This window comes from Cryptomeria japonica, chromosome 3 (genome assembly GCF_030272615.1).
Source record: "Cryptomeria japonica chromosome 3, Sugi_1.0, whole genome shotgun sequence".
NCBI lineage: Eukaryota > Viridiplantae > Streptophyta > Pinopsida > Cupressales > Cupressaceae > Cryptomeria > Cryptomeria japonica.
Window position 1 is genome coordinate 410,839,973 of NC_081407.1, and position 72,089 is coordinate 410,912,061.

The 72,089-nt window shown below is 35.5% G+C and overlaps 1 protein-coding gene across 1 annotated transcript; it reads right to left on the bottom strand.

The window, feature by feature from the left end:
* Positions 1–27,350: 27,350 nt before the first annotated feature.
* On the bottom strand, positions 27,351–58,304 carry LOC131069519 (acyl-coenzyme A thioesterase 2, chloroplastic). The gene is made up of 5 exons (XM_058004994.2): positions 57,641–58,304; positions 41,044–41,221; positions 28,664–29,148; positions 28,180–28,308; positions 27,351–27,955 (listed from the first exon to the last, which is right to left on the bottom strand). Exons 1-5 carry the CDS (start codon positions 58,154–58,156, stop codon positions 27,815–27,817), a joined length of 1,449 nt encoding a protein of 482 aa, XP_057860977.2. The 5' UTR covers positions 58,157–58,304; the 3' UTR covers positions 27,351–27,814.
* Between the last annotated feature and the right edge of the window lie 13,785 nt (positions 58,305–72,089).

The window sequence follows — 72,089 nt, forward strand, 5'->3', positions numbered from 1 at the left end:
TGTGAGGTTCAAATTGGACGCGGGCCTCATCGCGACTATGATAGGTATGCCCCACTCAGGGCTCAATTTTTTTAGAGATCTTAAAGTTTCCAATAATGTGGTAAATCTTTTCCTGCGTAAGGAAAAGGAGAGGGCTAAAATTGGAAAAGCCACAGGGGGTTATTATGAAGCCTCCAATATCAAGAAAATCTGGGGCTGGGTTTTGAATGCCATCTAGGAGTACATAATTGCTGAGGGCCACTTCTCCAGGGCCCACACTTATCACTTTGTGTTATTAAACCACTTTAGGCATGAGAAAAGGGTCTCCTTGCCCTACTATCTCTTCAGGTCCCTTTCTAGGTCTCTCAATAAACACAGCAAGAATCCCTCGAATCCGATGCTCCATTATGGGTTCCTATTGCTCATTTATAAGCACTGTGAAACCATTGCCATGCAGGAAAATAAGAGGTTATCCGCTTCTCTAGGGAAAGGCAAGAGAAAGCTGGAGGAAGGTGAACCCAACAAGGAGGAGGCTACTTCTAGAAAAAAAGCAAGAGTGCCATTGGGATGAAAGCCCATGATGAAAAGAATGACACAGAGGAAATTGGAAAAGAGGGAAGTAAAATGGAAATAGACAAGTCAGAGGGTGAGGACAGTTGGAAAGATGAGGATGTGGGTGCAGAGGATGAAGAAGGTGAGAACGAGTCCGGCAATGATAGCCCAATTCACAGTGCTAGCTTAGGCAATGACAACAGCCAACCTATGGTGGATGTGGATGATAAGGATAATGAGGAAAAAGATTTGAATTCTGAGAGGGAGAAGAAAAAGGAACCTGAGAAGGATACGGCTAAGGATAGTTTGAGTGAGGATAAGGAAAGCATTGGAGAAGAGTTATTACTGGATAACCTTAAAAAACTCACTGAGGCTAGATTGGGTTATGACAGATGGACTTATGAACTTTTGAAGAACCTGGAAAAAAATGGGAAACAGATGGATGAGAAAAGGAAGGAAGATGATAGGAATCAGAAGCAATGGAAGTAGGACATGGAGGAAAAAGTTAAAAAAATGATAGCTCAGATTAACTATCTGGAAGAAGGGAAAGTGGCGATGAAAAACCTACTGGGTATTATCCCAAATATCCTGATTGTTGTTACAAAGAACCTAGAGGATATTTTGAAGGTCCTCGATAACTCCAGCTCTCCCAAACCGGTGGTGGACCTCAACATGGATGAAGATGCAATCGAGATTGGAAGTGGGGAAGCTACACTTGGTGGAGCAGCAAAGAGAACTAGAGCGAGTGTTAAGAAAGTTGTTGTTGCTTCTGCTAAGGATATCCCTAATCTTAGGGATAATATCAAAGAACTGTATGGGATTAGCAGTAACTTGGCTAATGCCCTGAAAAATATAAATTAGTTCCTTTTGTCGGGTTTGGCTGGTTTTTGCTGGTTTTTTGGGGCTTTTAGCTGGTTTTTTCTAGTTATTTTGCTAGTTTTCTGAATGTTTGTTCCTCCTGGTTTCTTAATGCTTTTATCTTGTAAGGTCCTTTTGTAAAGGGTTTCAGGGCCCCTTCAAAACCTGCTTTTACTTTAATCAAAAACTCATGATTACCTTATTTAAACTAACTTATTCATAGATCAACATAGTGATTAAAGTATTAATATAAAAAATTAAACACATAAAAGTGATTATTTCATGGTGCAAAAATTAATATTATGACATCCCTCCTCACTAAAAAATAGTCATTGTTTCAATGCCTAAAACTATAGACTGAAAATATATTAAAATAAGGGAGGAAATAAGGATTACAATTCTAGAACATCCTCCCATGTATCGTTCTCCTAGAAATATTGGTCTTATTGGACTTTACAATAGACCACTTCTCTATTGTGCAATTGAATGTTGTGCTCATCAAGGATTCACAAAAGTTCTACCAAAACCAACCTTGGATCTTGAACCTATAAGGCATCCATATCAAAAATATGAGAGGCATCTGGATGATAATTATTAAGAAAAGAAATGTGAAAAATATTGTGAGTCTAAGAGAGAGCTAGAACTAGATATTGTCTATAAGAAATAGGGTTTATAACTTCTAGGATTTCAAATGGACCCACATATCTAGGAGCAAGTTTAGCCAAATTACCAAATGAGATAGAACTCTTTTGGGGTTTAAATCTCAAGAATATATTTTCTTGTATAGAGAATTGTATGAAAGTTATATTTTCATATGTATAAATTTCCTTTCTATAAGCTACATCCTTTAATTTTATCTTAATCACCCTCTTCTACTCATCGATCTCCTTATGCATATTAGGTCTAATGACCAAGATTACAACACTTTGGATAATATAGAGCCTCAAAAAGTGTCATTCCTAGAGAGAATTTAAAGGAATTATTGTAGGAAAACTCAATAAAGGAAAGATACTTTCCCCATATATATTGATGATCCATATAATAATTTTTGAGAAAATCCTCCACAATTTGATTTACTCATTTGGTTTGACCATCCATTTAAGGATAATATGTTATACTAAAATTTAAGCATATTGTCTAAAACTTTAGTGAAGAGTTGTGATAATAAAAATATGTTTTCTTTACGAAGTCAATAACCCTTTTTTTTTCCTTTAGCATAATCAATATCAAAGTCATATTCACTCAAAAACTCCAACCATCATCCTTGCCAAGGTTGGGTTATGTGAAGATATATTTCAAATCCAAAGGATTAGTCTTAAGTTCAAATGGTTTTCCTATATGATAGTGTCTCTATATTTATAGAGCATGTACAATGGTTGATATCTCTAAGGCTTGTGGTAGATAATTCAACTCATAATGTTTTAATTTTATAGATTCAATGCCACCACTTGAACATTTTTCATGAAGACCCCACCCAATCCTTCACTTCAAGCATCTATTATAACTAAAAGCTTGTAATTTGAATTAGGTACAATTAATGTTGGTGCAATTATGATCTTGTGTTTCAATTTTTTAAACAACTGCTCGCATTTTGTCTTCTACAATTATGAGATTATATTTCAATTTGTTAAATGCTTACTCACATTTATCTATCCACTCAAAAAATCTATTCCCTTTTTCTACAGATTGGTAATGGGATTCAATATCTTAGAAAACCCTTCTATTTACCTCTTGCAATATCCTACTAAGCCCATTAAAATAAAAACTTGCTAGACGTTACTCAAAGTTGCTCATTCCATGATAGCTATGATTTTAGCTAGGTCGATAGAAATCTCTTTAGCTGAAATAATGTGTCCATGATCATGTATCTATTTTGGTAGAAAGAGCATTTGGACAACTTTCCAAAAATTTGATGTTCTCAAGCATTGTAAAACTATTATAAGATGTTCTTCATGATCTTTTTTATTTTTAGAATAGACCAAAATGTCATCAATAAAAACTATAACAAATGCACCCATGAAAACCTTAAAAATATTATTCATCAAGTTCATGAAGGCTATGACTGCATTTATAAGCCCAAAAGGAAGTACAATGAACTCATAATGCTCGTATTGGGTTCTATAAGAAATTTTAAATATACCTTTATCCTTGATCATTAATTGATGATAATCTCATCTCAAGTTAATTTTAGAAAAGACTAGTGATCCCTTTAGTTGATCAAAGAGGCCATTGATCCTAGGAAATTGACATTATTCTTAATAGTCACCTTATTAAGCATTTTGTAGTCTATACACATTCTAAGAGTATCATATTTCTTCTTTACAAAGAGTATTGGTTCTCTTCATGGTAACACACTTGCCAATTCAAACTTTTGTCTAATAACTCCTAAAGCTAGAATTTCAACTCATACAACTCAATGGTGGTCATTTTGATATGGAGCCTTAGATTGTAGCTCAAAACTAGGTAAGTTGTCGAAATCAAATTATCTTCTTGGTGGTAATCTTGGAAATCCTTTAGTAAATGCATCTCAAAATTATCGATGAATAGGATGATCCTTAATTGATGGTAGTTTATCATTCCTAAGGCTATCAATATATGTTGTACATAAAATAAATCCTATCCTATGTGTCTTCTTTATTTGCATAGTAGAAATTTTCTTGATATTTATTTTTGAATACCATAAATCTTAGTTGGATTTCCAAAGTCATCCAAAAAGGTTATTATCTTTTATGTGTAATGAATTGTGGCTTTATGATGTGCCAAATAGTTAATTTCCAAATTGCATCATAGGATCCTAAATGGGCCACATACAAGCTAACTTGAGTGGTGGAACCTAGAATTTATAAGACACTAAAATCTAGACAATGACCTACTTTTCTCTCTTCTTGGTTTTCATATCATACCATTCAAGATTTTTCCATAAAAAAAACCAACCCTTCTAGGTAATTTATCAACTATTTTAAGATCTATAAAGCAGTCAGTTGCACTTATGTAAGTCAAAATTATTGAAGAATAGGATGGTCCTCAATTGATGGTACCTTATCATCCAGATGAATTTCATACAAAATGCATCCTTTCCTATGTGCCTTCTTTACTTTCTGTCATAGCCCTCTTTTTAGACTTCGATAAAACTTGCTAATATTATTATTATTATTATTATTATTATTATTATTATTATTATTATTATTATTATGAGTTAGAAATCAAAATTTTAAATAAAAAGGAGTAATAAGTGGTGACTCGCAAGTGAGGTCATAATTTACTTGGAAATTATTTATTTCCTCAATATTCTAATTGAGCACATGGTGTAGGAGAAATAAGAAGATTCTAGAAAAGAAATTTTCAAATTTAGAATATTAAGGAATAACATTATTTTTAGCAAATATATGATAGGGGAGTTACAGATTATTCTATGAAAAGAATAATTCTATTCATGGCCTTTTTATGACAAGGGAGTTACAAAATTCATTTTTGATAAAATGGAGGAAAATTCAAATTCGAATTTTGAATGCATGGTCAAATGTAACCCCTCCAATGACAACAATTATTTTTGCATAAAATTTATTTAGAAATTACTTATTTTAATTTAGCACATGTTGTAAGAGGAAATGAGAAGATTCTAGAAAAGAATTTCAAATTCAAATTTCTTCCATGTAACTCCCACTTTGTCAATAATTAATTTTGCATGGAATTATATTGGGAGAAAGAATCTGAAAATCATTTAATTCTTTTGTAGTGGGAAATGGCTCTCTTTCCCTATATATTGAATTCTAGATTTTCGAAAAAGGGGAGTTCATTGGTTTTTGTTGTGATGAAGTATTTTCTCAAATTTTTGTAAGTGCTTGTGAATAGTAGTAAGATTTTGTAGTCATACTTCGTTATAGAATTGTTAAGTTGTTCTTGAAGAAATTCTCATCAAGCTACAAGAAGTGTTCAAGAAACTAGTTGAGGGATTGGAGACAATTCAACAACAAAGAGCTCCATCAACTAGGTTCCCCTCTCTGCATTCGTTCATGTGTAAATTTTATATAAATATCTACTATTTCTCTCTTAGTTTTTTATTTGTATGATAATATTCTTCAAGAAATCATTTCTTAATTATTCAGGTAGATTAAATCAAATACAAAAATGCATTTAAAAAAAAAAAAGCTTCTTTCAATAATACATGCAGATCTTATTAATCTATTTTAAGAAAAAAAATCATATTTTTACTTTTTGCTTTTCTTTAATTTTAAAATTTAGACAAAGATTTGTGATAAAAATCCTTTCTTTCAAACTTATTACTCCCTTGATTTCAAACCTCTGTATTTATTTTCAATGAGTGTATAAACTATCATTTGTTGTGAGAAAACCTTCCTCTGTGGAAACCTTATTTCAATCATATTAATTCAATTTGTTTCTCTCTCGAATCTTTTTCCCTGTGAAACAGTATTTCAGCATGATTAATTCATATCTAGCATTCTCTTGAAAAATTCATAATGTATTTTTCTATATTAAATTAAAAAAAAAAACAATGTACAAATCGCTCTCCTGAAGAATTTTTCTCTCTGTGATATCTTATCTCCTTATCTCAATAGACTCTCTATCTGAGAAATAACTTATCCCTGTGAAAATTTATTTTCAGCTTATCCTGTATAAATTATTCCTCTATGAAACCTTCCTCTGTGAAATCACCCTATGTTGCAATCAAATTCAGATCAACAAAAATATATATGTACATAACCTCTGAGAAAATTGTGCTTATATGAAATTTTAATTGAATTTATTTAAATTTATATTGTAAAATTTGATCTATGAGGGGTAGTTTATTATTGAATAGTTTATGAATAAAATTGTATTAATATAAAAGTAATTATTTCACCATTAAAATTAGATTATAAAAGGGAATAAATTTGGTGATTAATTTCATATCAAATGATTGGGGTAATTATTAGAAGAATTAATATTAATGAACCCTTCAATCTTGCAAAAACAAGGGAACTAAATTCGTAAATTGAGTTGTAGCTGAATTTATGGTTTAGTCTCGTCTAATTAGTTTTAGATTTAATTGGGTTGTTTAGTTGGTATTTTTATTCTATTATTAATTTATATCGATTTAGATTGTCTAAAGGGGCCTCCTCTTTAAGTAATCATAGCCACCTTAGTCAATTGTTTATTTCAAGCAAATGATTCAAATGAACATTGTTAATCTTTCATGTAAGCTACATTATTATTATCATCGAGCAAGTTACATATTTACCGCTATCATGCAAGTCACTTAATTATTGTTTCCATGCAAGTTACATATTTATTGTCATCATACCAAATACATATTTATGATTATCATGCAAGTTGCATAATTGAAGTTACCATAGTCCTTCTCATTTTGAATATAAATATCTTAGTAGTAATAGGTTGAATATTGGATTTGTTCTTTATTAGACTCCAAGATGCAGAATAAACAAGGTATTTGGTATAGTCAAACCTAGTAAAAAGGGGAAATTCCATTTAATGTAGGGGTGAACCTTATAGTAAAGCTTCATACAATCTACATGGTATAATCTATGTTGTTATATTTATATTATCAAATCTGAAATCATTCTACCATGAGACTTGTCTTAGCTTGCGAACCTCAAATTGGGTTTTTGTCTTTCATTGTAAATGTCTAATGAAACTTAGCTTTGAAGTTGAATGAGTTATAATTTTTTATTGTTGGATTTTTGCCTTAACATGGGTTTTGATAATCCCTTTCCATGATCACTTAGAATATTAAACAACAATTTTAATTGAGGAAGATCTAGGAGCGAACCTTAGCTTTCATCTAAGAATTTGAGATTGATAAAGTTATTAAATAACCAAGGGTTAAATTTCTTCAAGTGGGAGGGTTAGTTAGTTATCTCCTTATAATCTTGCGAAGGTTTTGGCATTGACTCAAGAGCAACTAGACAAAGATTATAATTATTTAGGAACTTTTTGTATTTTGGTTAATTGGAATTATTTAGGAACTTTTTGTATATTGGTTGACTGGAATTATTTAGGAACTTTTTGTATATTGATTAATTGGAATTACTTAGGATTTTTTTGTATATTGGTTAATTAAAATGGATTGATTGGAATTATTTTCATTGGTTAATTAAAAGTGAATTGATTGTGATTATTTGAGAATCATGTTCATATTGGTTAATTAAATAAGAATTGATATTCATAACGGTTGATTAAAGGTAGATCGATTGGTATTAATTAGGAGCCTTATTCATACTGGTTAATTAGCAAGAAATCCGTCTCTCTCCTAACCTCATATTTCAAACATGGGTAATGTGGTTATCAAGATCTTTTCCCTTCAAGCAAGTAGGCACTAAATTGGTTGGTAACCTTCTTGCAAGCAATTCAGTATCTTTCATATATTAAGTGCTTATTAAAAGTGTAACAATTAGTAGTTCAAATCATTTTGTAAGTTATTTCCTACAAGTATCTTAGGTTTCAACAAATTGGAATTTTCATGTATTTAGTTCAAGAATTAGAATTTTATCATAGTTATTTTCACAAGAATGTTACTCCAAGCTATTTATTTTTCATTCTTGTCAAATGTTCCTTTCGATTATATCTTATTTTCAATGTCAAGAAATAATTTATTTTCCATGTAATAGTTTCGTAATTGTTAAGTAAATGTTTATTCAAGCTTTCGTGAACTTATGGTTCATTCCTAGTTAGATAACTAAATAAGTGGAGTTGAAACCAAAACCTTAGTAGCGTTCTGTATCCATGGTGCCTCTGGGTCACGCTTATGGGTAAAGTCATCGCGTTGAACTATTGCACTTAACGCCTAATAAAGTTGCATCAACGGTGTCTATGGCATTGTCCTTATAAATCATCGGGGAGTAATAAAGGACACTTGGAAGTTAAAATCCAAGGGGTGGGTAATCCCCCTTGGATCAATAATCTAATAAGATAATCTTTGAATGAATTTACATCCGCTAGTTAAACCTTAGTAAACCCCTTTAGGGTTGACTGAGTGAAATACTTCTATAAACTTGGCTTAATCTCGAGTAATTGTTGACAATTGACAATTGGGTCAAGGGTGACGCTTATGATAGGCATTAGGACCTAGATGTTTTAGGCCACAAGTAATAGGCCACCTTGAGCCTTTTCTTAAAGCTACCATCATGGGTAGCAACCGCAGAGAAACTGTCAGCGACATTGACCCTAGAAAGGGTTGTGTACCCACCAAAATAGTTTACATTAAACCATAGATTAGAAAACAAAACTACATACTTTACGCCTTGATCCCGTGCCGAAACGGGTATGTAGGAAGTCTAGGGATGAAGTTGTCCCTAGTACTTCGGTGTTTGGGGATGGGGTCTAGGATTTTGGTTAAGGCAACTAGATGGATTGTGAAGTCTCCTAATTGAAGGATAAGAGAAATAAAGGAAAAATTAATTCAACGCATACTTGGAAGGAATCCTGTATGGATTCGCTTGACTTCCTTAGGCTTTAGGCCAAATTCTGAGGCAGAATTCAAGCTTGCATTATGTTATTTTATTTGCTCCTAAGAACGGCGACATCAGTGAGGAGTGTAGTTCTTAGAGAGTGACTCAGGACCCAGGTGGTCCCGATGAGTCTAAGTCTCTGGCCAGAGCACTTCTTATCCCAAAATGGATAGATGCCTACCCCGTTTGGGTAGATGCCTATTCTGAATTGGATAGATGAAACATCATGTCTCGTATGGACAGATGCCTAACCCGTATGGTTAGATGCTCATCCCAGATGGATGAATGCCTATTCTATTTGGATAGATGCCTAGAGTATGAGATTCAATCAAACACGATTAAGAATAATTTTTAAAAAATCCAAATACTCAAAAATTTTGGGTTGAGTATAGTGGGTTATTACACTTTCATAGAAAAATTTGTCTATCTTGTTGGATTTTCAATACAAAAAATCTTAGTTGGATTCTCAAGGTCATCAAAATAGGTGATTATACTTTTTTGTAATTATCATGGCTTTAGTATGTGCCAAATGCTTAATTTCAAAAATTGCATCACTAGATCTTGAAGTGGCCATATACAAGTTAGCTTGAGTGGTGAAATTTGGAGGTTTTAAGTCACTAAAATCTAAACAATCATTTTGTCTCTCTTATCAATATTCATACTATACTAGCCAAGAGTTCTTTATAAACTAGCGTTTTAAAAAAATTTACAACTATTTTATGACCTATAAAGCATTTAGTTGCTTCTATATCAATTAGAATATTAATTTAGTAGTCTCAAAGTTTACCTATCAAATGAATAGGAGTAGTTTTGAAATATATTTTCTTGATATTCATTGCTACATGAATGTGATGTTTAACTAGTTATTGGTCATTCTTTTCATTTCTTTTGGCTATCCTTTGTGGACATCAATTTGCATATTTCCCCTTGATATACATAACATTAATACTTTGGACATTTTTTCCCAAACAAGGATAAAAATATGTCCCAAGAGAGATTTTCAACTAATAACTCTTTCTCAACTCTCTCATTTTCTCAACATGTGGTTGTCTCTTCTTGTAATTGAAAAGCTACCCAAATTGCCTTAGCTTCATTTGAGAGATTCCTAAGTTCATAATATTTTACATTTCTATGATCCAAGTTTCAACACCATCCTCTAATGTCTTACCATCAAATTTGGGAGGTGCCACATTCTTGATATCTTCTAATAATTTAGATTCAATCTTATCTTACTTATTATCAAGTGTGTCTCCTCTTCACCATAAACCTACTTATCACTACTTTTTCTGATGTCAAAAGTTTCTTGATTTTATATTGATCTGGCATTCAATGGTTTATTCTCACTATAGAAGTTGATGATATAAACCTCACAAGCCAAGAATCATCTACAAGCACACAACCTATCACAAAGAAAGATCAAGCAAGGATATTTTTCTCAACACAACCTGAGAATTATGTATTGATTGAACAAAAATATTATGATTACAATGAATAAATGAATCCTTGTGAAAGGGTGAATGAAACCCTAGATGAAAAACCCTAATGTAAGATTAAATTGGCATGTGCCAAGTGTCACAATTATAATGAATGAGACAACTTAAGCTACTATTAGCCTAATTAAATAAAAGGAAAAAGCACCTAATTTTAGATTAAGTGAACAAGTAATTAAAGGGCCTAATTAATTAAATAATTAGATAATTATCCTAATTACTCCAACACCTCCCCTTAAGATTAACTTAGTTGGTAGCTAAAAAAGATAAGATGAGTGCGACGATGCAATAATGAGTGGGTGCTAACAACAAGGCCTGCTTAAGTACCCATGTGCAAACCAATGCAACTCTCATAAATAGAGAAAAGGAGTAAAACATAGTGGGAGAAAACTGCAATTCAAAAGAGAGAAATAGAAATGAAAAATGGTACATGTGACTAAGAATGAAGGACTCCAAATGCCCCCCCCCCCCCCCCAACAAGTAGTGAATCAGTCACAAAAGTACAAACAAGATCACCTCATAGGAGAGAAAAGAAGACACAATGTATCCCCCATAAGAGAGAAGCTCCAATGTTGAAGATGAAGGCTCGAAGACAAATGCTAATGAAGATCCAAGAGCGAAAAGCCATGTTCCTCCCCTTGGGAAGAAACAAATCCAATGGCCAAGGAAAAAGTAACTCCATGAAAGGAGATGAAATGAATAGTCTCATGATGTGTACCATGGAATTTTGATCAACTATCAACATGTTTGAATCAAAATATACAAAATAACTTGAATCAAGATCAAATAATTGTGAAGATACCTAATGAACAACCTTGGAAGGCACTAAAAATTGGATGACAAGAATGTTGAAGCTACCATCAAAGAGGAATGTAATATCCTCAATCAAGTACCAAATTTTTAGAGTGTGTGATGTATCAAACCATTGTACAACATTTGGAAAGTACTCATCCCACAACACAGAAACTGGAAGGGAACTACCAACCTACTGAATTGAACTAATCTCTTAGGAAGTAGGAGGTGGAGGAGGAGGCCCAACATAAGTCTCGGGAAAAATTGTGGATGACTAAAGCACACATAGGTTCAAGTGACCAAACCTCTCCTCATATACCTGATTCACTCTAGTTGTATGAGAGTAAGGACCAGTCAAGGTAACTGCATGCTCAATGGGAGAAAAATGTGAGAACTCATATAAGCGAGATGCATGATTAACACTGCCAACTACAAAAACCTTTCTACAATGAAGATCTCTGATGAGCACCGAATATGAGGTGAACTCAATTATCTTGCATGTCCTAATATGAGTAATCTAGGAAATGGAAAGGAGGTTGGAAGATAAGGAAGGGACACAAAGAACATTATTGAATTTGCCATCATCAACCTCAATATAACCACTCCTAGTAACACTCATGTAAGTGTTATTACCCATCAAAATGTGTGGAAATGTGCAATTCTCAAAAGAAGAGAGCATACCCTCAAATGATGCCATATGATGAGAAGCTCCTAAATCGAGAAGCCACCTAATAGGCTAAAGATGTGTCAATGCAAAGAGAGCATGACCTTTCATCTTGTCTTCTCTACATGCCATATAAGCTGCCCCAAAATGTGTAAGTCCTAAAGTGGTAGAAGAGGATCCACTAGATGAAGGAAGTTGAATATGATTATTCCAAAGAAGATCTTTCAGTTCATTTATCTTCTTTACATGAGATGCTTGTCATGTCTTGTCTTGGTGCAATAAGCACACTTAGGCTTGTCCTTCCTAGATGAACACTTCTTGTAAGAGAAGGAAGAATTTGAATCATGTGCATGAGACTCTAAAGCCAACTAAGTAAACTATGAACCTTTGTGCTTTTGATTCTTCTTTTGTTTCCCTATAGTTGTTTGAGCAACCAAAGGTTGTGATTTGGAACCAAAAATTGAATCGTTGTGTCAACTTGGCATGTTCCTACATCAAGTGCTCAAAAAATACCTCAAATGAAGGCATAGTGAAAGCGGTACCCAAAGTATTCATGGTGGAATGAAATGAAAAATCAAAGAACTGAAAGGGTCCTCAAAGATTCGACAAAATTAGAAAGATACACTCTTTGTCAGTCTTCTCCTTGCAACAACATTGTAAAATTGATTTTATGGAATTGAAATTCTCCAAAAAATCCTTAATGGAGGGGAAGGAATTAGGTACCAATGATGTCAAATCTATCTCAGGTTGAAGTGCATGGAACTCATTAATATCCCCCAAAGTCTGCTCAAATTTGACCCACATAGCCCAATGAGTTATGTGTATGAATCAATATGAAATTGGAGATTGTCTGAAACATGTAGGCCAATCAAACCCATAGCCTCATCCATCTTATCCCTACACTAAAGGATATCAAAGTAACGAGTTGAATTTGGTTAAGTCTCCTCTAAAGAAGACCATAAACCCCTAGATTGAAGCAATCTAGTCATCTTGATCTTCTAGCTATGATAGTTATGAAGTGTAAGTTTTTCACCAAATGATTTTGCCATTGGATTTGGTTTTTAGATAAGAAAAGGGCTAGGGTAATATGTGAATTTGAAAGATGATGATTATGTTGGAATCAATGAACACTGAGAGGGGGGGTGAATCAACAATCTGCAATTTACAAACTTGTTAAGTTGATTCTTAAACCACCAGATGCATAAGAATGAAAGTAAAGTGCAGAAACATAAAGAAAACAACCACACAACCCTAACACCAAGATTTTTACATGGTTACCCGAAAAGGGAAAACCACCATGGGATTTGAACCCACAATATTATTATACTATGTTTAGAGTATGATAATATTACATAAAGGGAATGCCCTTGCATTTAGGCACACTGCCTAGAGCTCACTGCTCAAATACAAAATAGAGCTATGACCCGGAGGAAGGCTCACTACCTTATAAGTGATAAGAAATGATTACAATAATGAATGAACTGAAGAATAGAATCTACATATACCAAATAACAGCTCCGGTTAGGTTCAATTTGACTTCTACAACTATTTTGTCTCTCTGCTCTGTTTTCCTACTCTGTCATATACTAGAGCACCAAAATCTTCAATCACATTCACCAACCTTCACAAATTTGCTTATACAGACTTCTCACATACTTCTACACACCCAAAATTCTCAACCAAATCGATCTTATATATCTGCATCAACAAAATAGATCAATTCTCATGTCGGCTTCCAAAACCCGCATAACACACAACATGAAACATGTAACCAATGAGTCGGATCAATCTGTCCACAAATCCATATGCAGACCCAAACAAAATGATAAAAAGTTTCACACAAGTTGGCCCAATTACCTCGAATGCAAAACCAATCACCGAAATCAACCCAAAGATTTTGCATCACACGTGACACTAAAATAGCTTTGCTCTTCCTAAATTATCGGATACCAGACCTTTAATCTCACTTATGAATCAACATCGGATATCAGGATTATGAAATAATCTGCCACAAACATCGAATCATTTGCCTCTATCACTACAACCAAAAATATATAGCCAAAATTAAGATATGCACATTGTACACATGCTCTACCGGTTACTATATTCCACCTTCCAGACTTATGCCTTATGAACAATATGACTTCCGATAAATCAAATCTATGTACACCAGATATGATTTCCGAATAGGGTTGCCATCAATGACAATTCCTAAGCATCAATCTTCACCAGAACAGTGTCTCTTGCCAAAAGATTATACCTCCCCACAACAAGATAAACCAACTCATTTGTAACTTTTTAAGGTGAGAAATGACAAAAATAAGAAATAAATAAAATTGAGATCTCTGAGTACCTGGTGCAATTTTTTTTTAAGTGGACTTGATATATGTGTAGAGGACTCCACCAAATTTCCAACACCTACTCGTTTGTGAAAAATGGAATCCAAATGTGCAAGGTGTGGCCCCAGAAGCGCAAAATTGAAGATCTACTTTATAGGTCTAGTATGAAAAATTGGAATGAAATTTGGAAAAAATATTAGCACCACTAGATTAGGGCCAGAACTAGCTTTTCAATGATATCTCGTTTGTGCAATTTTGAGTCCATATGACCAAGTTTTGAGTTTCTATGACCAAGATATTTGAGATTGGAGCACTAATTATGTATTTCTTCTTTGAGATGTTTCATATGTGCAAAATATTGTAAATTGTGTGATGAGGATTTGGTTTGGTACGTCTTGTTGTTGGTGACCATTATTACATTAGTATGATTATTACAATGAGAAAAGGATTATCTAGGAGTACCTAATATAGATGTTCATTTGAATCTTAGTAGTAGATTATGGTGCATGAGAAGCTCTCACTTTTAGTGGAGTTTTAGTAATGATGTTATTCATGATACCATGTATAACTTGGTGTCACTTTCAGTGGGAGCTATATGTAGTTACATGACGTGTTCTATCTTCTTTGTTTCAAGATTTTGGTTCTAAGTTGCTGCAATTTGTTGTGAGCCAAAGACAATCTTTGATTAGAAGATGGATGATCTTTCACAATGGATGTTGGTGTCATGTGGAGCTCTCAGATTCTTCCTTCATATTGCAGTGAGAGTTTGACTTCTTTGGTTCTATTAACAAAGGATGTGTAGTTGTATCTTTTTGGTTTGGAGATCGTGGTTTGACTCCTCCTTTTGGGAGATCTTTGTTGATTTCTTTGATCATGTAGGGACAATGGAGGATCTTCAATTAGGAGATGGTTGTCACGATTCATGGAGAGATTGGTTACACAGACTAGTGGAAGTTTTGGTGGTGATGTGGATTCATCATTTGATAATGGATGGTTATCTTCATGTGGTTTGGAGATAATGACATCTTGGTGTCGTGGAGGACTCTTGTGTCTTTGTTGAGGTGTTGTTGTTTCTCTTCGGTTTTGCGTATTAATCATTTTCTTGGAGCTTCATGATTTTGCAAGATTGCGTTTAAAGTTATTAGTATGGATTTATTATTGTTTGCTCATGGAGACTAGAAAGACTTCAGTGAGGCTATGATATCTCATATTCTTTGAGATTATGTGTTGAGATGGTTACTCTTTGATAAGGATTTCAATAAAATGACTAAGGAGCCTACACCTAGATATGGATGTGAATGAATTATGGACTTGAAGAGAAGATTGTAATTTATTATAAGATTTATATTTGGTTTTGTGAGCACATGAAAATCTTGTTCCCACTCTTGGTCTACTCTATAGGTGAATAATCTAAGAGGTATTGCCCACCTAGTTATTAGATGTATTTTTTTATTTGTATCTTGTTTTCTCTTGTGATTAAATCTTGAATATAGAAATTCTGAGGACTTGTTGAGAAGATGCATGGTTTTATAGATCTATGTTCTCCTTGTTGTTGGTCTTAATCTATGAATATAGTTTTGAGGACTTATTTGGTGAGGTATAGGAAATGGTTTGTAGCTTTGGATGTGTTCCCTTTTTTGTGGGAGTGGATGGTTTGTCTGATCTACCTTCAATATAATATGTTTGCATCTAATTCTGACATGTTTCAATTGATTTGAATAATTAGATGTTAATATCCTTTCAATTTGGGAGTGGTGGAGGAGATCTTATGATACGAAACTTGGTACATGTTAGTGTGGAACAAGGATATGGTTTGATTTGTAAGTTCTCTCTTTGGTCTTGTTCTTCTTCATGGATGTTTGTATTCACATGGTTGAGTGTGAAAAGATATGGAGATTGACAGTGAGAGAGGTAATGAAGAATATTTGGTTACAAGATTTGCATAGAAATGCATGTTTCCTTGACACTATGTAATAGAGGAGTTAGCCAAGGTGCATCTTCTATGTGAAATACTATAGATGAATTTGATATGCTTTGATCTATTTTTACACCGGACATTACTTGTACAATGGGAGTTTTTGGATATATATATGCGCTTATCCTCTATGATATCTTGTTTTTTTATTATTGATGTGATGATAAGTTTGCATGTTTCATTGGATTTGGATCTACAAGTTATGAGGGCTATGGATTAGTTACCCATTTTCTTGTAGTGGGATGACTTGGATGTGGACTAGATCTATATCCACAAGATTGTTTGAGTGATGATGTAGACTGTTATTTGACCTTGTCTATAGTCATTTATGCATTGGTATAATGCTTTGAGATAGGAGGTTGGCTATACAGAGACTTGATCGCAATTTAGAGTTGATATGTTGATGGCATGAAGTTTTATCTATGTTGGTATACCTTGGTGTGAGGTATGGTTAGCTTGGATGAATTGCAATTTTTTGTGGATGTTATTCTAGGTGGTATGAGTAAAGTAGTTACTCAGAGTCTTTGTTATCATTTGAATATGATGCCTATGTTCATGTAGAGATTGGTGCAGGTTTCGGTGATAGTTGATATGGTTCAACTTAGAATGGTCCTTTTCTTCTATATGTGGCATGTTGGAGGATGTGAGGAATTTTTTATTTGATGGTGGTTGTCATGGTTTCTTTTGTAGGTGTTTTGTTGGAGCATGAGCACGGTAAGAATCAGATGGTAGATGGATGGCTAAAGGATGGTTTTCCCTTGTTTGTGATTCCTATGAGTGTATTTACAATGTATGATGTCAAGAGGGAGAATGTTAAGATTAAGGTGTCATCTACCTTGTAAATCTTATGACATGGTTCCAACAACCTTGGAAAATGTCCTAAGGCACTTAGGATGTATTGGGGAAATGAATTGTAACATTTAATTCTCACTAACAATAGTAAAAGTGGGTTGTGAACACAATTATTTAATATTATTTTCCCCACTTATGGACATCTAGAATAATTTATTTAATGACTTAAGAAATAGACAAATGACTGACCTTTTTGCTTCTCCAAGTGGAAGCATAGAAGAGGCAACATGTGTCTCTTGGTGTTCCATCATATATTGCATTTAATGGAATGTTTATCTTGAAAGAATGGGCACCTAAGTTGGAGGGAAAGTATTGGAGCCAAAAATAGCATCTTTTCAAGTCTTATGGAGGCATTCCAAGGGTTGTGGTTGCGAGGAATGAAGAGGATTATTTGTACATCTTTATTGGTGGTTTTGGATCTCTTATCATTCTATAAATTTAGCATTTTGGATATAGAATTTATGTGTAATAGATGAATGTAAAGTTACTCTATAGTAACAAGGATAGGTGGGAGGCATAAGGAGGTTGTTCACATGTACATAGGTGCTACTATGGTGGAGGAAAATGGGAGAATGAAAGTGATTGTGTTGTGAAAACATTTATTATTGATAATGCAAGCTTTGTCCTCTCTTCTTGGTGGAGTTTTCCCCCGCAAAGGTTTCTCCATGTAAATCTTATGTTATGTGTTGATCTTATGTTGTTGATTTATGCCTTATTGGTGCTATCTTATGTTGAAGTTAATAATAATTTACCATTGTTATAAGTTCACATAAGTTAGGTTTATTAAGAATGATTTACAGGCTAATTTTTGGCACCATTAAGAAGCATCTAATCTTGGCTTTCCACATTAAGGCAACTTAATTTTTCACATTTGCATATGGGTTTCAAATTTTCTTGTTGAATCCATCCAAGCCTTGTATCTCATCCTTTGATTAGTTTATTGTATAGAGATTGATATTCACAATATTTGGTATTGAACCTATTAATTACCCAATGGTTCATTTACATTCAAGTAGATTATATGTATTGCATGCTTGCTCAATTACACTAATTTTTGCATGTATTATTTATTGTTGTTTCAATTTATATATAACCTTGTTCAATTACATTCAAGTGGTTTATATGTATTGTATACTTGTTATTCAATTGCAGTGATTGTAACATGTATTAAATTGCCTTTTCAAGTTACATATAACCTTTCACATATATAGTTTGTTATATATGTATATGATGTATATGTATGTATATATATGTATGTGCATGTATGTATGTATGTATGTATGTATGTATGTATGTATGTATGTATGTATGTGTATGTGTATGTGTATATGTATATGTATATTTATGTGTGTATGCATGTCTGTGTGTGTATGGTAATTACTAACAATTGCTTATATATTTATGATTTGTACATGTCATATTTATGATTCATGTATTTAATGCATAGAATAGGTTGAGCATGTTTCACTAGTTTATAGAAAGGTTGGAAATCTCAATGATATTGTACATATATATAGGGGAGAGGGTCTTGTTGTGATGTTTTCACACATTGCTCCATTGCAAATGGATCCCCCACTTTTTGCTTGGTAGTGTTGTTGTTTTAGCTTAGCTACCTGGCTTGGAAATAGTTTGAGTCGTTATCCTTTTCTTATGAAAGGGTTTGGTTTTGTCAGTCTAAGGTGGAGCAAGCCTTAGAAGTCGTAGGCAGTTTAGCATCAATACAATCTTCCTTTGGGATAGTTTAGAGCTCGCTCAACTTTAGTGCTTAAGTGTTGGATAGGAGTAAAGAGCTCCACTGAAAGGTGACTCACAATGTAACCCATAGGCTAAGTCAAGAGATAAGTTTTTGATGAGCAACTCTCAAGCAAGTATGTAGTGTCCACTCTCTTTTTGGCTTTTCAGACACCGTGGTTTTGAGATTCTTTGTGGCTTAGACCCTATTTGGTGTTGGTCGATTTTGATTTTAGATATGATGCTTATTATGCCTTTTGGATTTATATGTGATATTCATGCCTTGTGCTTTATGGATCGTTGGAATAATGGTGATTTTCTTGATGTTGACTACGATGTGATCATATAATGTTATTTATATTTAATTAGTCAAATGATTACTATGATGGATTATATGTGTTGTTATAATTGAAAAATCATTATGCTTATGGATGCTTATTGATTTGATGTACATTGCTTATTATCTCTGATGTGCTCAGGTGAAAGGGGAAAAGCGTTGCACTACTCTCTACGAGCAAGCTGCGTGACTTTCATTCCCTTTTTCACGGTGTGATGTTATTTGGATTATATGTATATGCTCGACAGTGTGTTTATGCAGCTACAGGTATAGAGCATCGACTCCACCTGAATCTACATGTCTGAGCATGCTCTTTGACCCAATCGTAATGTTGAAAACTTGAGTTATCAGTCAGACCCTTGACGTGACCATCGTTCCTACGGGAATGAAATTCTTGTCAAGTAGCCTTGTGGTTGTCCGATCATGTCCTGTGAGTCTTCGCGTTTCGTTGGTTCTCATTTCGTCATCCTTGAGTGTAGTTTTATGTTTATTTAAGGTGGGGTTAAAAGGAAAATTAATATTAATACATCAAATGAATTAATGAGCTTAATTTATTGATGTTAGTAATAAATGGAAAATTTGTAGCAACGTTATATTATATTAATTTATTGAGCTAAATGATTTAAATTATTTAACTAATTTTGAAAATGGCTATTTTAACTGGGAAATAAGATATTTAATTTGGCAGTTTAATTGTGCTCTTGAAATATATTAAAAAAATAATTTATAGATCTATTTGTTTTCAAATTAAATTATTTGAATGTGTAAAAGAGAGTTACTAAATATAATTAATTATTGGAAATAGTGGGACGAATCTTGATTGCATTTCCAAATGGGGAGTTACTTTTTGGAAAAAGGATATCTATTGCTTTTTCGAAAAGGGAGGGGGAGAAAATTTGTGTGCTCCCATGAAAATTTCTCTGTGAATTTTGAGTTTTGGGTTTTGGAATGAGTTTGGGAGAATGGATTTGAGTTTTTCAGTAAGATCTCGATCTTATGTTTTCACCGCTTCTCTCTGTATGTTTGCTTCAATTCCTTGCCCAGACTAATTGAATATATATTGCTCAATAAATGTATTAATTGTTAATGATCTAGTTCTTGATTTTTCTTTTTGTGTTTACCGATTTACGTACTGCATCGCTATTTGTTCCTCTGTATGATCCAATTGATATAATCGGTTTATTTTATGTTCTTCCGATTGTTAATAATTCAGCATACAACTACCTTTAACCAATTGATATTATGCCTTAATCGGATGATGCTCTGTATCAACCAATTTCTTCACGGTATTAACCAATTTATATCCTGTAGTGATCGATCTTAGAATTGGCTTGTCTCCCTTGTTAATCGAATATTGATGTCAACATGCAATCCTTCTTAATGTGTTTTCCCTTTATATTGGTATTCATCTTCTTAATTGCGAATGTCATTATCAGCATTTCATCCTTGTCTTAGCTTAATAATTAACTGTGTATGTCGCCCTTTACTTGGTCCCTTACTGTCATATGGCGGAATTGATAGAGTCGATTAGCTCTAGTTGTGCTTTCCTTTTCTACCAATTATAATAATCGATATGCTTCTCTTTTTAACCGATTAATATCAGTATATTTCATTGTTTGGACGATTGATGTATAATCGGTATACTCAGTTATTAGTTCTTGCCATAGGCATAGAGCTATTGGCAAGGGCTGTTATTTAACTAGTTATTAATAAAAAACAAATTAACAAATCAAAATTGAGAATTTTTTCTACCAACAAAAACTATTAATCTTTATTAAAGTATAGATGCAATTTTTTTAACTAAGAATATTAAGATAATTAATTATCTTCAATTTAATTGGTTCTTAAACTTTAGGCGATATGGGAGAACTTTCTATTTTGAATATTTTTAAAAGCTTGCAGAATTGTTTTATGCTTTATTCCCTTCACGACTAAATTGAATGATTAAGATCTTGATTTTTTCAAAACAATACTAAAATAATGATTTTTAATTGTTTGGAAAATATTAATGATTTTTTTTCTATTTTTTAATATTTAAATACTTATATTTTTTTATATATTTTATACTAAATTATTTTTTAATAGCTTTTTAAATATCATTTTTTTAAGGTAAAATAGGCTTTTTTAGATACCATTAATATTTTCAACAATTTCATTTTTAAATTATAGTAGAAAATGATATTTTGGATTATTTTGTGTAAAAAATGATTTAACCATATATATATATATAGCTTGACGGATTATACATTAAAAAATGTTATTGATTATTTAATTTGAGAGTTATTGTACCTACTAATTTTTATTTATTATAAATTAGTGTGACTAGTATAGAGACAAATAAAAATTGGCATAAATGTATTTTAAAATAGTTCAAGATACATATCTTAATATATTTTAAATGTTAAAAACTTACAAATGTTGGAATTAATTTGAGTTTTATTAGCATTAATAACTAAAAAGTATCTTTATTTAAATATTGAGTAAACCAATTATCTCACAATGCTAAACAAATATGACCTAGGTCAAACAATAGTGAATGGTCAATAAATTTAAATAAATACTTGTAAAATTTCAATATAGATGGAAGAATATTGTAAAGAAATTGAATCTAACATGGAAGTAATCTTGGTGTAAAAGTTCAAAAGTAAATTGTCTTGTGGAAATGAAAAATAAACAAAATCTAGATCAGTAAGTGCAACTAGACCTCCAAATTTTTGGCAAAAATCAACTCTAGTGCCTTCTTTCTCTCCACCATCTTCATTCTTTCCTTACCTTAATAATTTTATATTGGATACATGTAGTTTGTTCTACAACAATATTCAACAAAAACTTTTCAAACCCTCATTAATATCACTATAACCATAACATAACAATTTTCTATCTTTTTATTGACTCTTGCATTTTAAGAACCGAGACATGTAGACACTAACAATACATGCAAATTTTGTGATATTTATATTGTAAACTTTATCCACATCTTTACCAATATATAACATGTTGCTTATACATATCTCTATAATTATTTGATATCTTATACTATATTATTTGATATCCTATACTATAATAACAAAATAACAGTTAACATTTGACAAGAACTTCGCTGGGGTCTTGAATGGTTTACTGTGGCGTCGACCTTGCATAGGTGTTGTGTTTTGTGTTTTGTGTTATGTTACTACCCAATGTTTTTATCGATTTGCTTTCTGTTCAAAAGTCGGAATGTCTTTTTGGAAGCCGAATGTAAACTTGACTTTTGCCGCAGTCATCATCATAACTGACGGCTTTTTTTGTGCTTTCCTTAATGTTAACTGTGTGTTCCTTGTAATCTCAGTATGCCCTTGCCAGACTATACCGTTTCAATCATTATCGATATTCCATTTGATTTTAAACCAATCTTTAAAATCGGTGTGCCTTCTTTACTTGCACTGTATGTTTATCAGCGTTGTATATTTGTGTATTTTCAGTGGCTCTCTTTCAGTTTCGGATTATTTATTTATATATATATATGAACTGAGGTATTTGTTTTAATGGCAGCTCTTATGTAGTTATATATATATAACTTATTGTTTCAATTAGATTATTAGTTGTCGTTCATATACAAGGATAGTCATTATTTGATTAATTGAATTATGATATTTCTATGTTTTGAAAGACAAGAATCTAGCATAATGTACGTAATCATAGACTTAAGTGGGTTGTAACATGTTTTCATTCTAAGATATTAAAATTAATATTGAATAATGATTAATTGGTTGTAGTAAAAGTTAAGGCCTTCTATATTATTGAGTTGTGTTTGGTTCTTATGTGTTCGACTTAATGTGATTGTATTTTTGCTATTGAATCTGCATTGTTATTATTTGGAAAGCATTGGGATCATTGCAATAATGTATTTTGACTCCAAAGGCTTAGGGGATGTTTTGAATCTTTTATTGTGTTGGACATTCTTCGTTTCTTGTCTTTTTATGCTAGATGGTCTTTCCTAGCTTGCATTCATTATCCTAAATTGTTATCTTGTTCTAGCAAGTGAGTTAAGCCTTGCTATGGTTGGGGCCCTGTCATCTCGAGTTTTTGGAGTGTCTTAGGTCTCGTGTTGTATTTTTGGAATCCTAGGTGCAAGGCAAGGGAGAGTGGCTCTCATTGGGGGTTGGGACCCAAAGTGGTCGCCAAGGTAACTCAACGAGGGTTTTGTAGTCTAGTGAAAATTTAAACTAAAGAACTTGGGTGGATAGCTAGATCACATTAAAAAGAGTAATCGTTGCCTCTCTTACTCTCGAATGCGTGTATAGGTTTGAGGTAAGTAGAGTAGGCCTGGAATGACATCCACCAATCTTGTCCCTTTGAAAGGTTGGTGTGGTCCACTAGAGTTTGTATGGGGGTTGGGGGTCGATAAAGGTCACCAGAGTAACCCAGGATGGGGGGCAGGACCTAGTGAAGACTTGCCAGGGTAACTCATGACAACCTATTGATGACACTCTTCCCTATTGCATACCTAGTGGTCACTCATGTTATTTATCTTTATGTGGTTTGTCATGTGCCTCTGGAGATGGTTTGGTTTTCTTTGAGTCTCATGTGAATATAGCCTTGTGAGTCTCTCTTGTGATTCTCTTGTGAGTCATGTTGGTACCTAGTATGCTTGCATCCATCTTGTCGGTTTGACTGATCAATATCTCCCAGCACTGGGGGTGGACCTAATCATACCACATGGTTGGGTGGAGTGCTATTCGCACCCATTGGATTTTGTTTGTTCTGCATCATGTTCGTGATGGCTCGTGGGAAGATTGAAGACTTTCATTATGATCCAAATCTATGTACTTATTTCGTATTTGTACTCTTGGAGTTTATAACCATATGGATACTCTATAATGTAATTGATGATTATACGTATATTCTCATGGCAATGTAATATGTATCATGATCCTTGTAATAGACGGTGTTAATATATTTTATGAGGTTTCTTATGTTCTTGTATGTTTGGTTAATGTTATTACTTGAGTAACATTGTTGTGGGGCCTTGAGGACTATTGCTAGTTATTAATTGTACATTCTTTTTTCTTATCTTGATGTATCGCGTAACTCTATGCATATGTATGGTTTATTTTACTTTCAAAAAAAAAAATTATTCGCATTTTCTTGAGTTTATTTGATTAAGTCCTCTGGGCCTCATAGCGAGGACATTGCAAAGTAGAAGTGCTTCAAGGAGATAGCAAGGAGAGACTCTACATGCAAATACACCACATACATATGGAGATACTTCCCCACATCAAGGTGAGCTATCCAAGCACATCATGAACAAAGGGAGGATACATCGTAGATATCATGGAGTCTACAAGAAAATCATGGAAGGAAGACTTCATCACATGAGAGAAGATCACATAACACTTCAACAAGGCAAGGAAGATCAATACAATGATTAAGCTTAGGACAAAAGGAGGTAATCTAGGTCAAGGGAATCGTTTACAAGTTTGTGACAAGGAGAGACCATGCAATAGAGGCTACAATTGCAACAACCGCACATGTAGATCAATTATTAACATCATGTAGGAGAGAGGAGAAGAATTCCCAAGTATGAAGAAGGATAGGTGAAAGTGATCAAATAAAAAAAGATGATGCAATTCAAGAATATCTCCTACTATCATCACATTCATCAAGGAGCAATTTGAAATGTTGTGTATCAAGAGATATTGCTCAAACACATACACTTTGTGATGATCTACAAGATGAGCAAGCTGAGGTGGCACCTAATCATCATCAACCCAATCACATCATTCCAACTCAAAGCGTCTAGATTCAATATACTTGACTCATCCAATGAGGAGGATAACTATCACATGTGGAGGCACTCAATGTCCTCTTGGATTACCAACAATCACATCAACACATTGAGTCTATCCACATATAAAGTCAAGTCGTGACTATAGGAACCTTGGAGTCACCACGTTTAATCACATAGCTTAGCATTCAAGAGGTCTTTGTTCAAGAAAGGATAAGATACTCTATATTTTATTGTGTTGCATGAGGTCATTAAAAAAAACATCAACAGGTCTAATGATCATGCAGACTATGATAGTGTACTAGTGTGGCGGGGAAGTAAGCCCTATACGCATGTTCACAGCCTTGTCATGCCATGAAACACATCAACTACTACTATAAATATTTATGTATATTCCTATATGTTGAATCATAAACAACACCCTAGAATTCATAATGATATGTACTATTCATTTCACATATATGAAAACCTTACCCAATAATAGCACATATATCCGATAATTTCAAATACATTCTAATTTAAACATTCTTACAACAACTCTAAAATAAAAATGTTACCTAGAATAAAATGCATGTACACTTACATTTACGGAAAAAAAAGCATCACATATAAGAACCATAAACATAATCATAAACACATATTGAACAAAATTGATTCAATTTTATTCTTACAACTCTCATATACACATACCTTAGAAGCTACCATAATTCTGTGAAATGTCTCCAACAAGTACATGAAATTGTGAAATAAGCAATGTAGAGTATAGGTGACTTGTATAAATAGGCATCTAAGGGTAATATATGGAACAAGTGAACAAACTTGTAATTAATGACAAAACTGATATGAATTTTAATTTGAATGCTATATATCAATGTGATTTGAGAGGTGTAAGAATTTTAAATTTGGGTTGTATTTGAATATTCAACATGCATGAAATAAATAACATGAATCATTATAAATTTGATAGGCCTTTTTTATAATGATTTTTTATTAATGTTATATAGTAAAATAATATTTAATGGTGTGTCTGAGTACTATTTTTCAATTATTGCAAGATAAATTTGGAGAATAAGGGTGTAGGTGCATATGGTGGAACAAACTTGGTCAACAAGAAATAAGAAGTGAAACATTTTATATGTAATATAATGAAATGTATCTATAAATTGGTCATATGTCATGTCTATGATAAATAAAATGTAAACTGATTTTGTACATGTCATATCAATATTTTTATAAAAGTGATATATATATATACGCAAGCTGGACACCCATAATTGACTTAAAACATGTACTTATGTTTTTATATTACAAAATGAAAAACAAAAAATTAAAAAAAAAGACAAATTTTATGCTTACAATTAATTCTTAAATTGTCAAAAAGTGGGGTCCACGATACATGCCCACACCACCATAGAGCCGTCTCCCCTACATATGATGGTAGATGATGCTCGAGCATTCCTCTAAAACCCAAAGAGAATGCCGAGAAACTGAAAATGGTAAGAAGGAACATTATTTTGTCTCATTTCTAAGTTTTCAAATAGTAGAGGGTAATTTCTCATTTCTATGTTTTCAAATAGTAGTAGGTAATTTCCCACACAAGTTTACAGTAGTTTAAGGTCATCTCACACACCAGACACAGGTGCAAAATCCAACTCTACACAAGATTGTCTTCATGGCCACAAATTTGACCGAAAGTTGCAACAATTCCCATTTTTATAAACCTATTTCCTTTTATGTTTGATTCCTCGATCCACTTTACCATTTGTATCTTATTTTCTTGACCTTTATAGATCGACAGCGAACAAAGTCGCCTTAATCGACTATCATCTTATGTGCTCAACAAGAAGCATTTATCATGCCAAAGCTTTTGAACATCAAAACCCCACTCAATTGTAATGCATAGTCGTAAGCCTTGCTCTTATAACAAATGACAGTAAAACACAACATCTCCCAACCATTATTGCACGCCTCCTCTCAGGACTATAAACTATTTCTGTTGTTTCTATCTGATCTCTTACAATGCACTCTAATTTATATGCAACCGTTACCCTACGGTACATACGAGAAATTTGATTCACCATGTAGTATCAAGATTCAACATGGTAATGAACTATAAATTAAATAAGCCTTGATGATATAATCTTCTCAACATGCATCTCATTCTCAGACAAAAAATCCTTACAACACACACAAAGTTCACTAGACAGAGTGCTTTGTAGCATTAACTCTGAGCAATACTCGGTCAACATCTTTTCATCCTTGAATTTTAGGTCGTCCTTATCATATAGCAATAGGATTTTTTCATTGGTCTAACAATTTGATATTTGCTTATTTCCCTGGTATCTCCTACGTTCATATATTTAGTAGAGTTCTAACTATGAGCATTGAGTTTTTTCTAAATGTTGGATATTCACGTATATTCCCATAAATTCCATAGATGCCACGATGGATAATGCAGAGTATTATGTTGGATATTCGTCATATTTTAATTAAAAGACATTTTTAAATCACAGCCAAGGCAGACACCGATTTGGGATGATACGTTCCATAGGAAAAAGCTAAGGAGAATCCTTATGCAATTTACTTTATTTTGTTCATTTTTTGTACCCTTCAATAAGAAAACTTCTATAATTTACGTTATATGTAGTTAAAATCCCGTAGCCATCAGTCTTGGCCTCGCGATCAAGCTCAGGAATACAGCCCTTGTCAATCTACACAACCAGGGTGTTTATGTGATCGATAAGAGGAATCTCTTTATTCATAAATGAGGTTTGTTTATGAGGTGTCTAATTCAGGAATAGGCCACCTCAATTATGCTAAATATAAGAAGCCCTGGTGGAAAGATGTTGAGCAAGAGCCACCGTAATTTTGTAAACAGATTATCTGACAAAATTTGTGCCAACGTTTCCCTAGTTTGTATCCATTGTAATATTAATGCAAAATAAACCGGCATATCTCAGCCATATAGTTGTGAGCATTGCGTTTTGAGAGCCAAATAATTTCTTCAAAATACTAGACCAGGATTTCAGCATCATAGCGTTCAAGGACATGACGAGCTTCCTCTTCTGTTGCAGGCAGCACTTTACGAATCTTCAACCCACCTTCCAGAGCTTCAGGGTGCACTGTGAATGTGAAATAAAATGTATTGGAGACCTACAGAAAGCAACAAAGATATATTTTTTGTAAATGCCACATTATGTTCAAATGAACAGAAAATTCACACGAGTCTGCCAACTAGCCATACCAACTTAGTCGTTAACTAAAGAAACAGGTAACCCTCATCAGGAAAATATCACAAAAAGACACTATATTCTGAAATACTTGCTGCCTTAGAACAGAATACACATCTTATTACCAAGCAACTTCCTATGATTTACCTCACTACTTCTTAATTCAGGTCTTGTCACATGTGCGGTGACTTCAATATTAATGAGTGGCTGTTTTGGATCATCTAGTTGCGTGTATAAAACACAAGATTTAAAACGAAGAAAATCGCCAACATCCACCTGCAAAAACAGTTGAAGTAGATTTAGGCCAACTTCTTAACTGTTACTTCCCACAGGCTAATTAATTGTTTTTGGTGGAAAACTTGACTAGTCATATTTCTGCTACACATTAATTTCACTGAATTGTCACGTTAGCATCAAACATAAAAAAAAAAAAATCAAAAAAATCAAAAGTTTATCACACCACCTGCCTGTTCAGGAACTTCTAGGGTTGTGAGATTACTAATTTAATTATCCAAAAAAAATTTAACCAGAGTAACAATTATTTACAAGCACGTCCACAGTTGCCCCCAACTAAACTAAAAGAAAGGAGTCACATTTGAAACAAGTTCATATATGAGGAAGAATAACTCACCGGTCTCAAAAAATCAACATGATCAACTTCCAAAAAGCAAGGAGTCTGACCAACAAAAGCATAACATGTAGAAAATGCCAACTCAAAAGCTCGATGCATCAAAAACCCACCAAAGATTCGCCCATGTAAGTTGCGTTGCTGAGGTTGACAAATCAGAGCATTTTCAAGCCTGGTGTCTTTTATTAGAATGCTATCCCTATCTGCCAAAGCAGGCATATCACACAGCACACGACCTTCTCTCAATAAATCTCTCAGTCTTTTGCCATCACCATGAAGCCTGTGGCCTTGCTCAAATTCCTTTCTTTGTTGTTCTCTTTCTTTCTTCCTCCTTAAATCTCTCGCTTCTCCTTCAGCATATAGCGCTTTCTCTTCTTCTGTTTGTGGCACAAGACGGTTAACGGAAGCCGATTTTCCTGTCTTCGAGTCTCGTGCAACAAATGTAAAATTAGCAGTTAAAGCAACAGAGTTCCCATTTTCGGAGCCCTCTGCAAGACGTCCACAGCAAAGAAGATGTTAGTTTTTCCAATCAGATCATAGACAAATATCTCAGTTTACCCAGATTCAAAATGACAACCAATACCATAGTATAAACTGAAATAGCAAATTAAAAGAACCATTAAGACTGGAAATCTTTTGCAAATGACCTAAACTATAGAATAATCCTTCCTGGTTTAGTTTATGTATAGACTAGTATACTTTATTTAGAAAAAATTATGTAAAAAACGCCAATAGATATCATTATTAAGGCAATTAAAAACAAATCAAATCCAATTTCTGCTTTATAAGGTGGGTCTGTTTTTTGAAAAAAAAATTAAATCTAATTTCTGCTTTTTAAAAACAAGTCAAATCCACTTTCTTCTTTATATGGTGGGTCTGCTTTTTGTTTTTCTTACACAGATTGTGCTGACCACCTATACACCCTGCTGCCATCATAGAACATCTATCGGCATAACTAGTTTTCATTGTATTTTCATGACCATCTTTGATTTGGTTAGTTGCCCTTTTTTGTGGGTAATGTTTTGGCTTAGTTCTCTTCACTGAGGGTATTTCTTCTGGCTTTGTCGGTTGGCCTAAGCTGCACCCAATGCATTTTATGTGTTGTTTTTCCCAAGTTCAATATCGTATGGTCTACCCTGATCTTTCTTTTACTACTTGAGCTCATCCATTCAGCATTAAAGCACATTGCTTAGCAAAATATAAAAGACACGAGTTGGTCCCACACTGTTAATAACTGTGAGAAAAAGATGGGTATTACTTGTGCTAACAAGCTTTGCCAATTGGGAAGCTTGCTAGTGGGTGAAAAGCTCAAAGCATTGGATTTTCCAATAATTACAGTTCCTTCTTCATATTAACAAATGCTTAGAGGTGCTTGTGTGCTGTGGGTTCCCCAGCTCTATGATTCTGATTGATATACATGAGGAAAAGGTCATTAGAGTAATGATAGACCAATTTAACTACTCATGGAAATTGATCATAATCGAGATGATTTATACATAGGTCATTGTGGCATTAAAGGAAAAAGGGCAAATCCCCAAGGGTTATGGTATAGTTGAAGTGGCTAATGAATGATCGCCATTGCTTATACTCATTAGTTGTGTGCTTAGATGAACGTTTTATTTGTGCCCATAAAGGTCATATCCTATTTCAGATTTGATTTCTTGTACTAAGAAGCATGAGTTGCTTATTATGAATTACACATTTAATTTGCTCTTTGAATTTATGAACCTGGTCTGTTCTTATCCCATTGGCTGCGTGACCCTTGACAACATCCAAACGATCAAAAGAATTAGGTGGCAAATACCCAAAACATGTTTCAAATTGGTGCATGCACAACCTTTTTGTAAAAATGTCAGATATATTATGTTGCATTACATGTCTTAGGATGTTTTTTGTATAGCCTTCCAAGAGCTAAACCAATGTCCTCTCACATTTTAGTCTGACCTTGTATTGCTGATAAAATTTTGTATACCTCTTCAACTTGATGTTCATCTTCTTCCACATGGCAATCCAAAATCTTACCAAGACCTCATATATCTATCAAAAACAATGAAGTTAGGCACATCAAAGCACACACAAAGGTTGGTAACAATGGAGTTAGGCACCAAAGTGCAAATGAACGTTTGATTAAAACAACTCAGCTGCTTCATGCCTCTTGATTTTCTTACATGGAATTAAAAAGTGGATTTTTCCAAATTGATCAACTATAACCAACAGGTAGTCAGACCGTTTTTTTGACATTGGAAAGCTTCCCACAAAATCCATGGACACTCTCCCATAGCCCAGAAAGAATCAGAAGTGGCATATACAGCCCTACCATTATAATGGTTGGCTTACTAGTGCTGCATAGCATACAGCCTCTTAATAAGTTTGAAACACGTATCTTGAATTTAAGGCCAAAACATGTATATTTGCAGGATCAATACTATTTTGGCCACTACAAACTACAAAGTGACCAGAAAAGTTGGAGGCATCAGCTTATTGTAAAACAAAAAATTAATAATGTATATTTTGCAATCATCATCTTATGCTTATGAACTCATTTTGGTATCGATTCTTGAGACATTCTAGGCATGATTTTGCCAATTACTTTGCCTATACCCATCTCTAGTGAATTATGTAAAGATGAACAGTCATCATTTTCTATCACCAACCTTCACCTGAAAGCTAGTCATCATTCAGTGAGGACACCAGTGCCCCCCAACACTAGTATCCCTATTCAAAATTTCACATCTTACCTAGTGGACTTCTGAAACCCTAATTTTTGCCCTAGTCAGTATTGCAACGAATGATACAAATGGAGCTATGCAATAAAAACTTCTTGGATATTTTCAGCTTAATTTTTGGAAAGAAAAAGAATCATTTTTCATATTGATTAGGACTCGGAAAGACTCGATGCCTTTTATTGATCTTTTTATTCTTAATCACATCTGCAGTAAAATGTTATATCACAACATACTCTATGTACCCGATCAGATCAATCGGTTCATGTAGAAACAAAGTTCAAATCTTCTGGTCTCTTAGGGTGCCTCAGCTGCATGCATCACTGCACTTCCAAATACTTGACCAAAATACATTCTATTTATGACACAAAAAACCCTAATTTCATCAAGCTTGTCCATTCTTTCGCAGTCCTCTCTTGCACTCTTCCAAAAAGTTTGTTGAATCTCACTCTAAGTTTTCATAGTGTCCCTCCATGTGTACAAACATGCAAATCCTTCATTGTTGAATCCCATCCTTGATCTCCATCTCTCCTCAAAATCCATAGATCATTACAAGTCTTCTCCTATATCCACTAGGATTTCCTACACAAATCCTTGTTGTTGTAGAAATCTCCTCCCAAAATCCACCATTGTTGCAAATCTTAATCCTCCCTTGAATCATCCCCTTAGCTCACTACATAGATATCCATCTCCCTTCCTCCATTTACAAATGCACACACCACTCAAGCACTAGAGATCCTCCAAGGGTTTACTTGGTACCTGCAAAACCTTGGACACACCACAAACGCTCACATTTGAGGGATCACACACATCCCAATTTTTATGTGATACTATGGAGGTTGTGACATGCCAAATAGGGGGCTTACGTGAGGAAATCTCCCAAAAGCACTAACCACATTTTTCTTCCACTTCTCAACTTCAAACAGGTGTAGCAGACTACTGATAGAGATTTTTCAAGATTTGAAGAATCTCAGAAAATTTTGGCAATGTCCAAAAGTTGCAGAACAATCAACGCAAAGGACACCAATGTTGGATTGGTTGAAAGGACCGGAATACTGAGAGGGGGGGTAAATCGGTATTCCCATAGATTCTAAAACTTTCTCACAATTTCTAAACCTTTTACTGATATACCAAATCATCAATTAAACTCATCAACATGAAATAGAAAATGCAGAATAAACAAGAAACATAGCCACAAATGGAACATCAAATTTTATACGTGGAAAACCCAAATGAGAAAAACCACGGAGAGTGTTAGCACCCAAGATAATATAACTAGTTATATGGTGCTTACAAAATGAGATGGCTCACTACCAAATTACAAAAGCAGCTCACTACCGAAGTGCTCACTACAATAGATACAAATGAATTGAGGAAAGTTGCATCTCCAAATGCATGAGATCAGTTTCAGATTAAGTTCAGATCACAACTCACAAAACATACAGTAGATCTGGTAAAGGATTACTGTACCACTGTCCACAAATACCTGCAATAGATCCGGTGAAGGATTACTCCAACACTAACTACAACTCTGCACGCTCCTTACTCTGCCACACAACACATACACCGCTGATTCACACTCTGCTCTTCTTCTATCTTGCTTCACACACACACTTCTCACACGCTTCAGCATTACACATATAGATTTATATATATACTGGAAATCTTATACACCAGGATAATATGTTGCTTGGATAAACACGTTATCCAATAAAGCCTTAACCAAAAACCATGATAACAAGGTCGACCTCCACAAGATCTCCTACACGCTTCCTTCACACATTTTATGTACCAACGATGCATACTACTTAATTACCGGAACAGAACAGGGGTCTATCGGACCCATAAGCACAAAACTCCAAATACATCAACTCCTAACTCCAAAATATAGATACCACGCATACCACAGATGTCAAAACATAAAACTTGATAGATAGAACCGATATAACTGATAAGCACAACTCAGGATTCCGGAGATGAAGATCTTCCGGAAATAACTCCAGTAGATCGTATCTCATACCTTTCTTCCAGCAATACTAGAACTACAATATCAAAACTGCAATACCAAAACTGCTTCTCAACAGCATACACCATCTGGTCCAAACCGAATAATCAGATTTGACATCAATGACAACAATGACAATATTCACACAAGTCTAACAACCAACACCTAAGAGACCAATGCTAGAGGATGAGTGTCAACAAGTGCATGGCTGAAACTCTCAAGAAACCTTTCACTAGCCTTCCTAAGTCCATTTTTGGTGTTTCGTTTTTTATCATATACATATTTGTTCCCATGTTCACAGTTTGTTTCCATATCATAAATCATTACAATTTCCATTCCCAACTCTTGTGTTTTACTGTAATCAATCAGATATGAATTTTTTTATTATTAAATATAAAATATAATTTGTTTAATATAGTAAACACATACAAAGCTGTTTTACTCTTAATAACACATTAGGAGGGTCAAAACTTGTTCTTTCACTTTTCTCATAAGCTTCACTCTTTCATGTTTAATCAAAGCTTATCAAATACTGATGATAGTTTCTTTGATATACCTGCATTTGTGTAGATCCTGGTATTTGTAGACCTCTTATGTGAATAACTGATATGGTACCTTGACCTTGAGCAGCCAGCTTCTTAGTCACACCTTTCTTGTATTGAATGACTGAATGAAATTGCTGGAGACACATCCATTTATAATGATGTGCTTGCAAGCTACGTTACCAGTTCAGGTACAGGTATTGGAACCCATACAGAGGTATGGCAAAAAAATTCCTTGGGTATGGGTACAAGAATATATATGTTCAAAATTATAAATTATATGAACAGTGATACTCATAATTGCCAATAAATAAAATATTTAAATACCTCGTATTCATAATTGGCAAAAATGAATTTACTCGAGTCTCAAAATGTGATTACACAATGAAAATTCAAAATTACAATCATTATTTAATATTTTTCATATTCTTCTTCATCAAAAACATCAAGGTAGACATTTGGTTCAATTTCATTTGAACCACAACAATTGGAGTGCCACTCCCACTGGCATCACATGCAAAAGCTGCGAAATCTATAGAAACTTTGGCAAGCTATGCAGCTGTAGCATCTAAATCAGCACACTCAGGGGTTAGATCCCAATTCTTTGTCCTTGAAACCAATGCATGACTATGATGACCACATGATGTAGGTTGAAATCAACGCATGACCACATGATGTAGATTGAAACCAATGCATGACTATGATGACCACATGATGTAGGTTGAAACCAATGCATGGCCATGATGACCATAATAGAAACATTATTTTGGTTGAACCAATTTGACACTGGCAAAGGAAGATTCAACTTTACATGTATTCATAAGCCCTCCAAATGCAAATTTGATAGGTTTTGTATGCTGTAGCACAGATGACCCAATAAAACCCTTATAACCAAGACCACATTTTCCCTTGTTTGTCTCGAACTCGCACAATTTTTTTGACTGAGAAACAATATAACTAGAAATTTTGCTAGATTTAGACACAAGAACCTTGTTTTGTAACATAGGAGAGGATTCAACACATTTTGCTAAGGGCATTTTATTTGCACCTATCCTCTAAGTTAGAGGAACATCATTGCCAATAGCATGTTTGTGCCTAATATATTTTCTCTATGTAGATATATTAGCTCTTTCTGTATCTTGCAATTGATCTTGTAACCAGTTAATTTCTTTTCTCAACATGTATTTGTTGCAAAATTTCAAGAAATGTGATTGATATTGTCACCAACATTCTGAGATCAACACTGCTCCGTTTTTTTATTGACATTAACTTGTAGGGATAATATGCCATAAGAGTATAATGTAGACATATCTGCAAATAGAGAAAAAAACCACAAAAATTTCACACACAAACATATACAGGTCTGAAACAATCACTTAACTCCAATTACACCCTTATATCTCAATAAAACACTAATACATAATTAGTGCTTTAATAGTCACAAAATTTATATTCGCCAAAATAATTTGCTCCCAAGGCTACAAACTAGTGAATCTTTGGAGGGGTTTTTCTGAAAGTGAGAGATAGGCCCTGATAAGTTATAGTAAAAAGTTTAAATTATTTTGAATTGAATTGAGTAAGCTATAGTGAAAATTATTTTGGTGGCATCATGGTGAGGGATTCAATAGAGGCAAAGGAAGAAATGTAATCACTACTAGAAAGACTCTTAATGAGGATGATACAATAGTTGAGGAGATGGATTCCAAATCTATAAGGGAAGAAACACCAAGGTTAAGGATGATATTTCATCTTTGAAAGAGGAGATGATAATCATGAAAGGACACATCAATTCATTATCGAAAAGAATTGAGTCCCTTACAAGATATAAGGAATTTAAGGGAGTAGTTTCACATCATAAGATTTCGAAAAAAGATGCATCTTCAAAGGGACATTTTTGGATTGCCTCAGATCTAAAGATGGATTGTCACCCAAATAATTCAATTACTAGCACTCAAATGGGATCTCAAAACCTGATACAAATGAAGGATGTGCAAGAAGAAGAAGAAGAATGTCAAAAGTTCCTAGATCAGCAAATCCGTTTGCAGTTATACATGTGTACTCAATAGTTGTTGGGGATGTGTCACAAGGATTGCCTCCCAAAGTAGGTCATTATAATGCCATTCAAATAGTAACAAGGCACCATCCATCACCTTTCCTTAAGGGTGCACCCAAAGGTTAGAGCAATAGAAGAACACATTCAACAGCAGCAAAAGGTACCCTTTTATTCTCAAGGAGAGAAAGGTAAAGGCACAAAATATAATGAAGAGGCAAGTGGTTCAGCACAAAAAATTGACATGGTACTACTTGAGCTAGATGTAGAGGGAAGACCAATCTTGGAGGCGGAGTTAATTTTCTATGCATGCAAGAAGAAGTTTAGGACTGAGACAATCATAGAGTAACTCATTAAATGGAAGTATATGTCTATCGAAGTTGCCACATGAGAAGATGGAGACTTTATGCAGAAGCATCCATACTTGATCAATGTCAAGTACAACATTTGTATGAAAAGGGGCCACGCTACACCCTTAATTCTATAGCGTGTGTGGGGTTATAAGTAGTCAGATTGTGGCTACCTTAACTATTGAGTTATATAATCATTAATATAATCTTATATAATCAGTTAAGTCGGCTTGGGTGGCATCCAAGGCATAAGTATGGTATATAGAAGAGGTAGAGATTAGTTATTATCATAATATTATGAATTGTGTTCTTATTGGAGATATTTAGAGGTTTGCCCCCTCGAAGTGGCTTATTACTCTCGAGTATTTGCAGCATATTTCCTCTTAAATTCTTCTTTTATGCAAGTTATTTCATTAGTGAAACTTAGAACAATAGATGAATGCTTATTGCAATTGTCAAAAGAGGCCTAAGGCTTACCTTGAAGACTTGGTGAATGTGTTGAATGGTTTATCAACGAAGATTTATAATTCCTTTTACACTCACTCTCGTAACCTCACTCACTCATTGTGCATTCTTGCTTAATACAATGAAAACTTGGTAGTGTTTTGGATTAAGGATGATATGTCTTTGTATAGGTTTTTAAAGTTTTTAGGATGTAGGTGGGGCCAATCAAACTTTTAGGGTTAGGGCTAGTGGCTTGCTTTTCCAAAACTTCCTTTTTTTAAAAAAACTCACCTTTTTCTCTATTCAAGAGAATGTTAAAAGTAGGGCACTAGCTCTAACCCTAAAAGCTCTATCAATCCCATCACATCCTAAACACTCCAAAAAAATCATTTCTTTAAAAATGCTCACTTTTCTTACAACTTGGGAGAGGTGGAAGAGCACAAGATTCTAGAACTTTTAAGGGACGCAGGCAAGTTTCCCCAAGGTCTTGAGGATGCCCTAATGTCCCCATCAAGGAGGGCACCCTAGAAACATCCCAAGGGCGTCTCCTTCATATTAGTGGCAAAAGGGTGTAGTAGGACATTTCCTGAAGTCTCTAAGTCTCAAGGATGTCCCCATCTCCAAAGCCAATATATTTTTGATGGATGTAGGAACACTAGAAAAAAACTCATATATATATATATATATATATATGAAAAATATATTCTTAGGCAATAATATATATATTAAAAATATATATCTTAGAAGGCAATAAATTTTCAAACTAAATGAATAAGAAATGTAGAGTTGGTTATCTAAAACATAGCAAATTTGTTTTATCTCTATTAAATTTTTTGGACAAATGTTAATTGTTGATGTTCATTTGCACACACATGTAAACCTGCATCAACATGGAAAATGTGTGGCTTGTGAGATAATCTTTGGGAATTTAGAAGCCAGATCTTAATAGGATCTTCAAGGAATTTCTTTCCATGCCATAGCTCATAAGGAGTCTTATCACTGTTCACTCTTAGTTGTCCTCTATTGAGAATGTAGACTGCAATATGGATTGCTTCTTTCCATGACATATCAGGCAGATTTACTTCTTTCAACATTGTTCTTGCCATCTCTTGAACAGATCTATACTTTCTTTCTACTATTTTATTTTACTGAGGAGTTTTAGGAACAGATAGGTGTCTCTTTATTCCATGTTCTTTGCAAAAAAATTCAAATTCATTTGAGGTGAACTCACCTCCTCTATCAGATCTTCGACACTTGGTTCTATCATTCATTTCATTTTCAACCACTGACTTGAAAATCTTAAACATACTAAAAGCCTCTGATTTTTCTTTTAGGAATGTAACTATTGGATATTCCATCATTCGTACTCCTATAGTTTGTTTATTTGTTAGCATAGTATAGCATATGGTTGCATATTTTGTTACACAGTTGGACTTGTAAATGCTATTTTAAATCATACAGTTCACCAATATTATTCCTATATATTTGTAGACCTTGAATCAGAATGATAGGAGAAAATATTATCTGATTAAGTTCTCTGATATGGTATCAGAGCGGGGCCATTAATTTGGAAGAGGTTAATTGATCTCGGATTCACAAATTATGGCTGCATATGCAAAGTAACAGAGCAGAAATAAATTCATTGATGAAATAGGATGAAGAACAATCAAAAAAACATTTTATTTCACTTTCTAAAATAATTTAACAAGCAATACAAGAGGCTAAATGCACAGTTGCAGCATTGTTATTGATGAGCTCCAATGATTAAAAAATGGTTGCCTGAAAGGCTCAAATGCCAAAACAGCAGAGCTTACCAATGAAAAATCTTCTTTTCTCCTCCCTTTTTATTCAAATGAATAGTTACATATATAGAAGAAAAATAAAAATAAAGATTCGATATCCAAGAAAAAACAAGTGTTGGTGTTGGAAATAAGCCACACCCAGACCGACGATGGACTGGTCCAAGAGGGGCCAGTAGCTCAGTGGTAGAGCACTCCAGCAGCATATGGAAGGTCCTAGGTTCGAGTCCTAGCTGGTCCATGTCTCAACATGGTATCAGAGCCAGGTCTAGGCTAGGAGCCCCAAGCACACGAGAGGTGTGGCTTAAGGGGGGGTGTTGGTGTTGGAAATAAGCCACACCCGGACCGACGATGGACTGGTCCAATAGGGGCCAGTAGCTCAGTGGTAGAGCACTCCAGCAGCATATGGAAGGTCCTAGGTTCAAGTCCTAGCTGGTCCGTGTCTCAGCAACAAGAAACAAATCATCAATCTGCTTTTGCCCTTACATTGTGGACACCTCTTTGAGCTTCCACCATACTACTTTTCCTTCTTTTCATGAAATACTTTTAAAATGATTTAAATAAAGTCATTTTAGTATTTAAGGGAGTCAGAAAAGGTTTTATCTTAAAATATTTCTTTGTGAGCCATGCACAGCCACATCAACTGAAATGGACCAATGGTGCACTGTTTTTGAAAGCAAAATATAAAAACATCATAGTGATGTGTCATTAGTTGGAAAAGAACTGAGCTGGACTTTCAGAGGCTTGATGTGCTGCATTACAAATTTGATTGACAAAAGAAATACACAATCGATGTCTTCCCTGAATTTCTTAAGCAGTTCACCATTCTTGGGCTGCATCCCTTACGCTGTTCTTTATTCTTCTTTCCTCCTTTTATCGCAATCAATCAGGAGGCTAACAGTGAACATATTATCATCCAAATCATGGCAGATCTCATGATTTTTCCTACCGCCCTCTTAACAGATGTTTTTATTATAACATGACTCTCTGTTTTGGTCTGCAACAAACCAGTTTTCTCCTCTAGCTCTCTATTATCCTGATGATGGATCACGGAGTGTGATCTGAAACATTGATCAAAAACGTCAACACAATCATTAAATATCATTAAATGAATCTCTGTTTTAGTGCCCCATTTCTATAATCAGCTTGCACCATGTGTTCAATGGCTGCACCATATCTTAATTATGTGCCACACTGGTTTTCTAGAATATGCAACCAAGCGTTGGCAGCACCTTAGCTTTGAACGTTGCACCAGAATTATTTGAGTAAACTGCACTTTATGATTTAGATGTTATTACTACTTGGCATTTCTTCCTTTAAAACTAATAGGATTGATGTAAACACCCATGGATAATCTGCAGCTTCATATTTCCAAATACTTGGCAGCTATGCTCCTCATGCTGTGCCAATTTCGACTGTCATTTAATCATTCAATGAATGCTGAACCATGCTAGTGTTGTGCCCATCTTTATTTTGATTGTGGAATGCCTGGTGCCCTTCCAATTCATATTGCTGCACAGTTATTCGAGACTTGCACCCTTCTCTAGGCAATGCACTAGGGTGCCGATGGGCATACTGGATCTAACCTCCATCATATGTAGAGATTGCATTTACAGTGAATGAGTTTCCTGCTCTACAATGGAATAGTAAGATGTCTTCTCAATATAAAAATCTAGGTGTAGAGGTAATGGAGAATTGTGGGCTTTTCCACAAATGAAAACTATAATGGGTAAGGTTGGACGCATTGATGGGTATAAAAATTATTATTGAATATTGTCAACACCCTTGCTTTGACATATTTTGAATGCAATTGTCAAGCCTCAAGGTGTAATTTCTAAGAAGCAAGCTCAAATTCAAGGAATTCAAGAAGATATTGCAACTGAAACTAACTCCCCAATCAAATGGAGTGAGAGAATTGAACTACATTAACAAAGGGCTTCCTCTTAGAACTGACTACAGAAATTCAGAAATAAAATGATACGCATATGATATCCACACATTCCCACCAAAGAAAAGACCCAAGACAAAACAAGCCACACAAAAACTTAAAGTCATCCACTCAGTGGTTAGGTTAGGACAGAAATCACAGCTTGGACCAATTCATAATTGATGTTCTTGGTTTCAAACTTTCCTGTCTCCTCCATTATATATACTAAGTTTTCTGGGGAACTTAAGTAATTGATAGCAATTAAGATCTTTATGCTACATATCTCTCTATTAACTTTGAAAGTTTTGTAATTGCTAATGCCTCTCTTAATTAGTAAATTCCTGACCCTTGTGTTATAGCCTCCTCTTCCTATTGACCCTTGACTAACATCATACAGAATGTAGATATCTAGGTCAGTACAGCAACCTAGCTACCATGATGTGCAGTATTGTAAAATTGGCTCTCTATATATTCCCTTCAGATATAGGCATTACAAATAACATATAACGAGCAACCAGTATACAAGAAATCTGATATAAATACCTGCAGGTGGCTGGGTCACTACCATTTGAATCTCAAGTGATGATCGACCAACCCAAGTAACAGCACCACCTATTTTCAAGTCAGCATCCACAAGGATGGGCTTCTTCAAGACCATCTTGTCAACTGAAGCCGTAACAAGCAACAATGGTCTAGTTGTGCTTTCATCATCAGAGCAATGCTGCAAAGGAAGAAAGATTAGCTTACATGTACTTTCCTCCCTCTTTCAAGAAAATGAATAACTCACGTAGAAACCATCATGAATTCAACTTTATCAATAATATGATTCAAATTGCCTACTCCCAAGACTATAAGATTCTATTAGAGTTTATGTTAGCAGTATAAATAAAGAATAAACATTCCTCGATGGATAGCTAAAATTTAAATAATAGCTAGCATAAACACACTTTAAAAGGCATCCAAAGTCAAGCAAAATGCACACTCTCTTTAATAACTAATAAGGTCAGCAAATGGATAATTCTATTTTTATTAGTGAAATGATACAGGTCAATGCTGGAAAAAGGACAAATTCATGTAGTCAGCAGAGAACATTCAAACTTGGTTACATCACAAAAAGGAGAACCTCATGTTCTAATAGACTACCATATTCAAACGACTTAAGTCACCTGTAACAGAACCAGCAAACCAAAGATTGAGTCAAGTACCACTTGTCAAAAAATTTAGCAAGCTAAGATGCACAAATAGCTTTTACCTTTCACACAAAAAATTAGTGACTTTACTCTTGCTAGAAAATTCAGGGTATTGACATCAAATTAGACATTAAGTGATGTAAAACTAGATAGTAAACAGAAAAATGTACATAAAAAAGCATGCTACATGTCTAACATGAGAGTGCAGTTAACCAATTCTGTTTGACCATCTGTATGCGCATGGAAGTTGTAGCTGGTCCAATTGAGTATCTAACATGGTCCACAAAGTTTGCCTAAATGACAAGTAAAACATGAGTCACGGTAAAAAAAAATGAATGTTGGCAAGCCAAAAAGAACCCAAACATTAGTGAAGAAAAGGTGCATAGCATCTAGTGCGTCAAGGTTTTCCTTGGAAAATTTGTCTACCACACAAACAGAGCATCATGTTGGGACTTAGTTGTAGGTAGTCCACTTAAGAGATCCATCCTGATGTATTCCCAAGGTTGTGTCAGAAAGAAAAGAAACGCATAGTGCACAAGCTTCATGTGTGCATGCTTAGCGATGTTGCAACAAATGCTAGACTCAATGTGGAGTTCAATGCATAGATAGATGTGAGGCCAGTAGAAATGTCCAATTGTTTTGGTGTACAGTGCCTCCTAGATAAGCCTCTAGCATGCCATGCCATCTAGAACAAAAGGATGTACAAGCTTGCAGAAAATCTTTTAAAACAAGACAAATTTGTCAATTTGTTTTTCTTGTGAAAGCTTGACATAGGCGTAGTGTCAGAAATTGCATACTTTTGCAATTTCACTTACACTTTTGTACTATAGTGTTCATTCCCTTAATGTTTGTGTAGGCTCATCGCAGCCCTTGCATCAGCATTTTCCCCTCTCAGGATGCTCAAGATCCCTTTTTAGCAACTACATTTTTGCATCAGTCTTCCATTAATCGTGTATTTCTCTCATCTCCCACCATTTTTGAGTGTGATTTGTTTGGACACTAGCACCTAGCGTGGATGTCGATGTGTACCACTAGTGTTCTATGATATTTTATCATTCAAAAGGCATTTCAAAGCAATTTCTATTTATCAACCTAATAGGCCAAGGAAAACGGCTTTGAATGATTTTGTAACGACTCGTCCGCCCTTTCTTTTCCCTCCTCTTCCTTTTAAATCTATCTCTCATTTACACACAATCTCTCTCGGAAATATCTTAGATTCCTCAAGCCTTTTTGTTGATATCCTTGTGTATTTGAGCATCTTGAGATTTATCACATCCCTTATCAAAATCATTTTATCATTGTGTTGGTTTGTCTTTTATCTATTTATATTTGGTTGTTGTGGAGGTGGAAACATCAAAGTAGGGACTTGATTGAGGCAAGTCCCCAAACAGCCCCAAACATCTTTCTTTTCCTTTGTGTGTGTGTAGGTATCTTGAGGTTATTCAAACACACAGAGGTTAGCTAGATTATTAAGTTGGGTTTTTGCATTCTCTATGCATATTTTTGTTCATGGTTCGTACGAGACAACAATGCTATGCACAAACATCCCCACATCAAGCTGGAATCCTTGGCTAAGACACTCATATTTGAACCGAACACTCTATCATTTTTATCTTGCATTCTGTTGTGACCATTTCACACATCGCCCCATTTAAAATGGGGACCCCCTCTTTTTGCTCGTTTTTGCTCGCCTTTCGCTTTGCTTTTTAGGGTTTTGGTAGTTCGTCAGTTGTCTAGATTTAGGGTCAAGCCTTAGGGTTTCCGTTACTATCTTTTCAGGCCAGAGTCCAGTCAATCTTGAGAGCTTTTTAAGCTTCCTTTTGTAGGATGCAATTTTGAATGGAATGAATTCGCCAGAATGGTCTATTTTCAATTGGAATTTTGAGTGCAGAGTCTTAATTTGTCTAAGTGTTGATGATGAAATGTGAATTTTATTCAATTGAGTAATTTTGACCCAAATTTTGAGTTTTGTGATATTTGATCCTGGGCATGGGGAATGATTTGTTTTTGCCTTGTGAAGTGATTAAACTTGTGAAATCATAATATTTTGGCCTGTAGGAGTAAAATCGCTCCTGTCCCTCAATGAAGGACCGGAGCTCGTTTTCAAAAATCTTACTATCTCTGCAGGATCAAGATGATTTTTTGAATGGAAGTAGTAGAGAAAGGCGTGATCTTTCCGTTGAATATAAATTGAAGAATTTCACGAACACAGAAATGCCTCAGGAAGAAAAATCGCTCCTGTCCCTCAGTGAAGGACCGGAGCTTAAAATCAAACATCACCTCATCCTTGCAAGATTTTAACAACTTGACGGTTTGAAGAGGTCAAAGGAGATACATTTCATCAATTGAATATAATTTGGAAACGCGAACAAGAGGAAAAATGAACCAAAATGTAAAATCGCTCCTGTCCCTCAGTCAGGGACCAGGGCGAACACAGTGATAGCTCCCGTCCCTCTCCCAGGGACCAAAGCGAAATTCTTCATAAGGCCTGTCTTAGGCAAAGATCAAGCAAGTTTTATGTTTGAAGGCAAGAAAGGAGGTGAATTGAACTCGTTGAAGACAAATTGAAGATTACCAAACATCTACAAGGGACCCAAATGCCTAAGTTCGCTCCTGTCCCTCAGTCAGGGACCAGAGCGATTTTTACCTTAGACGAATTTCTTGCCAAGTTTGAATGATTTCCAAGCCAAAGGTGAGTGAAACGGAGCACTACAAGACCATTGAAGATAATTTTTGAAGTTAGCAAAGTGAGATGAAGCCTACAAGAGCAAGATCGCTCCTGTCCCTCAGTCAGGGACCAGGGCAATATGATGGTTATATTGCCTTTCCTCCAAGTTCAAGACACTCCAAGACGAGGTACAAGGTGGTGAGGACGTTTCAAGGCATCTCAATGAAGAACGAAGTATCCAAAGTCGCCAATGTTGAAGGAATTACACCAAGACACCCAGTTCGCTCCTGTCCCTCAGTCAGGGACCAGAGCAAAATTTTCATAAAGGCCTAGATTTTGAAAGTTTAACAAGTATTAAGCGACCAAGAAGGATCAAAGGACTTCATTTTATACAATGAAAGCAGTGGCAAATTGATGAAAGCAAGCATGAGCCCAGGACATTGAAGTTCGCTCCTGTCCCTCAGTCAGGGACCAGAGCGATATTTACCATATTGGCCAAATCTCTCAAAAATCACGTTAAGTCAAGGTTGTGCGAGGTGGTAAAAGGTCTAAGGTGTCTTAAGAAGATGATATACAAAGGTTTCAAACGTCAAATGACTATCAATTGAGCCAAGGAAGCTATATCGCTCCTATCCTTCAGGCAAGGACCAGAGCGATTTTCATTAAATCCTTCATTTTCCTTCAAAATCAAGACAAGGCAAGGATAGGCAAGATCAAAAACATCATTTAGGAAGCGATGAATGAAGAACAAAGGTTGAAAGATGGCAAGTTTTGACTAGAACATGGAGATCGCTCCTGTCCCTCACCAAGGGACCAGGCCGATAGTCCTCCAAACATCTATATGCCTTGTGGAAGTCAAGTGAAACAAGCATGGAATGAAGAAACAATGTCATTGCTTGCCATATAAAGAGGATTGGTGATTAAAGAAGCGAGATCAAGGAGAGAAACACCAGGATCGCTCCTGTCCCTCTCCAAGGGACCAGGGCGATATTTGCTAAAATACTTGTTATCCTTCGAAGATCATGTCAAAACAAAGTTGCAAAGGGTTTAAAACACCGTTCGAAATGTAATGAACAAGGAGTTAAAATCAAGAACGAAGAATTTCAAGTAAGAACATAGGGATCGCTTCTGTCCCTCTCCAAGGGACCAAAGCGATATCACCTCAAGAGGCACTCATTTACAAAGACAAGTCACCCAAGTTCGAAATTCATAGCAAAAACGCCAGTTTCAACGTAAGGATGGAGACTTTGAACGTCAAAAAGCAAGAATCAAGACCAAGTTGATAGATCGCTCCTGTCCCTCAGTCAGGGACCAGGGCGATGAGGTTTGTATTTTTTTTCATCTTCAAATTTTGGCACCAAAGCAAACATTTTTTTTTGAATTTATTTTAAATGCTAAATTCGATAAATTAAAAAATTCAATTAAAATAGCATTTAAAATTTGCGCAAGATATTAATTAATTATTTTTGCCTTGTAAAAAAAATCGAATTTGTTAAATTAAAAAACAAAGGCATTTAATAATTAATTATTAATTAATTATTAATCAAATGGAGCACTTGGATTGAAAGGTCGGCCTTATTATTTATTTAAAAATCGTTTTAATTACCTTATTTTTACCAAGTCGGCCTCAAGGTAATTGTGGTGTGAACGCTTATAAAGGGTGGTGAAGATTTTCATTTTCACATTATCACTTTATCATCCACATTCAAGTGCGATTTGGAGTATCCAAAGGTGGTGCGAAATTATCATTCAAGAGGAGGTGCGAGTGGTGTTCAAGGTGCGAATTTCATCAAAGGAAGGCGTGAACATCATCTAAGGAGTGCGAACGTGAAGTTTGAATTAAGGCGAAAGACATTGAAGAATACGTCAAAGACTCCAAGGGTGGCGAAGTTGATAAGAAGGACGTTTGTTTGAAGATCACGTTGAAACCTCCTAATGTTAATTTTGCCTAGGCGAATTCCATTTGTTTTGCGTTCTAGAGTTAGCTCTCTAGTGAGGTATGGCGATATGGTTTTATTGTTTTAATTTTGAATTGTTGATCGTCATAGCTTAAATTTTGAATTTTGAAATTTTGAATTCCCTTAGCTCAATCGTTTTTTTTAGGAAATGATAACTCAAAGACTTATCATGAAGTTTCCTAAAATTAATCTAATCTATGTTATGAATTGAAAGATCTAGTTTCTCATTATGAAATGTTGTGTAGGTATGGCAACCCCGAAGGCGGGAGCATCCACCAGTCGGCCAGCTCTCATGAAGGAAGATCAAAAGACCGAAGAAGTGGAGACCAAGATCGTGTCGAAGTGGAGCAACATTGGAGATACTAACTTGGGCAACTTCAGCACGAAGAAGTTTCGAGATGTCCCTTACATTGGCAAGCCATCACCTGTCGCCTGGAGGATAATTGAAAGTGGCATCATTAAGGCAGTCGGCTTCCCTCCAGCAGTACAGTGTCATGAATTGATGATCGAGTGTGCTCGTCATTATGATCCTCAATCCAGAACGATCGTGTCCAAGGAAGGAAACACTTTAGCTTATCTTTCAGAGGAAGCTATAAGTGAGGCTTTCCATCTTCCAGAGCACAGAGATATGGTCTACAAGAGCATAGAAGGAGCCAGGTCAATGTATGAAAATGATCCAGATGCTTGCCTAAGCATCATCAACAAGAACTGGTTACTCAAGAGTCGTCCTCGCCTGAGCAAGGTACCGAACACACCACACAGGATTGATTTCCAGGAGGAGTACAGAGATTTGATTACAATGCTCAACCGAGTCACAGGAGCCCCTCAGGCTTTTTACTTTGAAAAGTGGATGTTCTACTTCATCCAGGTGATAGTTCAGGGTAAAGGAACAATTCATTGGGCTAGAATGATTAGCCATTGCTTGGACGTACAGTTGAGGAGACTCAAAGCTACCAAGTCCTTCCACATGAGTTCATACGTCATCTATGCCTTGATCAGGAGCTTCGAGTACGCAGGACTACCTCACAGAGGAGTGATTCGAAGAGGACCCGGCGAGGTCAGAGTTTGTGATTCCTATGTTCACTTGCATCAACCGCCAGGAAGCAACTACAAGTTAGTTAATGATACCTTCACTATGAACATCACAAGGACGTTGCAAGGCGGGATTCACAATAGATTATCTCAGGATGCACAGGAACTAGTAAAGAGGTACGGTGCTTGGTTTATCCAATTTCCGAAGTTTACTTATATCAGAGTTCATGGATGTCCTTTACCTCCATACATGTTGCCAAGATATCCGACAGACAGAATTGTGTTACTTGAGGTAACAAGACAGTTGGCAGCTTATGCGAAGGCATTCAGACATAGACATGGAAATGGAGTTCCGGTACCTATCATATTGGGCAATTCAGTTGAGGTATGTCCTAATGCCTTAACCATGGATGACGCAGAGAAGGAGTTAGCTCTGTATTCTTTTCCATTCTTTGCTTTGAGAGAGAGCTTTGATCCACATGGATATATAGAGGAGACAGTCGGTAGGAAGTTTAAGCATGAGTTCCAGATAGAAGATTTTATGATGAATCTCTTGGATGATCTTGAAGTAAAAAGGAAGATACATTCTAGATTGCCTTTGGATTTCATCAGGAAATGCAAGATTTACAGAGTGGCCGACCAAGCTCAGGACAGTGGCAGACATCTCCAGTCATCCTATGATCGAGAAAGCAAATCAGTAAGGTTAGATTGGAATGAGCCCGAGGTCGTGGATCTAGATGCTTTGATGGCTCCAGTCTTGTCTTGTACTCGCAGATGGGTTGATGTGCAGCATCAGAAGTTGAGAGAGCAAGGCATAGCTATGACTTTCACTTTGGAAGAAAGGCCAGCCGAAGGTGGAGCTAGTGTAAGCGAAGGTAATCCTAATCCCAGGAATGCAAATGAAGGCAACCTTCGAAGTGCAAGTGAAGGCGATCTCCATCCAAGAGGCTCGAAGAAGAAAGAGAGACTTGGAAAGAGAGAATCTTCCAAGAAGAAACAAGAGGCCAACCGAGATCGTTCATCCGGTACATCTTCTCGACAAGAGAAAAGGACACTTGAAGTAGAAGAGTCTATGGAATCGATGGTTCAGAATGATAAAGAAGGACAAGTACCTCAAGGGTCGCCAAGTGGATCTCTCCAAGATTATGAGCTACATGAAGACAAGAACAATGACGAAGTAACATCTCCTCACAGAGAAGAAGAAATATTGCATAAGGAGATACAGGTTAGAGAGACAAGATCAGCCATCCCAGATTGGTTGAAGGAAAGATTAACGAAGGTGATTGTGATCGAGGACGAAGACAATGTGATTGATTTAGAGACCCTTGTTGGACATTCCCAGGAAGTGACAGAGAAGAGAAAGGCTACCAAGATGTCCAAGATAATTAGAGATGAGACTGGATCCAGAAAATTACAGATAGCTACACCGGCGGTGGACAAGTATGAAGGGGAGATTCTAGCAGAGGAATATGATGTAGAGACATTTGAGCTAGGTCCATCCACAGCCGAGCAGACACTAGATGATGCCACCGACTCCTTTGAGGCATTGAAGGAAAAGCTTAGACAAGAAATGGAGAAGAGTAGAAAGCTTGAGAGGGAGGTCGGTGCATGGAGAACGTATTTCAGCCATCTCAATCAGCCTTTGGGACGTCAGGATCCAGCAAGATCACCTATACAGGCACTTCCCCTTCAATCAATTGGTGAGGCAGAGAGATTCAGGAGTATGGTCCAGCGTATGAGTACTTGGATGGATAAATCTCATACAGTTGCCGTAGAATTTGCAACAAGGATGATGAAGACTATTCATAGGGCTATTCAGGTTCTTGAGATCATCCACAATTTGATGATAACGGTAGCCGCTTTTGCTCATACCAAGGATGTTATCATTCTTGTCTTGAAGGTAATTAGACAAACATCGAGGAAGGTCTTAGCGCAGGAAAAGATTATGGATGGAGGACCTCACAGTTTACTTCAGTGGTCAACCTTACTCCAGATGAAGGAAGTTCTCTTTGAGGACATCAGTACTAGATGCAGTCATGTTGAGGAGGTGATCAACCCGATCCAGGATAGAGTATTTGAGGTACTTCGTACCATTCTTGGCAGGAGGATCGAAGTTGAGACAGATGTGGATTTGCAAGAATTGGAAGATAGAATCAAGGTCATCTTTTGCAAGGACGTCAATATCACAGATGAACAACAGGACCAGATGTTTGCTACCATGCTCCTGATCGAAAAGACTAAGGAGCTTGAACTTACATGGGACGCAGCTCTTCTAGATGCATTTGATCAGGTCATCCACTTGGAAGAAAGAATGAAGAATCTTCCCGAGATTCCAATTGCTGAGATCGAGGGAATCGTATCAAGATTCATTGCATATGCTAAAAAGGAGCATTGGAAAGGAAATAAGATTCTAGATGAGAGGTTGTTATAGATGACATGGCACCTTAATTGTCATTGGTCTATGTCTCCTAGATTTTCGTGCCAAATTTATAATTGGCTATGCATTTAATGTTGTGCAATAAAAGGAGGCTATTTGTAACAAACCCTAATTAGGGTTTAGGTGTCATGATCTTGACCGTTGATCTGCTTTCAATCTGGACCATTCATTGTAATTGAGGATGCTATTTATACCCTCATTTTCATTTCATTTGTAATAGAGATAGTTAAGAGATTAGAGAGAAAGTTTGATGTATTAGAAAGATTAGAGTTAGAAGCAATTTTACTTTTGTAGCAAGATTGAGTTTGAGGAAAGGAATTCAAGCAATTGTTGTACATGATGACTTTGAAATCAATGAAATATTGAAGTTATGGTGTTTCGTTGCAACTTTCTTGGTTATCTTCATGGTTGTTCAATTCATTTGAATCATGCTCAATCAAAGTAGTGTGTTAATTTGAAGGACATAGTGTGAGACTTGATCTCTGGTAGGATTCGTAATCCAAACCACTAGCTTCTTGCTGATTGTAGGAAAGCCTTGCGTGGTCGACTGGAGATATTTGAATCACTTAACCTTCAATCATTATTGTATCTTGGATATGTACCTTCGTGGTAGTGTCTTTGATCTTTGATGTATTGAAAAACCATTTGTTACCTTAGAAGATCGCATCAATTTCAATTAAGTTGTTATTTTATGGCAAAATTGAAGTTGGTAGAATCTTGCCAAGTCTTGTCCACATGAAGTCATTCTTAGGGTTAGATTAGATTAGACCTCTTGCAAACCCTATCCTTTTGTTATTTTTGAAAAGCTTCTTTAGTTTAGTAAGACTTTCGGAGTGTAAAGCCCCTTGAGGACACAGCAAATCACATCATACCGCTGGTGCTTATCCACACGTAGAGACCCTACTAACCAGAACATTGGAGTCATCCTAACTGATCCTTCATGCGAATCTTCAGCAGTTAGAGACTTTATTCAAGAGAGGATAAGATGCCTTTAGGTATTTTATTCTATGTATGATGGTGTACAAAATACACGTCAACACATTCCTATAGTTAAAATGTCATTTTTATTTATCTTTCTTTATATAGTTTCAATAGTTTATTTATATTTAAGCATTTTAATTAATTTAATCTGTTTGAGTGAGTGTAGTGAAATTGACTCTCAAAGGAACATAGTTTTCCTTTGCAGAGCCACATTTCCTCCATTACAATAGGTCTCTTTGAAGTTTGTGTCTATTGAGTCGAGTTCTCCCAACCGAAGAAGTTGTGGCCACACAAGTCCAACATTGCAATGAGCACATAAACTAGCAATTGGATAAGGTACTCATTTGCCTTGTTGACTTTCTACTTCTCGTGCTTGATCACCAAATGGAACTCATATGTCATCCACTTCATGTGGCACAAGTTCTCCAATTTGTTATATATGCAAGAACTAATGCAGAATACGATTTGAGTGGATTATTGTCTCCTTACCCATGATGTAGTTGTGCCATTACCTGATAGCTTGTACAATGGCATAAAACTCCTTTTTGTTGGAGTGACATTGAATTGTGCCATTGAAAGTCTCAAAATGATGTCACGAAGTTTCCATGTATGAGTGTGGTGATCTCAAAGGGGTGTACAACATCAAGCATTGTAATAACAAGCACTTTGCAAAGGCATTACTTGAGCTCCTTGAAAGTGGCATTCTCGAGCATATGTCCATGAGAATGGTGTCTCTATGCACATGATCTTGAGAATTCAAACAACATGAGAGAAGCCAAGAACAAACCTACAATAGAAGTTGGCAAGTTGTGGAAGTTGTGTATGTCTATTGATTTTGTTGAGGTCTACATGTACACTAGAGTAACTAGTGATGTAGCCCTATCAATGGATTTATGTGGTGACAAAAGTGCATTTTCCAATGTTGGCTTGTAGATTGTGTTGGCACAATATACAAATACACGAGACTTGCTCTACATGCCCCTCCCAAGTCCTATCGAAGATGAGAGTGTCATCAAAGTAGACTTTGACAAAGGAGTTGGTGAAGGGTCACAAGATATCATTCATCATGCACATGAATGTGGATGGCATAGTAGTTAAACAAAAAGGCATATCCATCCATTCATAGTACTGCCTGAGTTTTAAAATATGTCCTCCAATTATCTTCAATTTAAACCAATACCTAAAGATATCTCGATTTGAGGTTGATCTTGGTGAAGTATTGTACACCTTGAAGCTGCTCCAGCAAGTTGTTGATGCACAACAAAAGATATCCATTTTAACCATGTCTTGTTGAGAACACAATAATCAATGCAAAAGGCCACAATAATCAATGCAAAAGGCCCCAAGTCCCATACTTCTTAAGCACACGATAGTTAATGAAAAGGCTCCATGTGCCACACTTCTTAGGCACAAGACTATTAGGCTGTGACATAGTGAAGAGTTAAGTTGGATCTTGCCTTGAACAATTAGCTCTCATATTTAGCACCAAGCTTTGTCATTCTCACAAGCAAACCCACGTACAAAGAACTATTTGGGAGAGGGTATTTAGGAACAAAATTGATTAAGTGTTGTATTAAATTGGTGTGTTGGAAGACCCTTGCATTCTTCAAAGACATCTTTGCACCATTGCAATACATTATTGAGCATTTATCATTCTAACAAAGCTAGCACATTCACTCACTTTGCTACACCTTGCGCTTAGACAAACCATGAGAAGCATGAACTTCTACATGTATGCAAATGATTTTACAACACTATTTAGCAAAGTACAAAGCTATTTTAGCTTGTGATATTGACGAAGGTTGATGTATCACTCGCTAACATGTACTATCCACTATAGTGGTTTGGAATGGTAATTGCCATCACATTGGCTTGACTACATACTTGAAAGTGCATTGTCAACTTACATGAATTCCCTTACCATGCTACAACCATCCTAGAGAATAGGGGTCTAAATGCACAATGGTAGAAAGACCTAGGCACCTTAATACATCATGTTTGATGTTCTTTTGGTTGTCACTAGCAATGATGATGTGGACAAGTTCTATGTTGACCCAATTGTTGAACACACAAGAGCGCTAAGAGGGGGGGTGAATCAGTGTTCAAACAATTTCTTTAATTTGATCAGCAACAAATTAGCAAATGTAATTATCTAATTGAAAGAAGAAAAACACAAAAGAAAACAACCATAACACCAGATTTACGTGGAAAACCCAACAAGGGAAAAGCATGATGAGAAAGTTTCTTGGATCTACTGTCCAAATCCAGCCTCATAATAATATGAACAAGATTACAACTTTGTTTTAGGGCTACAACTCAAGGAAGCAACAAGTCCCTAGAGTATAATTTCTTAGTACAAAAGGAATGACTAATTTGATGGCTCTATTCCACTAGTCAATCAACAATATTTCTGCTCTGCATCATTGGCTGCTTTTGGCTCACTGCCTTCAACATTCACACATCCTTATCGAGCACACACATACTGAATCAAGCTTGATTGTCTATATATGTATCCTCTGCAATCTTCAAAATCATCACTAGGTTGGCTTCAGGCTAACGTGTGGAAGAGACATATATAGATTTCACTAGTAGGCCACATTATATACCATCCACAAGTTTCCAAAACATCAATTAAATCAGCAGTAAATGAAATGTGTAGCGCTTAACTAGTTGGCCACAAATCACATATCCCAAGAGAGATAACATGTTGCAATTCAAAGTAAGGTTCAACCAAGCCCAAAAACATCTCAATGCAATCTCTCAAAGTGGCGTGAACACAAGGAAATATGGCGCAAGCATGAAAACTGTGTCTTGCCAGCCCATTAACCATTAGTCACCCAGAGAAACAACATTGAATTGCTTGCAGTACTAAAAACATAAAGAAACTTCATGTGCTTCAAATCTTGAGCATTTATGAGACATTTGGAGAGTCTACACAAGCTCATATAGCTGAAATACACAACCTTCTACTCATGCAATTACATAAGCACTTGTATAGGTGAAGACAAAGCATACCAGTTCAAGTGTATAACTTTGACACTTTGAAAACTGAACTTGCAGGTGACCAAATTATCTAAAACTTGAAGACCTGTCTTGGAAATCTCTAATCATGTCCTCAAAACCACTTGACCATGTCATTCAGTAGAGTGGAATGTGGAGCATTCTGACTTGTCCTCTAAGACCCTTTACTCTGATAAACTTATAAGGAACTGAAAGGGGGTGGGGGAGGGGGGAAGGGGAGGGGGGGGGGGGGTGCGTGAATCAGTGCAAGCAAAAACAATATAAATCTGATCACCACTTTAACCAACTTGAAAATCAATATGCATGCAAGAAATATAACCACATAAACAAACACCCAATAAAGCATGCAAGTCATAACACAATAATTTTCACGTGGAAACCCAAATGGGAAAAACCACAGTGGGAATTAGTACCCACAAAGATCAACTATCTGTAGAATAGAGATCTGACCGGTTAAGGTCATACAACACCCTGTTAGGAGTGACACTCGGTTAAGAGTGCTTTAGCTCGGTTAAGAGCTATTACAATAAGGCCTGTTAGGAGCTACCCAGCTATGGGATTTCAAAACACAAGCTAATGTGTCACCTGGTTAAAGGATTTAAACCTTCGGGCCTATTAGGATCCTACCGCACCCTATTAGGAGTGACCTTGTGAGAGGATTTTCTTGCTACAACTGTTAGAGAACAACAAGTTTGTCTGATCTGTTGTTAGCGCCTATGTGCCTGATTAGATCCACTTCAATTCTGCTTCTAACGCCGACTAATCATCAAAATCAAACTCCTACCACCGCACAATCAAATTCTCATTCTAGATCCTTCTCTTGATACATCATCACACAATATTCATCTTTTTATAAACTCTGCTAAGTCGGCTAAAACCCTTGGAACAATTTCCTAGGTTCAATGTATCTGGTCAATCTTGCTCATTACGCTTTACTCATGTCAGCCACATAATTCATAACTCAAAAATATAACATTATGTCTACCAGTTTACCGATCTAAGTAACTCTGCTCTATCGGTTAACATTCTTCTTGACTGACTGCTCAGTACATCATAACTCGCTCATTCCATCGAATCTATTGATGCGGTTCCAATCATAGACTCCTACCAATGTCATGAACATGCATTCCAAACCGCAACACTCAACTCTTCACCGATCATCCGTACTGGTCGCTTGAACATAGCATTGTTCCTGTTTACCGGTTCACTATGTAATTGCTTCCACTACTGGTTAGGCTTTACCGGTTGGACTAAATGACTTAGATGACTGACAAAACATGGTTGCCATCAATGACAACACAAATAAAGTCATCAATCAACCTATTACATCATATCATCATCAAGCCAACATACTCTGCCTTGGCACAGTCTAGTACACAGTCATTTCTAACTTTTGTTGTGGAAGGGATTGTGACTTGAAACTTTGGATATATCTTTTTAGCTCTACAAACTTGACTTTTGAACCGCAAGACAATATCTTGCTATGCAGAGGAAGGCTGACTAGATTACTGTGTCTCTGCCTAAGATAAACTGTTAATGCCTTAGGCAATTCTTCTGTAACTCACCATTATGTGAGATACACCAAACTGACAATGGATCACTGCAAATCACTTCAAACATGTCTAATCACTACCGCATCCTACTTAAACATCAAAATTGACTATCTTTGATAAAGAACTCATCAAAACACTAACTCATCAAAGATATATCGATACACAGTATAAATATGAACTTTAGAAGATAAAGTAAAATTGTGTGCAATTAATACTTACTCCATTTCATCTCTATCACCCTCCCCCTTCTATGACCGCTCTTCTTTCTAGGAGCATGAGATCCAAAAGAGTCTTAAGCATCCTTGCTCCCACCTGGGGGAATAAAGGCTCGGTTGAGGGGAGAAAGAGGTGTTTGTCAAGTTCAATTTGGTCGAGTAAGGAGGCGAAGTACCCATTTTCGAGCCCCTCGCTCCCGCGTCTTCCATATCACCACAGCTGGACTACATCATTATAGGTTGATATCAATGATAACATGCAAATATTATAACTACATTAGTCTCCCCCTTTGTCATGTCATAGGTTATCCACACCACTCTCCCCCTTAGTCATACAAGTGTATTTGTATAGAAGTATCATGGGTTGACTTCAATGACAACACACTACTCCATATCTGCAACACCAACACTTTGTGTGGAACAAATGATCCCAACCCTCCAAACTGTTAGCTATCATGGTGCTCATGTTAAGATATTGTGCCTCTTAGTTAGTATCCTCAACTGAGTTGGAATTTGATGTAGCTTGCACAAATAGGGACTTTTGTGCATAGCCCTTGATGTCGTTGTGGGAGTTGGTGTGGTGATGATGGCACCTTATGTCACCTTGTTGTAACTTCTTACCCTTGTCCCTTCCTAGTGAAGAAGATGGGATCACTTTAGGGCTTCCCAAAACTAATTTGGAGTATCACAGTTACTTTTGTGCAAGGGAACCCAGTTTCTACATGAAAGGCTTGTAGCTAGTATCCTACATGAGCTAACTTAAGCTTTTGCCTTGGCTTCAATCTTGGAAGCATTTTGAAATGCTTGACCCAAGATGTATGAAGCCACCATCCTAGCATGGACAGAGATTCATAATCCGTTGATGTATTTGAGCATTTTGTGTTGCTTAGGAAGGTTTCATGCCAACACACAAAGCAATCATGTTGTATTCTTCAGCTGATTACTCTTTTTTGCATTGGCACATTTGCTGAAAGTTCATGTATTCATCTCATAATGTGTGAGGGGATGGAATTCCTCTTGCAAAGAACTAACAAAGGCATCCCAAGACAAAATTGGTAGATGATCCCTGTCATGTTGTACACTAAGTGATTATCACTAGTGGTATACACTAAAATAGGCATTTTCACCTCTAAATAAGAAATCTTCTCAGCATCAATGAAGTTGTTGACGAAGAAGTATGCTTCAAGCTATCAAATCCAAATATCTAGTGTTGAGGCATCAATTTTGCCTTTAAATGTAGGAATATCTAAGTTCACTTGAACTCTAAAAGGATTGAAGTGTTGCACAAGAATGAGCTATACAGGGTGTTGTCTTGCTGGTCCAATTCAATTTATCAAGTCACAAAAAAATCTGAAGAGTCTTGGCATTGTGTTTCCAAGGCAGCGTTGAGCATTTGCTAAATATCTACCAATACCTTTGGTAATCATTTGTCCAGACTATCACAAACTAAACTTATAATCCCTTAGTTGTTGTGCACGCATTTGCACTGGCACGAAGGCACAGCTTAGCTCTTATATCAATGATCCGGTTCCCAGCAAACTGGACAATCTTGCTTAGCTAGTAATTAACCAAGGTCATAGAATGCATAATGGAAAATAAAAATACAAACCAAAAGACACATTCAAGATGCAAAAGGCTTTTGATCAAAATTTATTATTGATATATAAAGATGATAATTTAAAGTAAATGTGCTTTTATTGCTGTTATTTGATATGTGTACTGCTTTTTAATTGATTTGAAAATAAAATGATTAAATTATATAAAAACAGATAATTTCCTTTAATGTAGCTATTTCTGGATTCGATTGTGTAAAGAATTTTTTTTCATCAATATTTAGGATCACACCATCACATCAGAATGAAAAAAGAGAGCTGAAGGATATGAAAAAGAGATAATTTTCTTTTCAACAAATTTCTTGATTAATTTTTTGGTCTCATTCTACACCTGTTCATTAAGCCCCACCATAAGATCCCACCCTTAAAAAAGAAGCCCATACATAATCTCGCCCAAATTTACTACGAGAATAAATAAAATTAGCTTGACCATGCACTGCACATGAAAATCCCAAATTTGCCTGCGAAATACCTTGACAGAAATTGTTCCGGCCAATGCATCCAAATCTTCCAAAAGTTTTCCGATCCTCACCCCTTTCCAGGGATCCCTATACTGCTCGCGCAGTATGTAGTCGTCGGAGAAGTTGTAATGTATGCTAGTGCGGCTCTGTGCGGGCGTTTTCGATAGCAATTGGCTTTGAGGAGGCGCGTCAACGGAGGGATCCACCAGCCTTTCGAAAATACTGGACCTGGCAAGCCACAGGGCGTTCGTGACGGGCGAATGGTATGTACCCGGCCACAGGCTAAGCGGCTTGCGCAGCGAGGACCCTGCATCTATCGGCGCCGAATCCTCGAACGGCGACGTGATTGTTGAAACTACAGGGATTGTTTTGTCGGAATCCGAAGAAAAAGAAGCCATTTGCTTTGACAAAATTGATAAAGTAGAAATGGTGCAATATGGAAGGGGGTTGAACCGCAGGTCTGGTGCAAATGAGAAGCGAAGAATGCCTGAAATGCGGCAGAGAGATAACCAGCATATTCGTTGCATGCTTTGTTGTTGAGAAAGGAAGGTCGCGTGTACGGTTCGAATCCCGGAAAGTGCAGAATTTTCAACCAAAAGGAAGAAAGTATATCCTCCTCATTTTTTGCGTGGCTCAATGGGTTTCGGTTTCAGGGGAGGGATCTTTGAGGTGAAAGGTACGAACTCCAATTATTATATAATTTGTTCTGCTGGGTAGACAAGTTGACCATTGACCATTGGCTGCGCTCGCCGATTCATTTGGAACTCCTTTATTAAAATAATTTTCTCTTTAAGGCAGTTAAATCCAAAATAATATTGTGATTGTGGAAATCTATGTCGCTAATGTTTTTTAACATAAGTCAAAAGAAAACAATCTTTTAATATTATTGTATCCATTAAGTTTAATTAATCATTTTTTTCAATAGAATAGTTTAAATCTACTAGCGAAAATGGCTCTGCAATCTGGCAAACATGCAAATGACCGAGCAGGCGAAGGGGGGAGAAGACACGTTGGGGTCGCCTCAACATCTGGGAGGGTTTCCCCTCTGCAGGAACAACCTTGGGAAACTGTGAAGAGCAAGCAAACCATTAAGGCAGAAAGGCAATCGGCTGCTAGGGCAGTTGTAGACTATGCATATCGATATTCCAGTGATCATTGTCCATACCAAGGCAGGAACTGGGAAATGGTTGGCAAACATCCATATGACAGGGAAGTCTCTACACATAACCATCTGTGGCATGTGGTAGTGGGAAAGCGAGCAACTAAGGCAGAGAAGAGGGAAGCCAGGTCGACGGAACAACCAAAAATGTGGGTGATTCCCATCACCTCTCAAATCCCCAACTGTGCCACTAAGGCAAATAAGATACCGTTGGGTTCTCGAATAAATAATTTAGGCCCTGAACAACCCATCCAAAGGCCACAGTAGAATACACGCCCACTTACCAACAGAACAGAGGGTTATGTTAGACCCGTGAAGGATGGAGGAAGGGCACTGCCATTTCATGGCCCCAAATTCGCCAAACCAGTTCTGGTCTCGAAGATGGGAAACTCGCCATACAAGGTTGTAAGAAATGAGGATGCCCTAGCAGCAACAAATCTCGACCCAGAGCCCATCAAAATCACGAACCCTAGAGAAGCAAAGGAATTAAGCAAGTATTGCAGAGGGCACAGACTCTTTGTAAAATGGGGAGGGAACAACTAGCCATTCGATGAAATTGTGCAATGGTGGAAAACAAATTTCCACGGCCAAGTAAGTATAACAACCCTAGTAAACAACTTTATATACATTGAATGCCATGATAAATCTATGAAGGCCAAACTTCTGCATGAAGATTATGTTTTTTACAAAGGCACAAATTTTAACTTCATTGATTGGCAACCAAAATTTGATGCTAATGGTTTTGAATTTGAAATTGAATCAAAATGGATAAAAATCCACAATGTTCCTATAGAATTAATGCATGCTAAAATCCTTATAGAAATTGGGGATAGTCTGGGCAAATTCATAGCTATCAAAAAAAATTGGTCGAATAGCTCAGACATAATAATGCTAATAGAATTAAACAAAGTCAAGGGAGACCTAAAAGATATAATCTTAGAAATAATAGATGGCATATATACTCTAAAACCGGTATGGTATAATGGACCAGTAGCAGAAGATTTAGCTTTCTGCAAGAGGTCAAACCCTAATTTACAGAAGCCGCAAGCGACAATATGGGATAAAATTGTAGCTTCAAATGAGAAAATAGACATACAATTTAATGATGACAGGGGTGGCTTCATTATAAACACTGGTCAGCAAGGGATTGATACTACCCCAACTCCGCCTCCTATTCCGGTCTTGGGTAACAGTCATGACAAAACCTTAGAAACTCAGGCTTATAATAATGAAGAGCAAATCCAAGCAGAACTGAACAATGTTATAGAAAACCTAATGGGGAAAATAGTTGAAGAATGTGTAGATGAAATAATCATCGATACCCCAACAAATTGGGCAGTAAATGCTAACATCCCCATTATAGAATGGGTTCAATCCCCCCCCCAAAACACCCCTACTAACCGCCAACCCAAATGAGGTGGCTCAAGAAGATATGACCTCAGCCTATACCACTCTGGAGGATTCCCCTGTTGTGGAGGGGTTGAATGCAAATGAGGGAAGAGATTTTATTATCAAGGAACTAATCAATATGCAGGTAACGGACAATAATAGAATAGTAGACAACAACTTAACCAATCCACAAAACAGAGGTATCCTCCAGACGGGAAGTGAGAGACCAACTCCTGATTGTGGAAAATCTATGAGCAACAAAAGAGGTAGGAAGTCTTTTTTAGACAAAATGAAGATGGACGAGGATGTGGAGGGGCGGGCCAAAATAACAACATTGTTGGACAAGGAAAATCTCCCCATCCCCTCAAAGAGGTATAAACATACTTACATGGAATGTTAGGGGTCTGGGAGCCCCTAATAAACAGAGAGTAATTAAGAGAAGTATTTTGAAATCTGCTATGGATATAGTTTTGATACAAGAAACAAAACTGAGCAAGACTGAGATAAACAATTTGAGCAGAAAATTCACCCAGTGGCAAATGGAAGTTGTGGAGTCTACAGGGGCATCGGGGGGACTAGGTATAATGTGGAGAAAACGTACAATTGCATTCACATGCCAAACCAAAATGCAAAATTGGATGGTTGGCAGAGTTAGAACCCTTAGTCTAAATCTTGAGTTTATAACTATTAATGTTTATGGCTCAATTCCAATAGACAAGAAGAAATTAGTGTGGTAGGAAATAGAACACTACTTAAATATGCAGGATGAAAAACACATCATCATAGGTGGGGACTTCAACAATATCTTATACTCATCTGATAAAAGCGGTGGTATAACAACCATTAAACAATCACAAAGAGACTTCGTAAACTGGATAAATAACAATAACTTATTCGAAATCAGAACAGAGATTGGTTTCCACACATGGAATAACAGGAGAAAAGATTTTTCTAACATCACAGAAACACTCGATAGATTCTTCTTTAAAAGAGATCTAACCAATTTCCATACAAAACTAAAAACTACAGTATTACCTTGGCCAGGCTTTGATCATTACCTAGTACGCTTAGAACTTGTGGGGGAAACAAAGCAAATGGGGTATCCCTTCAAGTTCGAAAGAATGTGGTTTACACATGAAGACTTCCTCCCCAACATACAAAAATGGTGGAAGGATAGTATCTTTGTAGGATCAAAAATGTATTGTCTGGTCTCTAAGTTGAAAGAGATTAAGCACAAGATATTAGATTGGAACAAAGAGAAATTTAAAAACATCTTTGAAGAAAAGTCAAGAATTGAGAATGAACTGGAGACAATAAACATTGATGTGAAGCAAAATGGGATGACCTCTGAGACATATGAAGCTGACAAAAGGCTTCTATGTGAATGTGAAGACATTCTAGCCAAAAAGAGATATACTAGAAACAGAAATCTCGAGAAATGTGGTTAGAAGATGGGGATCGAAACACCAAATATTTTCACAACAGTGTTAAAATTAAAAGAGCAACAAACAAAATTACCCAAATTACCAATGACAGTGATCAGATCATAATGGATCAAGATCTGATTGCAAAAGATGCAATTATGTATTTTGAAAACATCCTTAACAACTGGGAACACTCAAACCTACCTAACAATAGACTCTTAACAAATAACATACCCAAACTGATAATAGAAGTTGAAAATAAAATATTAAACTCTAAAATCACTCACGAAGAAGTTCAAACAACTTTGGCTCAATTTCACGGAGACAAATCCCCTGGTCTGGATGGCTTCCCCGCTAGTTTCTTCCAGAAATGCTAGCACATCTTAGGGGACGAGGTAACTAATGCCCTGGAATCCACCCTCAATGAAGGGAGATTCCTAAAAGAAATTAATAACACCTTTTTGGCCTTAATTCGAAAGAAAGAGAACCCCTTAAAATGGGATGAGTTCAGACCCATTTCTCTATGGAACATGATCTATAAGCTACTAGCTAAAGTCATGGCTAATAGATTAAAAAAATGATTGCCTACCATAATATTAGAAGAACAAAAAGGCTTTGTACCCAATAAATCAATTTTAGATGGGATTATTATTGTCCAGGAAGCCATCCACTCCTGCCAGAACCAAGGGCAACCTAATATGCTGCTAAAATTAGACATTAAAAAGGCTTATGACAAAGTGGATTGGTACTTCCTCTGCAGCTGCATGAAGGCCTTTGGCTTTAACAAACAATGGATAAATTGGATTTACTTCTATATATCAAACCCTAGGTTCTCTATCTTACTAAATGGGAAACCAAAAGGCTTCTTTGAAGCCTCTAGAGGACTCAGACAAGGGGATCCTTTATCCCCATTCTTATTTATAATTATGTTTGAAGCTCTTGGTAGGAATCTAGAGGCATCACAGAGGTCTAGCAGACTGTCGGGAATTCAGATCATGGGTGGAGTAGAGCCATACACCCATCAACAGTTTGCTGACGACATAATAATTTTGGGAAAAGGACAGCTTAAGGAAGCTAAGGAAATTAAGAACATATTACAGTCTTATGGGTTGGCCTCAGGAGTGATGGTAAACAAAGAGAAATCAGAAATATTCTTCTTTAAAATGGAAGCACAGGAGGAATACAGGATAGCTTTGTATCTAGGATACAAAATAGGGCATCTACCACTAACATATTTAGGGATGCCTCTAGACAAAGGTATCAGAACAAATAAACTTTGGGACCCCCTGATTGAAAAAGTGAGGAAGAAGCTGTCATCCTGGAAAGCCTTATGGCTGACAGGGGCAAGAAGACTAACCCTCATAAAAATAGTATTAGCAGCAATGCCTATCTACCTTCTATCTTGTAAACCACTTCCAAAAGGGACATAAAAAACTAACTCAAATAATGAGAGACTTCTATTGGAATGGTGCAGAAGATAAAAACAAAATGAAACTAATATCATGGGAAAAGATATGTCGAGAAAAGAGTGATGGAGGCACAGGTATAAGAAAATTACTATGGCAAAATATGGCTTTAGGGGAAAAATTGGCATGGAGAATATATACATCCTCAGAAGAAAAATGGGGCAGAATCCTTAGGAGCAAATACATGTCACAAAATCAGAGAGAGGCAGTATTTAGGGAAACAAATCCACCCAAGGGATCTAGAATCTGGAACTTTATAAGAGAAAGTTGATCACTCATAGTGAACCACCTATCCTAGGATATTCATGATGGCAGAACAACCTTGTTCTAGGAGGATTCCTGGGGTGGCTACCCCTCAATAGATAGTCTAATGAACACAACTGACATTGAAAACAAAATGAAATCTTTATGGGGGAACCATGTAAAGGATTATAGGACACTGGCACCCGAATTGACAAAGGAATGGACATGGAAAAACATGACCCCATTCTTAGTGGACAATAAAGACCAAGAATTGCTGCAAATTCTAGAGAGCAAAATAATAACACTCAGACCTAGGCCAAATGAGCTTATATGGTCAAAATCAAAGAATGGACAATACAACTGCAAAGATCACTTTAGAACCATATATGTGAGGCAAACATTATCAAAGACTACACCCCTAACACAATTTGTTGGGACAAATTTGGCCTCCCAAAAGTTGGCTTCTTTGCTTGGGCAGCATTTCAAGGGAAAGTACTAACTGCGGAACAATTTAAACTTAGAGGTTTTGAAGGACCCTCAATTTGTGTCTTATGCAAGAAAGATGAGGAAACAAATGACCACATATTCACAACTTGTAGCTACACACAAAGATGTTGGTATTGGCTGATGGCACAATTAGGCTGGTCAGGTGCCATCACCCCTTACCTAAAGGATTGGCTCAGAAACTGTCCATTAATCAAAAGGAATAACATCTTCCACAATCTATGGATATGCAGTCCAACAATAGTAATTTGGGAGGTTTGGAAGGAGAGGAATAGGAGAATCTTTCAAGAAACAGAAATTAAGGCAGAATTCTTGATAGCAAAAAAGAAGCCTCCATCATAGAAACCTCCAATAACAGGAATATGACCATTCCACAACATGATAAGACATTTATAGAGTGGGATAACTATATCAGAAAGCAGTGGAAGGGCATCAAAATCCCCCCTTTCTATGGGAAAAGGGAACAAAGATAAGACCGAGGATAGAAAAGCATGTAAATGGGTGCCCTCGGAGATTGGATGGTGCAAACTCAATTTTGATGGAGCATCCAGAGGCAATCCAGGGGAGGCAGGGGCGGGATGTATAATTCACTCGCATGAAGGGATATGTATTGGGTTGAGCTCCCGATATCTAGGACATTGCACTAACAATAAGGCAAAACTATTGAGCCTAATAGAAGGTTTAAACTTATGCAAACAATTAAAAATATCCAAATTAGAAATAGAAGGGGACTCGGCTATTATTGTTAATGCAATAAGGTCCAGGACAATTCCGAATTGGGAGCTCAAAAGATTATTGGATAGAGCCTAATTGCTAATGGGAAGCTTCTCAAACTACACGATCAATCACATCTACAGGGAAGCAAACACATTGGCCGATAAGTTAGCCAATTTAGGGATAGATGGAACAAATAAAACTACATCATCAACACATAGGTAGACAGATTTGGATACTTATACGCAAACAAAAATTGAGACAAAATCCTAGAAACAGTATATTCACAACACATTTACATGTAGAATGGAAGGTATATATAGGTACATGCCTAGATAAAGATATATATGCACGTATACAGGTGTATTTATATAATTATATGTGTACACGTGCATGTATATGAGCAGAGACATATATGGATGCACATATGCATATATCGCTATATATACAGGTATATACAGACATATATATAGTTATAAGCGCATGCAATCACATATATACCTATCAAAAGTATCCTTAGAGCAGAGACTACTCCCTTCTATAGACACAAACAAATATAAACAAGGTATGGTGGCAAGCACTTACGGTTTAATACAGATAAGAATATGTCAAAATGGCATACAACTCATACACAGATAGAAACATATTCACACTCACATAGAGATATACATAAATACCTATATATATAGACATATATATACTTAGAGGCAAAAGATGCAAAACACGACCTGAATCCTTAGCAAACTAGAGACACTAGGATATAAAACAAATAGAGAATAAATGACAGAGTGATCAACAATCTCAAAACCGATACAACATGACAGAGTTGAGATGGCATTTGCGCAAACTTGACAGAGATACACGTGTTCATCTGCATACATACAACAAGATAAAATATATACTTACATGCATATATATGCACATATATACAGATATATAAGTATAGATATAGAGAAATATGCATATACGCATATATGTGTGTGTGTGTGTGTGTGTGTGTGTGTGTGTGTGTGTGTGTGTGTGTGTGTGCATAGATGTATATTTGTAGATATATGCATATGAGTGCATATACGTATACATAACCACATAAATATAAATGCATAAAGACACAAATAGAAATTGAAACGAACAAATATATACCTACATAGGAATATAGATATATTTGCCCACACACATACACACATATATATGTATGTATGTATGTATGTATGTATTAGCACATAAACTAATATATATAAATATATATGTATATGGGCATATATATATATGTATCAATGTAGTATATAAAAATGATGAAACAACATCAGCCAGAAATCATCATGAAGATACTGCTCGATTGTTTGAGTAATCATGCACTGACAAAGCAAAGGAGTAAGGTGAATCAATAATCATGAAAAAGATAATCATCACTCCCACAGTCATACAGCATGATATTTTGAGGGAAGGGAATATGTTAGAGTTATCAACAAGAAATCATATAACATATTGAAAGACATATAGGTAAACTTCATGTGACTAGCCTGACACAACTGGGGTCACAATTTGTAGTACCGACTCTACCGGTTGCCATAACTAGTATATCTTTGCATAAACATACACCACTTAGCTCTGCCTAAAAATAGATCCTGGTATTTGTCTCTACCTGGAGAAGAGTGAAATATCCTCCATAGGATAAATTTCTAACAAGAGATGGTCAGTTATCCTGAGAATGAAGGATGATTTGGCTATACATGCAACCAAAAAGGATTCTGGGTGACGAGATTATCCTTTCAGAACATAGAAAAATAGTTAACAGTAGCATCCCAACAGGGTTTGCAACAATTTTACTTACAATGAGAGAAGGAAAAGCAGTAACTGTCACATTATGCAGGTTGATTTTCAAAGAAGAATACTTGGGTAACCTGGAAATGGTGATAAAATGTGTGGATGACAATCTACAAACACCTTACTCGAAAGATTACTCCAAAGTGGCAGAAGCCATTGATAAGGGGGAGGTGCTTAATGTAGAATTCAAAAGGCCTATTCTTAGTAATAAAGACTGGAGTCTCTGCCGCCAAAGACAATCAGAGATTGTAAGAAGCATTGCATTCCTTAAGCAATGGCTTGGAGTGGTTAAAGAACCAAAAGGGGAATGGTGGGTGAGTTATATGGTGGAAGAAGGATGAACCCCGTTCTAGGCTGATAACCCCACCGAATCACAGGCCTCTGGTATGGAAGTTGCAGATGACAGGGAAGAAGATTAAGCTCCAGTTACATAGTTTTTTGCTATTACTATTATAGTGAATCTTATACAAAGAGATATAGTTTTTTGCAGTTAGCTCATGGTAAATAGTGAACTGTTTACTTTCTTTGATATAATATACATAGCGAAGGGCAAGATACTCACTGTATGACAATATCAAAAATATAGTTAAACCAATACTTAAATAGACATAAATCTTGAATATCACAGTAAGAATCTAAAGTGCAGGCTAGAGAGGTTGTGGTAGTATCAATCCTTTGCTGACCAGTGCTTTCACTTCTAATAATTATTGTAGACTGGGTAATCTTTCAAAGTAGAGTCAACAATTTCTGATGACTTATTTTGAAAGAAACCTAGTCTAGAATAACAACAGGGGTGAGTATATAGAAATAGTATCGACTTTTATTCTTCTCTTGAAAATATGTTTTGTAGGATAAGCAGAAGGTGACAAATATGGCAACAGGGAACTTGAAAGTTGGACATAGATACACTATCCCATGTAAATCAAAGATTCTCCATATGAAGGGCTTTTTGATAAGCCAGAATGTAGAACCTATAAAAGGCCATATGTAATTTAAATGTTATTAGTTTGACTAGACCGATGGTCCTGGGCAAGGTTGAAGGTTTTCTCCTCTCCGCTCTTTCCTACCGGTGCCCGCACTGAGCAGAGATTGTAACATTCTTTATTAATAAAATACGGCTTAGGCCTTTTTACCAAGCAAAAAAAAATTAATCATTTTTTTCATCAATTAAAAGTGATTATTATTATTATTTTTTAAATAAATTTGATTTTAATAAAAAAGATTTATATTTTTAAACTATAAATTATTTATCTACAATATGATTGGATGAAAAAAATGATGTTATAGAAAAGGAATAATAGATTTTATAGGTTTTTTTAGATTTCTTTATATTTAAAAAATAAATATCTATTTTAATATTTTTTATTTTTTATTGTTAATTTTGTAAATAAAAAAAAAAAAATTATATATATATATATATATATTAATAATTATTTATTTATTTTTGAAAATATAGATAATAAAATTGAATAACTATTATGTAAGGATTTGATTCACGCCATTTAAATTAAATTAAATTAAATAAATAATTAAATTATTTCATTACAAGAATTTAACAACAAATATTTCTTTAAAAAATAAACATAAGTATATATCTTTAATAATTATAATTTTGTTGTCTTTTTTTTTTAAATCATTCTATTTTCTATTAATATTTTTTGAAAATCACAATTTTCATTTTACTTATTTTAATATATACAATATAATTTTATAAATTTTAATTATAAATTTAAATATTTTTCATTTAGTCATTAAAAAATACCTATTTTTATTTTATATTATATACTTTATAAGTATTAATAGTTATTTTATTAAGATCAATTATAATTTATATTTCATAAATATACTTCAAATAATATATAATCTTAAACATGGGATGACCCTACAATGCAATAGTTAGTTGCATAGGTCTTGGGTTCGAGTCTACTTGAGCCCCATGTGTCCCACACATAGGGTAATGGAGAGATAAGGTGATGCCTGGCATGGAAGACATGAATACACAAGGAGATATAAATGTGTTAATGTTGAACAAATATGAGGATGGGGCCCCTCAAAAATGTGGTCTCACTAGTTCATTCGGCTTCGACCCATATATATATATCATAATGTTTATATTATATTATTTTATTAAAGTGAGAGTTATAGTTAGTATTACAAAAATATAATCAAATTAATATAATTTTAAAATAACAATAATTAAGAATTACAACAAATATTTTATTACAATACTATAAAGACAAGTACTCACCACTACATGGCATTTGTTTGTCTTTTTTTAATTTGATTTTTTAATATTAGTTTCTATAGACTTTTAGATAATTTTTTTAATGATTTTTTGTGGCTTATTTTTTAAGTACAATCTTTCTTGATTTCTCACTTTTATCAACTTCCTTTCTTTTATTCTTACCTTCTCACTTTCACTTCTCTCATATCTAACATATTTATATTTTCAAAAAATTATGTACTAGTACTTGCATCAAAGGGAGGTGCAATGGTTATGATGATAGTAAAATATACTTTGAATAATATATTGAAAGGTACAAAATCATAGAATGTAAACACTACATTTTTTAGTGCATTTTTTTGTGATGCAAATAAATTGGTTTTAGAATATAAAAACTTGAATACAAATACACATAGAATAGATATCTAAGAGGGAAAAGTATCATGAAACATTTATTCGTGTGAGGTTGAAGTATGATGTTACCATTATTATTTTGACTATCTAAATAGAATAATGAGGATAAAACCAAAAACTAAAAACGATCACACCATCTTGACCAAGATGCAATTTCAAACACTCTAGCCAACATGACCAATAAGACAATTACTATATAAAAAAATTTCATTGTTAAAACAAGGCCTATTACAGTACTTCATGCAAAAGAGAACATTATTGCATATGAGACACAACATTAGGTAGCAATCAAGGCCAATGTAATTTATACATCTTAAAATGGCAAGACAAAATACCCAAACTATGCAACCTTTACAAAATGCACAGATGTCTAATTTAAATATATTACTTGCCAAGAAGCTTTAACAATTTTCAAAGAATACATGATAATAAAAATTCAATAATTATGACAAGGTTGATTAGAAATTGTCACATAGCTTACATTAATCAAGTTTGCATTGACATCTGACCTATTGGTCGTGTAATCTCATCTCACCCAATTTGATAAAATGGTGTTCATTCCATCATCTCCTTTTTAACCTTCTATTATTAGCTTACTATATCTTAACTATTTGTTCTAATTATTCACTCTTGCCTTCTTCCCTTATATTGTTATTGGTGTTATTATTTGTGTAAACATCTCTCCGATTACCCTTTTCCTTTTTTTACTTCTCATTTATGATGATGTGATCCATGCTCTTCTATGAACAAAGTTCAGATGATGGTGAGTGTTCCTCCTTGTCTTTTGTTTGGTGTTTGTAAGTACGAAATTGTAAGGGCAATAAAATTGCAAAGAATAGTTTTCAAGCATGCTATATGATAAATCTATATTTTTATTATCTAATTATAATGTAAATGTATGAATAAAATCAAATCATAGATAAATATAAATTAAATATAAATATATAATAAGGAATAATACATAAATAAATGTAGATTATGATATGGACAAAGAGAGATATTAACTAAAGGTTATAAATTTATAAAATATATCACTTTATTAACATGTTCAATTATTAAAATAAATACAAATTTAAATGAAATAATATTAAAATAATTTTAAAGTATAGAAGAAAAAAATATTTCTACTATGAACTAAAAAAATTGTATATAAGAAAGAGATCTTAATAAAATAAAAAAACATAACCCAAAAAAATTTCTAAAAATATCTTAAATATATCTATTCTAAAAATGCTAAAAATATATAGAGTTAAATTTTAGAATTATTTTATTCACTTAAAAAAAAAATTAATTTTACTTTGAAACTAGGGGAGAGGGGCCAATATGTGCATGGGGTCCAGAAGGTGATATAGAACATGCACACTGTGGGCCCCACACATGACTGCCTTACCCGGCAAAACTTGCGTAACCGCACACCAAAAATATAACGAAAAAAATCGCATAAATATTCACATTAAACATAACACCTTTCGGCCCATACATGTATCCATTACCAAAAAAACATAAAACATTGCATAACATTTATGAAATAAACATATGTCAATGTGGACACTTTCACGTGCCACCATGCCAAAGAGTGGGCCTCTCTAAAAAAATTAAAGAGTCATAGTAAAACTTTTTAACATTACCAAGTTTTTGTTACGCGGCCTGAACTGCCAATAAAACAAGCATAACATAAACATTAATATTGTCAACATGACATGCATGGACCCAACCGCAACCCTTCACACAACACATTTTGGCTGGTTTGGGTCCACGTTGGCGCCGTGACACCTCCTTCCCCTTGCACAGTACCCAACACTCCATCACCTATTTACAACTCGTATCGTCTCCTTCACGTCGCTTCCAGCGCATTTAGTCATCTCGTCACGCCAACTACCACCTGCAAGGACAACAAAAACTGTGTAAGGCCACCAAATTTCAGCCAAAAAATAATCAAATCAGGCTTAAATGAATTACTTCTGTAGATTCAATGGACAAACAATGCAAATTCAAATTCAAATTTGAAACAACACATTAAAAAGGGGGAAACCACGCAATCCATGTATAAAACATAAATTATCATCTCATTGCAAGAGCCGGATTTGAAAGAAATACAATGCAAGAGAAAAACAAAAAGCAAAAACACGGAGTGGAAAACATGCACACCAGTCAACTAGATTCAACAAAAGCACACGGGTATTGTTCTTGTTACCATACATTATTTTCTACATCACACTGTTATTTCACATTTTCTCCTTTACGAATTGTATAAGCTGTAACATTTAATACAAAACATTTCAAAGCATTCCCAAGCATTCCCAGAAACCATTCCCAAGCATTCCCATAAACCATTCCCAAGTATTGGCAGGCATTCCCAGAAACCATTCCCACTAAAATTTACGTATTTTGTTACTTTTATATTAAAAACATTGAGAAATATTTCTTACCAAAAATGTGTCACACATACACATATTCATTCAGTCCCGCATTCGCTTATTTTTCTGGGGCTAGGGCACGTAGTCTTCGTCATCGTCAGACTCCTTAAGAACCTCTGGTATGTTGTACCGATAACCAATGTCATTTGCACCTCCCACCTCAACTACACCTCTCGACGTTCCCTCTCCTGCCACCTCACCTACACCTCCCGACGTTCCCTCACCTCTCGCCTCACCTGCACCACTCGACGTTCCTTCATTTGCCTTCTTCCTCTCAATGAGCCACATCTCCAGCATTGTCCATCCAATGTGGTTTTGACAGACCTTGCCTTGTGGTCCATCCCCACTTCCAATCGAAGAAAGGGGAAAAAATTAGGACCCCCACGACCTGGTTCTCTCTTACGCACTTCAAACCCAAGCCCTAGAACAACCGTTAGGACAAGTTGATCAAGATTGAGCAATCATTCATCATCGACAATTTCTTTCAACAACCATTTAACATTCTCTGAACTTTTCCCAATCTGCCAAGCCCAAGATGCCACCATGGCCACGATGTCTGCATTCATCTAGTATCGATGATCTATGTTCATGAAACAGTCACCCAGAAACAATTTCAAGTACGAAAGAAATTTGTCATCCCCGAACTTGAATACAACCTTCAACCTTTTACCGGTGATCTTTC

Bases quoted from the DNA above. Each gene is read 5' to 3' on its own strand.
- LOC131069519 (XM_058004994.2), bottom strand. From the start codon at position 58,156: ATGCAACGAATATGCTGGTTATCTCTCTGCCGCATTTCAGGCATTCTT. The intron at 29,149-41,043 runs GTATTTATATCA...GACGTCTTGCAG, and splicing joins AGTGACCCAGCCACCTGCAG to AGGGCTCCGAAAATGGGAAC. The intron at 28,309-28,663 runs GTGAGTTATTCT...CTGTTTTTGCAG, and splicing joins ATGTTGATTTTTTGAGACCG to GTGGATGTTGGCGATTTTCT.